General features: G+C 39.0%; 1 protein-coding gene across 1 annotated transcript; it reads left to right on the plus strand.

The window, feature by feature from the left end:
• Positions 1-3,353: 3,353 nt before the first annotated feature.
• Positions 3,354-59,635, plus strand: gprs (speckle type BTB/POZ protein). The gene is made up of 11 exons (XM_071598240.1): positions 3,354-3,792; positions 3,867-4,096; positions 29,537-29,755; positions 36,821-36,970; positions 39,861-39,974; positions 42,272-42,307; positions 49,679-49,796; positions 51,512-51,669; positions 56,516-56,647; positions 57,246-57,428; positions 59,333-59,635. The coding sequence occupies exons 3-11, from the start codon at positions 29,648-29,650 to the stop codon at positions 59,633-59,635; spliced, it is 1,302 nt and encodes a 433-aa protein (XP_071454341.1). The 5' UTR covers positions 3,354-3,792; positions 3,867-4,096; positions 29,537-29,647.
• The last annotated feature ends 12,454 nt before the right edge of the window (positions 59,636-72,089 follow it).

Raw genomic sequence — 72,089 nt, forward strand, 5'->3', positions numbered from 1 at the left:
ACTTTCCGGATGACCCTCGTATATCAAATGCCTTCTCAAAATCTACAAAACAGACAAACACACCCTGATTGTGCCCTATGTTCCTCACTATTAGCACCCTCAAAAATACAATGGCATCATTGAGGTGACAAATTTTCATTCCTACCTTTTAATTCATTATTTTGAAAAATGTTCCCATGGACTAACTATAAGTTTTTGGAAATTGTGGGAGGAAGAAGTTTTATGGACTAATTCATAGCATTTATGAGTGAGAAGTAAGTCTGAAAGACTTCTTCAGATCATTGTTAGTTCCTATTCCAAAAAGATAAAGGCTACATCATGTGAGGACTAGAGAACACTAAGTTTGATTTCACACACAGCTGAAGTGGTTCTCAGGATCATCAACAAAAGGATGGAGAGCAATGTAAATGGGGGATGAGCAATGAAAATTACCTAGGGGATGATCAGTTTGATTCCAGGAATGGGAGATGCGGATGTGATGTCATTGCAGTAATGAGGGCACTCACAGAGAGAAACATAGAATACAATCAGAACCCATTTGCCAATTTCATAAATTTGGAAAAGGTGTTTGATAGAGTGAATTGGGAAAAATAAAAGAATATATTGCAGAAAAAAGGAGTAGATTGGATGGATAGGAGACTAATCCACAACCTGTATATGTCTCAGACTACTTAGGTGCGAATAGGGGATGGAGAGTCAGGATGGGCAGTGTTAGTAAGATGACTACGGCAGGGTCGTCCATTATCATCTGTGCTGTTCAACATATATGTAGAGGAAATGGTTAAAGAGGCATGGAAGAATGGGGGTAGGAATAAAATTCATCATGGAATTCACAAAATCAGTTATGTTTATAGATGATCAAACTTTAGTTTTCCAGTCAGCCAAGGGATTTCAGTCATTGCTGAGTGAATCGGGAATGCAGTGCGATAGATATGGGATGAGAATAAATTAAACAAAACAATGGTTATTCTGTCTACAAGAAAGAGAATGACTAAGTTAAACATTGAAATAGGTGTGTAAAAACTGGAACAGTTGGTACAGTTATCTCAGAAGTGTTTTAGACCAAAATGGTCAAATTAGTGAGGACATAAAGAGAAAAATATCATTAAGCAAAGAAACTTTCACTAGGAGGGAATTTATGACAGGGACACTGAGTAAGGATGTTAAGGAAAGGTTCATTTTAACAATGGAGCACAGTTTTCTATGGTATGGAAACATGGTCTTTCAGGCAAATAGACAGATATACCTGTTTATTGAATGCTTTTGAGATGTAGGCATGGAGGATGGAAAGGTGAAGTGGAAAGATTGGAAAACAAATAAGAAAGTGTTTGCAATGGTGTGGGAGGAGAGAGGATTGTTAGCAGAAATCCAAAGTAGGAAGGAATGAATGATACAAAGAATTTTGATTGGCAATGTGATGTTAAAGATAGTAATTGAGGGGTGAATGATAGGTAAACAAGAAAGGAGTTTGAATGGCATAGGCATTTTGGACAGAATGAATGGTGGAAAGAAGTATTCAGAATTGTAGAGGGGGTTATTCTGGGGTAGGATGTTGTGTTTTTTTTAGGAGATACAAGAGAATTGTTTGGTAGCTTGGGTCAATCCAAAGCCTACCCTAACTGATAGATTAGGTTCATATAATAATTACGAATACATTTAGCTGGTTTTGTCAAAAGAAATGGCCTTTTTTCATGAACAACCAAAAGTTATGAACGTGAGCATTAGATCTCAGAGGTAGCACTGGTATTTGCCATATCAACAAATATTTTTGATGATATATGATATGAATGATGTATACAGTGTTACATAAATGTAATACAGAATATTCTCCAAGTATTTCACTTAGTTTTTAATACATATCAAGAGTCAATTCAGGAAATTTAAAGATATTACTCAGATCCTGGAGCAATCAATTTATATGATTTTTACAACGGTCTCTGTTAGCTCATTTTTTTTAATTTTATCCTCTTTTAATGTTGTGGAAGATACCAGAATTTCCTTCCCAAGGAATCAGTGAGATAAATAATAGCTTTTACTGAAATGTCTGTTAATGATTGCTAATTCAATAACTGTATAGCAGTTACAATATCTCTGAAAATGCACAAAAATGAAAAATTGAGGAAATAATTGAAATATTATTAAAATAACCCAGTCCTCTAAGGTACGTATTTTTATACAATCGTATAATGGTAATCACTTACGAAGCAACTGTAATGAGATAATTTGTACCTCATGGAAAGTAATCAAAGTGAACAAAACCAGAGGAGAGTCTGAAGAACTAATAATGATAATCAAGTAAAGTTTAGAAAACCATCATCTAGAATGAAGGCAATTTTTATAATCAGCTATTATAAGAAAGTTTCATCCATCACTCATTTGCATCCAGCAATATTTATAAAATCATACAAAAGCTTTCATATCATCATTATATAAAATAGCCATTTATTCAATTCTGAAGTGTCTAAAAATGATAATTTGCTTCAAAAGTGGGGTAAATTCCTTTTTATTTATGTTCATAGGTAGTATTAATGTTATAATGAAAATTAGCTAGCCATTGAGAAGAAGTATTTGCATTTTGAAATTCCCTTCCTTTGGCTGCACCATTAATTTATAAACAAGGTTTAATCAGTACTTTCAGTGCCAGGCACTTTCTCATGACATGAATTGCCTCGTATTGAGGGATAAAAAAAGTTAGGATAGGCACTCTTCTTCAAAATAGAGTAAAGGTATACCCTATCATAACCATAAGGCTCCCCATATAGAAAGGTAGTTGTAACGTTAGCCTAATTCTTTTCATTAAAAATTATATTTCAAATTTAATCACCTCTTAAGTAGACTTACCAAATAATTAAATAATGGTGAGGGTTTATGCATTTAGATCTGCATAATATTTAATCCAAAAAATCGAGTTATATAAATTTTTAATACATAAAATTGCACTTATATTTAACTCCAATATCTATTAATTCCACGCGTTCTATCTACCATGGCATTCCATCCTTTTGAGCGAGAGCGGAATGCTTTAAAATCAAAATAAGCAGTTCTCTACAGAAAATAAATAGCAAGGCGGAGAAAGATATCCCTGTCCCGACCCTGAGAAGATTCCAGGGCTTGCGGAGAGATGGCGAGGCGATCGGCGGCGCGGCACGAAGCACACCCTTTCCCGTTCCCGCGAAAACCCTCCCTCCCGCATCCTTCCGTCCCGCTGCATCCAGCCGCCCTCGGCTCTCCCATTGGTCCATCCGTCGGAAGGGAGCGAGTCCATTCGCGGGACTGCGGGAGGGTGGAAGAGCGGGCTGGTTTGGGTGTGTGGAGAGGGAAGGGTGCGCGGAAGGCGGAGAGTCGATCGGCGGTGAGCGTAGCGACTTCAGAAGAGCACTGACAGGCGTTCGACGCGGGCCGAAAGACGCAAGGAAGACAGAAGAGGACTGAGAGAAGAAAGACGTTGGAGGAGGAAAGAGAAGGTTGGACAGAGAGAAAGGAAGGTCGGGTCGAACCGGACGCGCAACACCCACCGTGACGTGTGCGTGGGGGTTCGATCGAATCACGCACCGGAAGGAAGAAGCTGACTGGGAAACACGGGAGGAATCGCCATTCAGTCACTGGAAGGGAAGTGACAGGGCCGAGTGACTCACAGACTTCCCTCAACACAAGGAAGGACGGACTTAGCCCCACTTTCTTTCATTCGAGGGGAAGAGAGGTGGTAGGGAGTCGAATGACAATGCTGATCCCAGAGTGTCCCCGTGCGAAGCTACTGATCATCGCGAGCGCGCCAGAGGCTCGCACATGAAGGTAACGGAGGCGGGAAAAAATCCACCCACCAGTACCCGAAAGAACTGGAGAGAATAATTGTTTTCGTTTGAAAGGACCCTTCAATACGGGATTGCTCCTGATTCTACGAGGAGGGAAGAGGAAAGGTTGGAGAGTGCCGGGACCCCGAAAGTGCCCTTCCCCCACTTCCGTCCACCGACGCTGTCCTTTTCTGGTCTTCCTGCCACAAGAGGTGGTAACAACAGGTCCTCCCAATACCTAACGGTAGCAGCTGTGTTGTCGCCGTCAACAGAGGAGGAAGACAGCGTGTGCGGCCGAGCATCAGGTTGGTGTGCCTTGTGTCTTTTCATCGGTTGTGTGCGGAGGGGGGGGGGTGAGTGCCTTCCCTACCACGGCGTCCACCCCCCTCGCGGTTTCGAACGGTTTCGCCCTTACCCTCGCCCCCCTTCTCATCTCTCTCAGAGGAGACCCATAGCTGGGAGGTAAGAGGATGGTCGAATCAAAGGCCTTTTAGTGCTGTCGTACCATCAATCTGTTCAGCATCCTTCTCTGCATCCTACCAACATGCTTTCTCTGTAATGAGTGTCGATCACCCACCCTCCTCACCTTCCTTTTCTCGGCCTCGTTGAGTGAGGGGAGCGTTGGAAGAGAGGGTTTTCTATATCCCCGCGCGCGCTCTGCCAAAGGCAGGTAGGTTGCTGACTCGAGATCGATCAGGTTGGCCCATTCCCTCTTCGCCCCCCCTCCCCTCCGGCTCCGCCCCCTTCTCCGCCCTTCCACAACCTCTCCCACACCTCCCCGTCTCCACACTTCCCTCCCCCCACCAACGCCCCGAATCCTCCCTCCTCCTTGTTTACCGTCCCCCCCTTCCCGCCTTTAACCCACATTTATGGGGGCACAAACACTCACGCACACGGATTACGCCCTCAGAGCGGATGTGAGAAACGCCTGTTGCCCCTGGTCGGTGCGGGAAGAACGCACTCTTTCGCACGATCGTGACCCTGGCGACTTGCGATTGCGAGTCAAATACCGAAGGAATCCGGGTATCAAGCGTCAAATCGTGTTGCGTGTCGTGAAATAAGTTGTATGCAATGGTAAAGACTCCCAACGGTGACAAGTGTAGTTCAACAGAGTCCTTATATATGTATATCCTTAATGGTACCAATGTCACAGAATATTTAAATACATATGTCAGAGTATCACATTGAGGACAAGAATTCTGTTTCACAAAGAAGGCGTATAATCCTGGTCAAAGCTAGCTTTCATCCTGTGAAAAGCGATGAGAATCACGATGAAGCATATGGCTTCGATCACTTGCCTCTCTCCATAATCGGGAATGAGTAAAGAAAAACCTGTAGCCTAGGGTTGACTGTAAAAACGATTGAGCACTGATGATTATACAGTATTCCGTCTCCTCCCCTAGTTATTTTTTAGAACTATTTCCACTCGAAACTTATTGAATGAAGTATGAGAGCCTATCTATTTCTTCTCATCAACCGTAAATGTTTTCTTGCATCTATTTTTTTGATAAACCGACAAGTATTTATATCACAGTTTCTTTCAAGTAATTTATTTATGTTTTGAACTGGGCCCTAGTTTATCCATTTAATAGCTTGGTTCATTAACATAATTTAGCTAAGCACTTAATATTTTTTTATTATTCATGTGTGAAACTTAATCAACAAGTTTCTTTGTTTTGGAGTAGGCGTGAACCCATCCCATATTCTAAGCAGCTCGTACATCATGCTCCCTTTTACCTCTTCTTAGAATGAGCATATTCACTGCTACGCATGAAGAAAACTGCGCAAAAATGTTAAACACTACGACCTTAATTATGATCCATATGGGACGCTGTGGCAGCCCGTCTAATTACTATACAAGTGTTCATATTTCCAGCCCGTCTTCTGTTTGCGCTCTTCGCGCTGATTAAACAAAACAGCAAAGAAATATGCCTTGAATTATTCAGGTAATTATCATTAGATTAGAATCACTCAATGGACCAGAAGATCTTACCTCCCCCTACGGATTTAACCAAAAATCTGAAGTTTCTTCTGCGTCGACTCTGTATACTATTCAGCAGTTTAAAAATGAAAATTTCCCCGGGGCCAGGACCAATGTAATGTCCTGATTACAGATTACAGGGTGCCTGAATGTAGAGAAAGCTGAGAGATGAATTACCACCCGCTTCCTCCTGACACCCGCATTGTCCATTTCAGTCCATCCTGAAATCCCTTCAGCGCAGTGGCTTCTAGGCTGTCCGACGCGACCCCAAGAGGGAGGAAATGAATAACATGAAAGCCCCCGATTATCTTATGACAGATTTAATATTTCTTAATGTTAAAATAAATTCTTATGGGACCTAAGGCTGAATTATTTTCTTCAAAAATTTTAAAAATCACTAATTAAAGTCTCCTAACCTGATGTTGATATGAAGCCGACTAATTTTTAAAATTTACGCAAGTATACCTGTATTTCTAAAAAAATACGTGAATTTCTAAGACTTTTACTATTTGACGTGTTTTCATAATTCTGCATTATCCAAAAAACTGCGGGAGATGCCACGACATTAACTTTTAACGCAGTCATCCGCTAAATGGGCGCTGCAATGCAACAATTTCAGAGTGTAAAAATCATTCCCCTTTGACCGGGATTCGAACCCGGTCTGGCCGAATGATTTTTATAGTTCTAAAATTGTTGCATTGTAATTCTGCATTTATTGAAAGATATTAATTGTCCCAAAACAGAATAATTTTAGAAAGTACGTACAAATAGTTCGTAGTTTATTGTTTGGTTAAATTTTAAGTGAATTTTCTTTTTCTTCTAGAATACACTCACAGACGTACATTCACGGCATTAGTTATTTCTGTCAATAACTTCTGGTTTTATCGTGTGATTATTCGAATTAAATTATTAATTTTAAAAAATTGTGATTTATACTCAGGTTACCACCAGCGTTCGACACTTATGTAGTTCTCGTGTCTTACAATGCATTATCAAAATGAAAATTTTACGTTAATAATCAATTTCTAACCAATATAGTTATTTTTTACGTCAAATGGAAATTATATTCACAGAGCTGTAACGAATCAGGAAACAGAGAACGAGGGACACTTAGCTAAGGGACCACCCGATTACTTATTGACCAACGACATAGGATACCACAGAAGGCGGGGGGCCCTCTGTGGGAAAATAATACCGATAAAGTGATTCATTCAATAGATCAAATCAGCAAATATCACTGATTAAAATCTAGGCAGGATTCATTCCTTACAAAATCTGGGCTCCAAACTCTAAACCGATTTTAGGTAGTTGTGACCGGCGGTCATTAAAATGCTCCTTTTTCACAAAAATAATTCGTTAAACATCACTGCCTGCTCTTTATTGTTGTCATCAAAAGAGTTGTCCCATTTTCCTTTCCTTATTTCCATAATAATTATTTTTTTAGGAGAGCTTCTAATATCACATTCGACATGCTATGATAAAAATTGGTATTTATAGCCAGCAATTGGACCGCTTCAATCCTCTTGGCCATCTTACTCAGTTGCTTCGGCACATAAATGTGATCATACTCGTATTTATGGGTTCCAAATCAATGATCTCGAATTCCACATGGAAAAGTTGCTCTGTCATAGACAACAACACTCTCAAGCCTTTTTTAAGAAAGGTAAATAATGAAAGATGCAATAATTTCGGCTAGTTGTTAAATATTCAATATAAAAACTTATAGCAATTATGAGACAAACCTAGTCTACCGTAAGCCTTGCAGTCAGCCCAAGACTCGTCTAGTTGTAGTGATGGTAAATATTATATATATATATATATATATATATATATATATATATATATATATATATATATATATATTCACAGTATAACTCTCACGCACGAAGAAGTATCCCTTCATCTTCAAACCTGATACCGATGGCGATAATTCAGTCAGTTCTAATTGCGTATTAAAAAACTTTTACGACAATTTTTTTACTGGGAAGATAACAGGTTGTGACACTATTTTAATATCCATGTCTCGAGAATCATCATTTCCATTGTGGATAGACTATTTTACAAAAGCAGATTTCATAACTCAGTCACCTCAATTGATAGTAGACTGGGTAATCTATCAATAAACCTTAATTTTATAAAGCAAAGAGCTTTCAAAGTATTGTATCAAGCCTGATAAAAGTGATTTCTCCAAAATGCCATTTATTGTATCGTGAAGATTGGAAATATTTTATAAGACTCATAGAAGCCCGTAATGTGTCGCAATGAACTCTTTAAGTACACGAAAAGTTATTGTTTTTCGTAAATATTCAATAAATTATTCTTTAAAAATTTAATAAGGCACTGTGAAATTAACAAAATAGAAACAGTTTTTCATTATTATTTTAATACATGAAATGTCAAGATATATATTTGAGTAATTATTGTCTGAAGAATAGAAAACTGACCAGCAGGAAATCCATTTTAGATGTGCTAACATTTGGATGTATTTGGAAAGCCTGATTTTAAATCATACTTGTAAGAAATCGACTACCTGATAATTTACAACTACTTAACTACGGGTAAACTATAATTATAAAGTACTTTTATTGCATGTGCAAACGGATATATTTGAAGCAATTTTCAATATTTGATCGGTTGGAATATATCTTAAGACTCCAAAGATTGATGTCGTGATTAGATCAAACAGTTAATCTACAGATAATTTGCTGTTTAATTTAAAAAAATACTTTTTTCAATTAAAAAAAATGTTTACAATCAGATATTTAAGCCGAGAGAATTGAACTATCCATCGTCGCTGATTGATTCCCCATGGGGCATACCGGGAAGAAACATTCACCAACCCGTGACAGTAAAGACCCACTAACTGCGTGAACTTTAAGTAAAAAATAATGAGAAATCATTTCGTGCAGTTGATTGTATGATTCCCTATCCTAATATTTTGACCAGATGGATGGGATGGATGGGGGCGTTATTTCCATTTCGGCATGAGACGCCATTTCCGATCACGTGGGTGAGACATGACTCTGACGAGTCCCTCATTTACTTGGGAATCGGTCGTTGACATCTGTCATTAAGTATTAAATGCTGTATTCAGGATACAATGAAAGTATTGCCATTACAGTTTACATCCATTGACGTGGATATTGTACACCACAATGAACCGTTGATCTCCGTTTGTGTTTACGGTGACCGTGTCCAAGATTTTCAGAGTTTTTTTAGAGGGACGCCATGTCTCGATATTGTTTACTCTATGAGAATTCCAATGAACATAAAAATAACCCTTAGATGGAATACGTGATATTTTTGGAATACAATGAAAACATTTTATTGATAATTTATCATAATTTTTCATAATATATACTAAAATGTACTGCAGACCTAAATAAGAGTTCTTCGATGGCCATAATAACATATCAAAAACCTTAAAATTATTAAGCCTTTCCATATTCGACCGCCCATAACTCTCATGAAGAATCTCCATATTTAGCGTTTCATGCAAAGACGATATGCCAAAGAAAATTTAGGAACGAGCAAAAATATCCATGCAGTTGACAATCCTCAATAGCCAAAAGGTATCTCGAGGATTGGATTGACAGTTTTAAAACCAGCACTAATAGAAAGGATTTCACTCTTTTAAAAGGCTGTGTTCTAAGAAGCAATTTCTTTCAACAAAGTTTGTGAACTATGGCTCATTTCCATACTCACTTTAACTTTTTCGACGTATATTTATTTTCTCAGGGTGCTGAAAAAAATCTTAATAGTGTTCAAATCTAGGAAGCCAATACGACACGCTTTTTTCTTTTCTTATTCACGTGAAAAATGGCGAATATGGCAAAATCTTTAACTATGGCTGTCAATATATTGGTTTCCCGGTTAACAGCTCTATTTTACATCATGCTTACTTTTCATTAATTATCGATAGATTAAGTGACTTAGGCTCAAATTAGAAATCACCAAAATAATTTTAAATTTTATTGCTGGATTGCTTTCTTTGAAGGATTTTTAGCAAGGAAGGTTTTTATTTCCGTTGCCGTAACATTTCTGAGCCGTAATAATTTGGATGCCCCACAACACCGTTTCAAATAACCCTCAAGCGAATGAAAATCTTTGAAATTCAACGATAACGACGCGAAATATTTTTACATGATTTTATTATTGAATCAAAAGAGAAATTTCGATATCCAGAACCAATCCTCATATCGTATCCTAGGTAAAAATTATCTTAAGAGTCCTCATGTCCTGGAGGTAATTAATAGACCTCGCTCCCCGTATAATTTTTTTATAACTGGAGTGGTCAGTTTTTGTGAGGAATCACGTAGTAGGTAAACGGAGCGAAATGTAATTCATTGCTACCCACAACGGCTACTCGATGAAGTATTGAGAGGGAATGCATCACAAAAACAGACGGAAGAGTAAATTATTGGTTCTAGGAACATCAGAGACATTCTGTTCAAAGAGATAAGAAATTTTAAGGCAAGTGTTACGAGAACATCGCGAGAAAAACTCGTCTGTGACGTTATCGACTAAGTGCAGAGAGGTATAAAGCGGCCCAGGGGAAAAGCAAACAGAATATGAAAAGCAGAAACGAGGACTTCGTTGCCATAGCGTGCTGGAGAGTGGCATCGGAAGGGGTTGTTTGGTCAGTTAATGGAGAATTTCCCTTACGTCAGCCCCTCCTTCCCTCACTCAAAGTTCGGACGGCCAAATAAAATGGTCGCAAAGGAAACAGCCCTTGTCATTGCATTAAGACAACAGTTGTAGTGAAAAGGTGATAAGAAAATACTTGGAATATTTTCACAATGAGCAACTAATTCCAATAATTCGCATCAAGCAATCAAATATGACGATTTAAAATAATAGCTATAAAAACAGAATTGGTAATAGTTGAGGGTTTTAATGCAATAATAAAATCTTCAATTTGAACAAAGTATGGTTTTCTGCCGAAAGAGGTTAATATATCAAACTTTTGATCGAAAAATATGATTTTCTTTCTTCAGCAATAACTTCAGGATGATTGTGCAACGGCAACGATTAGCTCTGTCAAGATTCGCTGCTTCCATCAGTAAAATAAAACAACAGTTTGATTGAATTCAGTTATTCTGTATAGAACTGGCCACTAATTTGTCAATTTTGAGATTTTGGATTGAAAAATATGACGGAATAAATTATTTTTCCGTATAAATTTAACCAACTCTAATTGATAACGTGTTTTCCTAGTTGATACATGCGTAACAAATACCAAGTGAGAATCCTAGAAAGGATTTGTGTTGCAGGGATTTGTTTAAGAGAATCCAAGCCCCGTAATTTATTTGTAGTGTTGGCTTCATACTGCATTACTGCGTCCAGTCAAGAGGAAAAAGCACAGCGTATGTAATATAAAGTACAACAAAAGCAGGTGCTGTAGGTATTGAATTACGAGAGTCATACAAATGCGAATAGCGAAAGAATTTTTCAAGCTTTCGGGCTTTGACTCGTGGTTATACAATTATCTAGACTTGCAATTGCAAACGCTCTTTAATTTACTAATCATCCAGTTGTTGAACAATGGGAAAACAATCTCACTACATTTTATTATATTTTTGTCAAACTTTCCGTAATGGAGAACCAGGATAAAAAGTTCATTCATAAAACTAGAATGAACCTGATGCCCTCACTACCCTGCGCTGTAGAGACTCGGTTTACGCTAACCCGAATTCAAGTGAGGTACTCCCGCATTTTTTATCGATCGCGAATTCCCAGAAGTTGCGCATTGATCGCTTAAGACCAGAGGAATGTTTGGAAAGGGTTGATTTTACCATGCTTAAATTAATCTCCCATCGTTTGTTGACGAAGCAAAAAGTGAATCATACGAAATGAATGGAGACACTGATAAAATTGAGTTTTAAAGAAATTTGCTAAAGTAAATTTGACATTAGCTAATTTAGAGATATTGATTCTCGCACATGTCTCCAAAATTCACAGCTGGAAGAATTTTAAAATATTTGAATCATGCCACATTTTCAATGTATACATGTGACGTATTGAGTCCCGTCAGTTTTACGATGTCTCGTATATATAGATTATAAATAAATCTCAGTGATGTTATACCCATTTGAATTGTAGCATTTAATGTAAAAAACACACTGCACTCCTTGAAACACCTACGTAAAACATTCTTTATAATAAACAGAATTTGGGAGCAAATTTTTAGTTCACTGAAAAGTGCAGTTATTTTCTTTCTTCTCTTTAAAAATATATTCCGGCCGTAAAAATTCATAATACGCATATCAGTACTTTGATTTAAGGTGTTTTTTTCAAGCCTGGTAGTAGAAGAGTACACTATTCACTACACTATATCTCAGGTTACTTAAAAAATGCCTTGTAATAGTGCGCGAAAACGAAAAATCGTCATAACAAAATTAACTACTCATTTACTTCTCTAATGTTACTTTATGGACGAGATTGGTTTTTTCGTTTATTTTTTAACATTTTATGTGAAAAACGAATTATTATATTTTTAACTGGAAGGATAATATTTGTTCGTTGCGTACTGAATTTAAATCCGTATAAATTTTGTTAAATTTAATTAAGAAACTCAACAACCGGTTTCAGTTCACTAAGGTCTCACTAAGCTACTGGGGTCTTTTTTTGGGAAATCGAAAACCCGTAAGGTGGGTGGGACCTAGCTAATGACCCCGCTCTTGGCCGAGGCCACCACGCAGGAGGACAAAAGGGGTGGTGGAAGGTAGGATAGGAGTGAATTCTTCATCGTGTACAAAAGGTGCGAAGTAATCTAGGGGGAGTGGGATAGAAACGATTGTCCAATTCGCAGGATAATATTTGATATTTAATTACCCTCAACAACCTCATCTCATTGTAAGACCCTTCCGCTTGGACCCCTCCATCAGCATAGTGATGCACATCTCCCAAACTCTGGGTCTCCCCACTCTTCACTTCAGCCGCACATGGTCGGTCCCTCCCGTGGGCATTCCTCTCCTCTAGTGCACTCCTTACATTTCACGCCCACGTATAGTATTCCATTGGCACGCCCACTTCCCAAATACCCCCACGCAACACCCTTCTCCTTCGGTTCGCCCTCAGAAAAGCCATTCCACCCCGACTCTCGCTTCCCTATATGTTGACTGTAAGCTTTTAATAGTTTCCAGATGGTGCACCATTAAGGTGAAAACGATCGCCTGGGGTCATATAAAAGCGGAGGGATTTTTGGTTACCTTATTACTTCAATGAACATCCGTCACTTTTACGCGAGTTTCCGCGAAGAATATTAAACACATCAATTCCTTATGATGATACTAAACATGTCTAGCGGATACCTTCGTATCGCTATGATTAACGTACAACCCATGGCAATGCAAAGGCATAGATGATTCTTTTTTCTCATTCCCTGCGATCGGGTGGAAAATTCGCCAATCATATGTTGTCTTTTTGGAGGCACCGATGTGCGTGCCTCCCATGACGCAGGTTGAATGCCTTTTTCAATCAAAGAGAGTCTTCAGTCCGTTGTTCAGAGTTCAGTCAGTTGAATGCCTTTTTCAGTCAACGAGAATCTTTGACAGTCAACAGCAGTCCAAATAGCGAGATGCCAAAAATCACAGCACTGTAGGGCCGTCCCACGCGATTTCCTCCCCGGGGCTGTCGAGATACGTCAGGCAATCGCGATTGAATCTAATCCTGCCGTGCGAAATCGCCGGTCACGTGGCCCTCGCGAGGCGGCGTGGTGACGACGTGGGTCTCACGTACGCCAATGCCCCGAGTCACGCCCCCCCCTTCCACATCGCCAGCATATCCTCCTCCTCCCCCAGCCCCCCTTCCGCCAGAACCGAGTGAGACGAACTGAAACCAAGCACGCACTGACGCGGGACACGGGGAAAAGGATTCGCGGGCGGGAGGGGGAGGAAGACGCCGCCGGAAAACTTATCGTCCTTCATTCGGCTCCAGCCGAAGTGAACAACTCCCCGAGAGTGGTGAGTGAGGGGACCGACTATATATCTGGGCGATCGATTTCTCCAGGGTGCCAGGGAGTAGGGAGGCGGAAGGGGAGGGGAGTTTGGGGGCGAGGGGCCGCAGGGCGGACGGCAGATGGGGGGAGAGGCGGCGGAAAGGGAACTAAGGGGTGTGATGGGGGAGTAGGGGGTGGTGAGAGAGGAGGAAAAGGAGGTGGGGCAAGGGGCGGAGACGGCGGCGATCCGACCGAACGCGGAAAGTGAATTGAGGAGGAAACTGGAATGATGATCATAGCGAGCGGGGAGTGTTTGATGAGGAGGAGAAGGTGAAGGTACCGTGTTGAGGGGGGGGGGTGTGCGAGGAGTGTCTCTTCCCGCTCTGACTCCATTCAACCACGGGGAAGGGAAGGGTGGAACTTCGAAACGATAAGCCCAACGGGGCCGCTGGTGCATGCCCATGGGGCGAAGAGGGCCGCTGGATTCATTGAGTCATGAGAGCACGGCAACGAATCTCAGTCGCCGCAACATCAAGGGTATGTCGGTAACATATGGACGGATGACGTGGGCATGTGGAGCGGAAAAAAATCAATGGGCAACGGCCGCGTGGCAGCTCGACCAGGTGCCCGCCTCCTCTTTGGCGAATGCTGCTGCCATTCCCTCGAAGCACTCTTTTGATCCGGAGGGTGGTAGGGGTTAGTTGGAGGGCGTTCAACTATCAAAACACAAATATGAACTCTTACTGTGGAAGTGGAACATTAAACCATTAAACCTTAAATATTGGGAATTTGGGATTACAATTTGAAGCAACCGTTAAGGTATGCAAAACCCGTTACTTGCAGCAGGTTACTTATCAGTAGGTTACTTGGCAGTAGGTTTTAGAAGCTCGAATAATGAAGACGGCCTCAATCTTCATCTTGATTTCCAAAGCTAAATTCTGATAGGCTTTTACAAGTGAACCATAACTACCGTGGAATCGAGGACTAGGACTTGAACGGATGAAGACTGGAGAGACTAGGTGCCCGTCTTGTCAGAGTATTTTCAAAATATTTTCTCTACGAGAAGTGCCGTGAAATTACGGAAATGTTTCTATTGCAATATTGAGAAGGGAACCTGGCATATATTTGAAGTATCGACTCTAATACTGACCCAAATCTTCGATCATCCGGATTCTGTCATGCGTCTTCATCCAGATGTTACCAAAAGATCGAATTTTTCCCGCGGGAACTATGCACGTGATTTTAAAAATACTACTCAATTAACAAATGTTACGTTCAAGATTTATTGAAATCCAACTTGACAAAAGTAAATTCTGCTCTTTAAGAACGAGACCATCAACTAAATTAGTGTGTCAATGTTCAACGCACTGAGGTACTCGGGAACTCACGATTAAGTGCTTCACAATTTGAATTCAGTCAATTCCGTTAAATTATTTGGTCAGTGTATGAAGAGTTCTCAAGAAAGAACGAAGTAAAAAGTATTGGAGCACTTCTACTTGGCACAGTCATATTACAATTTAGCAGCGTACCTCACTTAAAATCATTTAAGTTCGGGGCACAAAAGAGAGGTATTTATTGCGCCACATTAAGAAATCATTTGAAGATAACTCAAGGTTACCAAATGAGCGCACTGATTTGAAACTACAAGTTTACTGGAGTATACTACAGGTCGTTTAGCACCTCCTAGCCCATGCCATGTGAGCTAGATATTTTACTACGTGTGCGTGTACGTCCCATTACGCCCCTTTTCCCACCTCGAGCAGAGGGGTTGTTTTCTGCTTCAACTTCAATTGGGAAATGTCGAGGAAGAAAAGTTTGAAATGGCATGATTTTCCATTAAATCGACGACGATTTTTTTTCCAATTCATCACTCGTGCGCCAAAATTTGATGATATGCAATAAAGGAAACTGTTTATTCGGCTGTTCTGGACACGCCATATCGGTTCAAGAGAATCCCAGTGGCTGGTTTCAGCCGATAGAGTGTTATTTTCCACCTGGGAGCTTATTTTTTCCAGTTTTAATCTCCTGATAACGGCTCAATACGCTGGTTCCATTTTCCTCCATTTATTTCCGTCATCCAGCATTTGTGTATTATGTGTGTGTGTGTGTGTGTGTATATATATATATATATATATATATATATATATATATATATATATATATATATATATATATATATATATATACACACACACAGTCCGATCTGTAAAAGGCCTCAGAGAAGGCCGAAAGCTTATACTTTTTGAAATCCGAGGGTCCTTTAACGTGTTATCTATTTTATTTTTGTGTTCTATTGCGCCGTCCAAATATTATAATTATATATATATATATATATATATATATATATATATATATATATATATATATATATATATATATATGAAATGAAAATAATGGTTAATATTACAATTATAATAATATTTATCATTTTTTACCACTCCTGAACATCCAGATTTATTGCTTCTTGACAACCGGAACCCATAATCTTCTCGGGGGGGGGGGACCTCATGTACAAAGTGAAGGGAACATAATTTCAGTCGAGGGTGGAATATTGACGTCACCACCGACAACCTCCTCGAGAAATAAAAACAAGCACTCTCCCATCCAACCGACAAACCCAATTACTCCCACCACCGCTCCTGGTTCTCACCCCACCCCTCCCCCACTGCGCCTCCACTCGTCGTTCATCCCCCGCCCTCTCTCCAAAAACTCAACTCCATGCTCGCGGGACCCTCTTCAGAGGAGCACTCCCTTCCCTGCGGTAAGCCGTCGAAGGGATCGATCTGAATCAAGAGCCTGCAAAGTTGCTGCTCTATATTAGAAACCGCACACGATACTCAGCGTTGGCCTCCAAAAAGTCAAGGAAAATCAGGACAACAATTCTTAGGAAAAAATATTTGTTTCATTTTTATAGTTCGAGAGGTGCCAGCTCTAACAAGTACTTTTCGGCAAAAGAATGGAGAAAAAATGAATTTTCTCCCACCATTAAGCTTCCGCGTTCGAATATTTTATTCAGATGATTATTATAAAACATTGACACATTGATTGGGGTATGTATTGCGTAGTTTTTCATCAGAAATGCAATATTTATTAGGAATTGTAGTGGAAATAGAAAAAGTATTTAATGAAAAAGCGCTAAAAAAGTATGCGAAAACGACGAAGTTACTTGGTGAAAAATGAACGAATAAACACAAAAAAGATTATTATCTTTACTCTTGGATAAATGTTAGGTGATGGCATCATTCTTTTTTAATTAAAATAAAATGCAACAATTTCAGGATGTAAAAATCATTCGCCTTGACCAACTTTTTTCAAGTCGAGAGTGCATTTCCCTCTGTATCTTTTTCCAAATCATTCAAATTTAAAATGGCTTCAAGCTGTTATATTTCGACGTCTCTTTAACCCCTATTACTTCTGACGAAAGTTGAAAATACCTGTTGCTCACGTGAAGTCAATAATGAAAATATTACTCGGCGTTTATGTGCACAGCGCTGACATTCTACGATACCTGTACAATTTAAGACTTTGAAACTGGGCTCAAGTTGCTCACTAATTTCATTTACCCATGATAGAAGTGGCTACGATTTCGTGGACAAAATATTTTCTTGGTCAAATGCATCAAAGAGCTGGAGAGATAAATAAATTTCCATGGCTGTGACAATTCAAGGTAGTGAAGAGAATGCACTTTCTAACTGGAACAAGATGTGAAGCCAAATTTTATTTCGTTTTTTAATGGAAAATATTTAATTTATATTCGCGGATGCCCATTTTTCAAGTTAGGCAAACTCAAAAAAGGGTCATTTCAAATTATTAGAGGAAATATACCCATTTTAATTGCTTCCATACAATACTGTGATTGTACACATCTTTCGCCTCCGTTACATTCATAAACTCACTCAGTACATGCTCTTATTTACCTGGGCCTTCAAATATTGCTCGTCTTGAGAGTCTCTTCGCCCACATTTTCCCATGAATTTATCGGGCAGTTACTTCCTCTCTTGCTTACTCTACTCTCATATCTATTAATTTAGTTTAGTGAATCGTCTATCATCCATCCATCCATTCTCAGCGCGGCCAATCAAAAGTTAAAAAAGTATTCCGTGACTATCAATCGACGGTGCAGCCAACTATTTTGTGCCCACCCATTCCTCATCTTATGCTTCCTAATTTTAACATGGACGCTCCTCAAGTTTACACCCAGTGAAACGCATTCATGTTCAAAACGTGAAATTTCTCTCCGAGTTGAATTGTGGCTAATGGAACAACTAATAAAACTAGGCATGTACTTCAAAACAAATATAAAACGTGGCGCGGTTTGGTTAACACGTCAAAATTACAGAAAATGCGTGCATGTATCATACATTTTACAAATATTTTTAAATGGTTAATATTCCCGATTTTTGTTCTTTAAATTCAATAAACCGCTTTAAGCCTCCTTCCAAATAAGTTTGGAAGGAGGCTAAAATCTCACTAAATACTCGTCTCTAAAATTGTAACTACACTTCGATTTCTATTTTTAAATCCAGGACGGCGATCATTCTGTTCCCGTTGGCCAAAGGTAAGGTCTGCATTAGGACCAGTGCGATTGTTAGAGGGCACGGGAGAGTGAGTCCTCTAGCGTTATTAGAAAATAAGTACCCCACAGAGGGCAGCTGCCTGTGTGCAATTCAAGGCGTTTTTTGATGCCTCGCAAACAATCTTGAATGTGATCATTTCGTGTGATACTAGCGGAAACGCTTCGTTCTCACCTGGCTGCCAATATCCTGCCTTGGTACAACCCGAACCTCTCTAAAGTGTTGCATGGTTGCATAGCAGCGTTATGTGTATATGAGTAGGTGGACGTGGAAGTACTGACTGGCATATCTGGCTTGCCAGAACGGTAATTCTGAAGCCTATTTTTGTCTAGTTAGATGGCTCAAATCGTATTACTTACCATAGGAGGCGCATGCTCGTATGCGTCAAATCCTCCAAGTACTCATGTATGCCAAGGATCTTTTTAACAGACATTAAAATAATATTCTTGAGGGTAGTTATGGTTTTTTTAAAGAAGTATTCGTAAATGGAAAATACACGTGGCACGGCCTACGCATAAAAGATTTTGGGCATTCAAACTTGCCTTCACTGGGATCAAAAATTATGACAGAAAAAAGGGTAAATATATATATTTATTAAGGAACTGTTTTGTCTTTATCTGGATGCTCAATATATGATGGAGTCTTAAATAAAGGATACCTACCCGTGCAGTTTGAAATCTATATGATTTTCTCGGACTACAGGGTGCGGCGCTTAAATCTGGACTAGCACGCGTTGCCTCGAATGAGATTTCCTCGCCGGGTTAGCGAAACCTTCCCCAGACTTCTCCGAAGTATTATACTTTGCCACAATATCATAAACAGTTGATCTGGGGTACCAGAAGAATCGAACTATTTCGATGTACAACGCCCAGCGCGAACACTTTCGATAATAGCGGCTCTTCGATTGTACTCCGCACTTGTACGTAGCATCTCGGCTATTTTGAGGTTATGATTGTTTACTAGAGGCCTACAGCTTTCAAGAACGCCAATCGCGACCTCCAGTGGAACTACGATATGGCGGGAAATTCAAATTGAAATTTGTCCGGATTTAAGTACTGCACCCTGTAGATGTAAATTCTAATCCCCCAATATTCCTTAAGTCTTTGTCAGGTTAATTTTGTGAATTACTGGAGGGAAATACACCCTAACAATTTGGCAATCCTGTGTTGTACAGGTTTTTAGCGCAGCAATAATTGACCATTTTAACAGATAAATTGTTACCTTGTCCTATTTCCCTAATTAGAACTTTTCTGATGGGTCCACGATGTACTCTAATCGGGATCGTACCAGTATTTTTGAAGAAATATTCTTCACTTTGGGACGGTGGTTCTTTTCCCGCTAGGTTTTAGAATGCTTGTACGTAAAATGACTTCCAAAGGTTGAGAAATTAGCACCAGGTATCCATTACTACCACCGGAAGCATTTGAACGTGAAATATGTCCTATGATACGTACATCACTGAAGAAGTAGATACATTTCAACAGGTACAAGGTACAACAACAGATACAAGACTGCATTCTTAAAAACTTTCAGATACTGAACTATTCGATTATTTTAAAGTGGTTGAAGACACATCGGATACACGCAGCCGACAGTTTTAGAAAATTGATGCCAAACCACTGCTGCACGGTGCCATATACTCACTGATGGTTCCATAAATGTTATCGACACTTCCCCAGCGATGCGTTCCCAATTCGGATAATTGTGTATCGAATTAAACATGCATCTATTTTTGCTAGATATGGACTAGTCATGCTCATGTAACAATTGAACGGCGGTCATGAACAATCGTATGATTTCCCCATTCAGAGACTGCAGCTGGTTGGAGAAATGCAGTAGTTTCGCGACCACTGGGAGAGGATTATAGAGAATCAAATCATTCTCAGAATGAAAAATTAAAAAACTAAGTTCCGTCATCAAATACCGCAGACCGCATGAATTACATGTAGACGGATGCGCCGACCCGGATATGAACGGTTTTTCCAGTTGAAGCCTTTGTCACAGGAACTCCGTGCTCTATTTAAAAGGTGACTATCGCTAGGCATATGCTTCCTTTTTAAATCTATTATTGTGGTATTACCGAAGATTATTGGAAATGTATGCTCATTTAATTGATTGGGAAATATTGAGACAGTAAATGGACGTATAGCAGAAGGTGGATATCCGTAATAATTTACCCGTTGGACATTTGCTGTCTTTGGCGTAACTAATGAATTTACATAGTTAATTTCTTCATTTCAATAATCCCCAGTTGGAGGTAGCCAATACGGTATAACTACTAGCACATGATTTTTGGCGGAAATATATGTTAATTTTATAAGTTTTGTAGGAAAAAATATTGAAATCGAGGTAGTGAAAATATTGAGTCATTCAAAGAATATCCTGGATTCTTTTTCATTAAAAGTAAAAAGAAAACACTATGAAAACTCAAAAATGACAACACAGAAATCTTATTTTATCATTAAATCAAATGTTAAATAAAATAAATGCACTTTTTAAGTTGATTCCGTGCCTTTTCGTGTACGTAAAGACAAGTTGAGGTGTTTTCTTTTAGGTATGGAAGCATTCATATTTCGTCAGTGATTAATTATTACCCTCAATTGACCCAAAAACCCAATGTATAAGCAAAGGAACACAAAATATAAACAGATTCAAGGATCATTTTGAACAACGCTTCCATAAAATGTGAGTGAAGTCGCTTTATTCATTAATTTACTTTTGCATTAGTCCGAAAACAGCACTTGCTTTGGGCTTTTAACAATCATATAACGCTTTGACAATTACATACATGCATGCCCTAGGTGAAGGAAAAATTACCTAGGCGGGAATCGAACCCGCAACCTCTGGGTTGGCAGACGAGGTGATTTAGTCAATAAAATCTCGGAAGATATGATTCGCTCAGTATCCCATCGCATTTACTTTTCCAGTAAGTGTCTTTCGTCTAAGATTCTGGACAGCCAAAATAATTAGCATCTTTTTCCTTGTACCCTCGTCGTTTTCCTTTCCATTAGGCTGTCAGTAGATAAACGCTTGCCATTTTCTGTCCAAATCCAACTGTTCAGACGTCTCCAAATTCCACCCACCCACCTCCTCGCATCCCTTCACCCTAATCCGACGTCTCTTTGTCTCCCGCATTCCGTTCGAATTTCTTTCTCCAATCTTGTCAAGTCCCACGCCTCTCCAAACCTTATGGCCCTTGAAACCATACGCAATCCTTCCTTGAGAGTTCCCAGTTTCCAAGCCAAGTCGATTATCCTTCCATTTACTTGCTTTTAGCATGAATGAAGAAGCCATGAGAAGAGCGAAGGAAGAAATTGTTCGTCAAAACCAGTTCGATGGACAAAAAGTGATCATATTGAATTCAATCCCGATCCATGAAGATCGAATTGAGGGTAGTAGCGGAAGGAAAACTGGATGGGCAGAAATGCGGAGGGAGGCCAAGAATGGAATACTCCGAACAGACACGCGAGATGTGATTGCAGGATTTAGTATTGAAGAGATAACGAAGAGCCCACGTGAGGAGATAAAGTAGAGGAGAACTGCGGGAAATCAATCTTCGGATTGTTAGCTGTGATGATGAAAGACGAGGTGGGAAATATAATATTGGGGAAAAAGGAGAGGCAGATTACGGTCGGGGGGAGTGCGCAAGGATGGGAAGGGAATATGGAAAGGAAGCGAGGGCGCAGGAGGGGTGTGTAGGAGGAGTGGAGAGGACTCCGGCAACCTGTTGAGGGGGGACCACCGGATCGATCAAGCGATTCAAACGGAGACGGCACGGGGGGAGGAGAGGGGGAGGAGCCAATGGTGGGGCGAAGCGAGGGGGTGGGAGGGAGGGAAGGAAGGAGAGGGGGTGAAAAAAGAGGCGTAGGGACACTGACACATGGGGGGGAAGAGGGCAAGGGGGGAGTGGAGGGAAAATGTTCCTCCTCTCCCCTGGATTCACGCCCGCCCTGAGATTGGTGCCAACGCAATTTTACGGTGGAGGCCGATCTTCAGTTTGCTATCTCGAGGAAGTCCCGAACTCGAAGTGTAACTCAAGCACCAACATAGAGTTCTTTTCGTTACGCATAAACATATGCACTATCGAGAATGCTACCGATCCGGATCTGAATCGAAGACCCCGGCTTCATCTCCGATGTTATCTAATCACCGTGCTGGGTGCTCAAGGATTAGTACCCTCAAATCAGATGACCTATTTTCTGCACCGCTCCAACCCATTCTCCTCCCAGCTACACTCCCCCATTAGTTTGACTCTAAATTTACATGCGTCAACATGATATTTTCCCTTCTCACTCTCTTTCAATACGCCAGAGTGGTGCTAACGCATGGACACAGGAAGCGTAGGACCAAACATCATCTCTAATTCTTTCGACCCATTTACCTGTTCCATTATGGTTTTAGAGAGACCTACTTAGAGATCGTTTATTGTATTCAGAAATCATATTTAAGAATTTCACAATAGATGGTCCATTCTGCTTCCGGGAATTTCCGTTGCGTGGGTTGACTTGTTGGACAACAGTTTCGCCGCCATATATAGGAGTCACTGGCTAGCCCGGAGCGTTCTAATTGGTTGTTCCTTGGTGGTTAGGTGGAAATACCCTTTTCCACGTCGATGTCAGGGTGTAACTGCTCTCACGGTTGAAATTCCCCGGATTTTTCTTGAAATCTATCGTTTCTCTTGTGAGCCTCAGGAAACAGATTATTTTTTCCCTTGCCAGCAATTTTATTTTGGCCGAACTCAATTTTGTAGCCTGATTCCGACCACGCATGTTCAGCGATTACCGAAAGTCAGAAATGTGTATTTTCCGTGGCCCTTTTGTGTTCATTAATTCTGCATCTAATGGACCTTCCTCGTTGCCCGATATAGGATTCTCCACTTGTACACTTACTCTCATATACAAGTACTTGTATTCCTTCGTACATGAGATCGAGGATCCGGTCCTTAGGCTTTCATCTACATCTACTTAATACCCCGCAAGCTGCCGCAAGGGCGTGTGGCGGGGGAGGCTTTGGGTTGATATAAAAAAGTGTCGACTCTCGGCAATCGCAGCATGGAACGTCAGTCAGATAGACTTCGCGGAAGCCTTAAGATTAATTCAATAATCACAATATTCCTAGTGACAGGCAAACGGCTAATTTAACACCTATTTTAAAAGAGGAAACAGGGAGGAACTGATCTATGACAAATCTATTTTCCTCACATCCATATCATGCAAGGTCATGAACATATAATTGTTAGTTCGATAGTCAAACACCTCGATAGTCAAACACCTCGATATTCAAGAGTTATCAACGAAAGACCAGCACGGTTTCGGAAAGGGTAGACGCTTCCAGACACAACTTGCAGTTTTTGTTCATGATATTTGGAGTTTGGGAGACAAACCTTCGACAAAGCATCTCATTGCAAACTACTCACCAAGCTAGAAGCCTATGGCATAGATAAATATAACCTGTTCGGAATTAAAGACTTGTTGAATGGTGACGTACAAAGGGTATCCATATATATATATATATATATATATATATATATATATATATATATATATATATATATATATGGCGTTATTTTTAATGCAGCTGAAAGCACTTCTGCTGTTCTCCTACAAAGTTTTCCTCGGATCTCTCCTATTTCTCCTTGCGTGAACGACATTAACTCCGTGGTCAATAGTAAGATGCGCCTATTTGCCGACGACGCTGTGGTTTACAGATATATGCGTTGACCTAAGGATAAACTATCTTCAGCAAATGGTCTTAATGCTATACAACGTTGGTGCGAGACGTGGCAATAGAATCAAACTTTAAAAAGTGCGTTGTGGTGAATTTTTGGAATGAAGAGCAATTGCCTCCCGAACTCCTACTGCATCATGAATACTGAAATAAAAAGTGTAGACTAGATTTAATAATCAGGCATTACCCTCACTCACGGCCTCTCTTGGACGGAATATGTGGACAAGCTAGCAAACAGTGAGAATTTATTAAAAGTGCATTGGAAAAAATGTGACGTGACGGTGAAGAAAATATCTTTCACTAGTTATGACTCATTTAGAATAAGTCGATGGTATACGGTATCCTAATGAAGTTGGATGGATAATCAATTTAGATCTCCTGCAGCGTAGATGAGCTAGGCTTGAATAACGTGATGGCGTAAGCTGAATAGCGTATCTAAGTTATTAGAGAAACTGGGGTAGAAATCACTCAGGTGTTAAAGGTTAAATTACAGATTAAATCTCTTCCATGAATTGGAAGGTTTCATTAGCAATAATGTTGAGAATATATTATTGGCCCGATAGTACTACGGTTGGAGAGACCATGTCAGTAAAATTAGAGAGATTAAGTCCAGTAGAAATACATTTAAGATGTCATTTTCCTCACGAACGATATTGGATCAAATTAATAGTATCCGACCGTCTCAGGGGGAAACTAGTTTTCTTTTTTTCGTTCTAAATAGCCTAGTAATGTTATTATTATATCATCTAGCCGTAGTTATTGTCCTTCTTTTTACTAACAGCTACCCTCATATGCGTACCGAAGTATATCTCACTTAGATATCGTAGTACGTGTACCTGTATTTTTAATTACCTACATTATTTGAATTATTTTACAGATATGTTGTAACAAAAAATTTAGGAAAAGTTAATTTTTGGTATTGAATTTTTGGTGTGTAATCGCTCACCATGTAAATAAATAAAGACATTCTACATCAAACGTAACTCTCTTTTCCTTCGTGATGCTTTCAAGCCTTCTTATTTCATTCTCTAGTCTTCTCAGAACTCGATTTTTTTCATTTCCTTGTCCTATTCGTTCAATTTTATATCAATATTTTTTCATTGCAATAATCTCTTTTCTGCTCTTGTTACTTTCCATTTGTCGCTGCCATTGGAATATATGCTCCCAACAATTTTAATAAATTTTGCGTAAAAGCTGATAGTAAACACTTCTCCTGGTATAAATTCTGAGCTGAATTGGCTCAGTATATTTAAATATATTCAGACGTTCCTCTATACCATACTCCAAAATCAAGTATAATAACCGTTTCGGTTTCAAGTTATTTAAATTTATTTTGGAAATAGTTTATTTCCACCTTATCCAACTTTTTAATGCCTATGATTGAAAAAATATATGCATAAAAATATGAAACAGTAAGTCAAGTACGTGTTTAACTAAGTCATGCGTGCATTCGATGTACTGAAATATAGTATGTAAGTCGTAACTCAATTCCTTGCCCGTTGATTTCAACTTAGATGAAGTGACAGAGGTTGTGCGTCCCGATGCCCTCTGGAACTATAGTCGCTCTCGGTAGGATCGCCAAAGCCAAATGGGGCAAAGGATTAGAGCCAGACGAATTGGTAATAATGCGGGCTCAGTAGATTAGTGAGGTAGAGTTAAAGGCATCTGAATTTAGCTGTGCGAGTATTCAAGTTACTGTCTTCTTTCAAGCGATATTAAAGATGGAAATTGGAAGGTTCCTTAATTACTCAACTATGATCCAAAAAAAACAGCAATGCCACTTGACTACAACGGAACTTAGCTCGCGGGATAGGTTTCATTCTCAAAAGCAGGAGCAGTAAGGCTGTGATGTTCGTTATCTGTTGCAGTCACAGTCGAGTAAAAGTAAGATTTAAAAGAGAACCGCCTAGGTAGGGATTGTGGTATGGAATATCATGACAATGTTAAGCAAGAGATGGGAGGGAGAAATTATGGATTTTTAGGGATTAGATGAAGTAAGAAGGAGTGATGCAGAACTGCTGCAGAGATTGATACATAGTAAGTTGTGACGAAAGTCATAAGTTGGCTGGAAGTTTCTTCACCCGTTAATCTAACTGCGAGCATTTTAATTAATTCCCCAACTATATTCATAAACTTCAATTTAAATGCAGCTAAATGCTCATTTGAATATGAAATCGAGAAATCAGAAGAAGTAAAAAAAGTTTCGCCGTTTGCCTCTTTGGAGGGAGGGAGTAGGTGTGGGGAAGCGATATTGCCTTGAAGGCGATGAGCTCTGATGATGAGTTCATCGAAACTTCGGCGGAGTTGGCGGACCTAACCCAGTGGAAAACACGAGAATATTTCAGTAAATCTACATATTGCTTTGATTTTATTAAACTTTTACACAAACTAGAATTTTTGGAACCATCACAGTGATTATATCAATCTATATTGAACACAATTATTGGAAATGAAATCCGAAAATTTTTTAATTTCTATAAGACCTTGGACTACCCAGAAACTTCTTGGTTCTCCCGGAATAATCTATCCTTTTCCTGACTAAATCCCCCGCCGTGACCTATTTTCCAGGCCTTTAGAAAGAAATTTAATGATGTAATCGAATGCCAATCCAAGAATATCTGAATTTTTGGGAAAAGTTCAATTTTCAGAAAGCAATTCAAACTGACACACCAAAAAAGTTGGCAATTTTCGTCTTGGAATGTTTCGCATTTGCCAACAAAATCTGTATTGTCACGTTCGCCTTGCGGAAATGTAGCCCTATTTCTGAGTTGACTTTATATTGAATTGTATAAGTCTTTTGAAATTTCCGTTACTAGTTATGTACGCGTTTAAGTTTGCCCAATAGTAAATTTTGTCGAATTACAAATAGATCCGTTTCTACGTTCCCGCAAACTACCAATCCTTCCGAATACATGCACTATATTTCGTATCATTCCGAAAAATAAGTATCTTTGAATGGATGGATTTAACTATTTAAAACTTTTACAAGAACCAAGTCTCCCAAATCAATTGCGTCTCTAGCCCAAAATAAGTTATTTCACCGTCGCCCTAATTGAAAAAAGTTATCTTAATGTCGTACCCTGATTGGTGCTATATAAAATTCAGTGATTATGCGCTGAAAAAAATGATATGCAGGTGAATTGTGGCAAACATTTTCATGGTCCAAGGTTCAAAAGATAGAAATTGGGCCTACATAAATATATTAGTTCATTTTAAATGACATTTTTGCCTTTTCACTTTGATGTGCTTTTACTCTCTTAAAAAACTCCAACTTCACCCCATGATACCGGCGTAAACACGCTATCTTTAGTAATGAGATGCTACTTTAAGGTGATGAAAAGCGTAGTTAAGTAGTAAATGGTTAATTAGTGCAAATAGGATTGCAGTGGATCTTCACCTAAATCTCGGATCGTAAAAAACTACGGGTTTTTTACGACATCTTCACAATACGTGTTTCTCCGGCTTCCAAGAGTTGTTGGCAATTTATACTGAAGCTTTTAACTTTTAAATGAAGTTCAGTAGTTCATAAGAATCGCAGGTGATGGACATTCGATAAATAGCGATCTTTGCGGCTTAAAAGATGTGGCTTCTGATCTCGTAGCAGACGGATCCCGTCTAACACAAAATAAAATTTTCAAAAATTAACTAAAGAATTTTCTATGACGGTTCCATACGCGAGGGAACACCGAATACCCACGCATTATAATCGTAATTCTGAATATATGAGTATTTCATCCATTCGTCTGACGCAAATTCTTCGTCGCCAACCGTTCGAGTGCCATTTGTGACGTCTTCCTACGTCACTGCCAGATTCCACCTCGACGAACTTAATGCGACAGTGCGTAGGAAGATGTAAATCCCTCGAATGGAACGAATAAGATACGGAGGGTTAAAAGCGGGGGCGTGGTGCGTGGGAGTGTTTGGTGAGGAAATTTTGACGGGAGTGGGGATGGAAGGAGGGGAAGAAATGGCGTATCAGGGGATGGCCGGGCTGTGAGTGGGAAGGAGGTGGGTGATTTGAAGCTGATGGATGGCATATAGGGTTCTTCGTAATACACGGAAAACCGGCCTTGGAAAAATGGGAACGGACATCATAGGCAGAAATAACTAAAGTAGGATTCATTTCCAATAAGGAGTAAATTTTATTTCACCATCAGTTTTTTAAATGTCTTCAGGCACTGTAATACTGAAATAATTTTGTGAAAAGATTTCTCTTTTAGAGAAAATTAATGGACACACTTTAAATAGAATAGTAGGTACAAAGTTTTTTTTTAGCCTAGTTAACAGTTTTCGAGCAGTTACGGTCGGCTCTTGATTTTATTGAGTGTTCACATCTTTAAAATATGACTCACGTGATGGCAGACACACCATTAAGGGCAATGAGTTTAATAGAGATTATCCATACACGTAGTTACCTTAAACCGTAGGGGGAGCTCTGGAAATTTCCCAACAGTTGATGAAGGAGACGATTAAGGACCATTTTCCCATGTTAGAATACTAAAATTATTGGTAGTTATAAATCTTTGCGTCTTCTAGACAACCTAGTGCCAGCTGGATATTATGCTAGGCAACCAAAATCGTACCACAAGTCAGTTCTGCAGTTTTTCGATGCAACGCTATTGACATATCATTTGATTTCCTCTTATGTTATCCCACACTCCGAAGAACCTCACATGACTTGGGGTGAACCTCCATGCCGTGCCCTCCGAAACCATTCTATGGGCTCTTCACCGTATTGGGTGGTAAATAGTATATTGGTTAATTCGTCATTTAGTTAATACTCAGTTATTCCTTGAGGCATCAAATGTTCTGCGTCATGGAGGCTTTGACGCATGTCGAAAACGTAAAAACACAATGAACCAAATAAAAAGTAACTTAATCACAAGTAGTGCAACTGGTTGATACTCGTATAAAATGTTCGCGGTCATAGAAAACTATTTCGCGACGTTGGCTTCCGAAAAGCTTTCGAAAAATGTAAAGAACTATTTCCGTTTATCATTTTCTTCTCCATGTCCACAAAATTTCTACTCAGTCTGCTATTCACAACGGCGACAAACTGCGACTGCAACTTTTCCTCTTTCTTTCTCTCTAACAAAATATTATCCCTTCTCATGACAACATAAAAAGCCTACACTTCTTATTATTAGTGACTCCTCATTCCTCTCTACTTCGAATATCTTCCGCCGAAGGAAGTAGAAAATTGGATTGTGAAGTGAAACATTGCTTTCTGATACGGTGGTGTTTGAAAGGGCCTCCAAAGGCTTCCTCGGAAGGCCTGGCAAGAAACTCGAAATCATATGACCTGGTTATTATGTACCACTATCAAATTGTCTCTCTAATATTTTTCCGCCGAATTTTATTGAAGTTGAACAAAGGGACTTTGATTGATTTTAATTGATTTTGATTAACATTAACTAATTCCTTTTAGTTTTGATAATATTACTGTGTAATTTTTTCAAGGATCCTTGTCCCTCAACCGCAAGCGGTTTATATAGCAAATGAATCTCCTTCTCATTTTTTACAGCTTCTCCTCTCGTCTTTTGGGTTGAGGGATAGTTACGAGCAGACCATCAAGAAGAGGGGATCGTCTTCGGGTGGAGGGGGTGGGAGCACTCTACGAGGCGGCGCCACATCAATGCCAGATCAAGACATGGCGGCGGTGGAGGTTGGAACAAGCGGGGGCATAGCGGCGGCGGCAGCGGCGGCCGCCGATGAGCCCGACCTCAGCACATTCGAGAACAAGGTGGGCGGCATTCGAGGGGAATGGGACGCCGGAGAGGGCAGAGCTTAACACCAACGCTCGGGGATATAGTGTGGCACATTGTCCGATGAAAATCTGCTCACGCAGAATTCCCGTTGATGGGCAATCCAGAAAATACGTCCGCAGGTTAAGGGTTGGAAGGGTCTGGGGAACTGGACGATAAGGTCTAGAAGGACAGTGCGGGTCGTGGGGCATTAAAAATGTTCACGTTTTTTTCTTTGAGTATTACAATCACATAATTTCAGTTGTTTTTGTACATCGAACATTGCGGAACCTTCCTCATGGACCTTAACCTGTTGAAAAACGTTGAGTGTTCTGATGACCCTTAGGGCTAAGCTGGAAACACAATTAGAATTACTCCTCGAAGGGTTACCAATGGCAGACATGTCGAAGGGTAAGGAACCAGACGAATGGTAAACCGTACTTTCCTCAGTGAGTGATTGATGGTGTCATGTAAAAAAAAACATTATTGAGGAAGACAATGGAAAACCATTTCAAGTACTCACCTCACGATTTAAAGATGGACTTACGAGTAATTTCTTATTAGCTGAGACCAATGGGGCAGTTTTCAGTCTGCGTTCATCCAAAAACTACATCTACATCTACATAATACCCCGAAAGCCGCCGCAAGGGCGTGTGGCGGGGGGTGTTAGGTCACCAACCGTAAAAAAGAAAAATACCACATGCAAAAAAAAAAACAACACGGAAAATTACACCCACAGCAGCGCACACACTCATGCAAAAATCCCTTCATCCAATACTCATGCAAACACATATACCGCAAAACAACTAAAAAACTGCACCCCATGATGCAGCACGAAAGACATTCTACAACACGGAAGCCAGGACACAACAAGCAAGAAATTGAAACATCACTACCACATGAAAATGCACCACGAAACACTCTACCCCCAAAGAGTCTCTAATTGGCAGGGAATGCGACCCAACGTTGCAGGTAGCAGGAATTTGCCCCCGCGGAGAGGGACGAGGGATTGAAAGGGAAACTTAAAAACAGATGAACAGAACATGAATGAGGTCATTCGGAAAGAATGGGTTATTATAGCAAAACACATAAGGTTAGTGGAAGAGCATGCATTTAAATAAAACTAATTATTTTTTAGACGCTGAGGGTGGCAAGTGGAATTTTTGCTATCTATAACCCTGCAGTTGCTATCCCGTATTGTCCGTGGGAAGAAGGAGTCCTTGAGTTGGCTAGTTCTGGCATCTATTTCCCGAATTTTATATGCATGATCCAAGCGACTAATGTATGTAGGAGTACGAATAATTTGCGAGACCTCGGTGCTGAAACATGCGGATCTAAATTTATTTAATAATTTCAATCTTGCATTGAATCGTCTCTCAGCCAATGATTCCCACCCCAAATCCATGAGCATTTCGGTGACGCTTTGCGTTTTATCGTAGGAATTTTTTACAAAACGGGCTGCCCGGCGTTGAACCTTCTCAATTTCCCGAATGAGACCTTTTTCACTCGGATCCCACACGCTGCATGCGTATTCTAAATGAGGCCTTACAAGAGCGTGGTAACAACGTTCCTTGACCTTCGAGTCACTTTTGCCGACAATGCGTCTAATGAATCCCAATTTTTTATATGCTTGACTGCAGACTTTACGTATGTGAGTCCCCCAAGTTAAGTCTTTTGTGAATGTGACACCTTGGTATTTCACCGTATCAACTACTGCTAGGTCACCTCCAGCTAATTTGTAAGCAAATCCCGTTGATCTTTTAAAGAAATTTACCACTGAACATTTATTATAATTTAGAGTCAATCCCCAGTTAGAACACCATTTAGTAATGCAATCTAAATCCTGCTCTAGAATAAAACGATCCTCATCCCAATACCTCACCCCAACTACCTGAGAAGGTTGACTACAAAAGATCAAATTTGCGGAAATAAAATTACATAAGTTTGACCAGCAACGGCGTATTAAAAACGCTATATTTTACAATATTTTTTCACTAATTATACTTAAGCGATTCAAGTGCGAAGGGCATTCAATTTTAACCTAGTCCTGTGGCCAAAGGAGATTCTTTTAAATAGCTCATTTTAAAAGTTGGTTGAAACTTCATATTTGTCGAAACTTACGTGCACTAATATTGAACAATTGCTACGATAATTTGTCATCACATTTTAAGTTTCCCTTGTTTTATTCCACGATATAATTAAAAGAAATACAATCCGTTATATTGCTCGGTCTCGGAATATAATTAATGCAATTGTAAAAATTACGGATAATTCGTTTATACGGATCTACACTGTGCAAATAATCAAATCATAGACCAACTGTAATCGTGTAAGCTTAGTAATTCTGCCTTGCAAGTGAATGTTCTAAACAATATAAGAAGAAAAATTTGATTATAGATCGTAATTAAGTATACGATGGCCATTATTTGTGGCCGTAACATAAGTGCATTATTTTCGATATTCACCAAATCTGACTAATACGGTGGGATTATTATTAATATTGGTATTCTAATAGTTGATGGAGAATTTTGAAGAGTACAACCAGTATAAGGATAAATTTCCATGCCTCTCATTATGAAGTAACTACATGATATCCGACATTACAATAAGCCCCTCTTCAATGCCAAATATTTCCTTCCCCTTTCATGCCGTCCAATATCCCTATCCTATATCTACCCCTTCTTCGCTTGCCTAAGGTTGTCCGTACTATCTCAGTCCTCAACATGTCATCGCCAATTAAAACGCTTTCAATCCATCTGTCCTTTGGGTTTCTCCCTACAATCCTCTCCCCTCCGCCAACACCCGTAGCATTTCTTCGTTTGCTTTCGTTTCAGTCCACATCACCTCTTCAATCCTTCTCGATACCCACATTTCAAAAGCCTCCAATCTAGCGCCTAGCATCCTGCTTCAGTAACCATAAGTCTGCGCCTCACAAAACCGCGCTAAATATCGAAGTATTCACGAGTATTTTGTTAACATCCTTACTAAACTTCCCCGACATCAATTTCCTCCTTTTTGTGAAAGCTTATATGTCTAATGCAAATTTTCCACGTATTTTAACACCACTTTGACCATTTCGGCCCAAAACAATTCTAAGGAAGGTAAAGAGTTCTATCCGATAAAGTTTTTGAAATCCTATTTCAATATTAATACTTAACTTAGCTTACCTTTTTCTTGAAAACAATAATCTTCATTTTAACAAATTCAAGGAAAGCTCCTCTAGCCGTAATAAATTATTTTATTACGATTGTAGGAGTTTTTCTTTAATTTGTTATTTTACGAGGCCGTAGAGCTCAAGTTTCCTTGATTTTAAGCTTCTTTTTGTTTACGTTTATTCTCAACTCATACCTGTCGTACTGACTCGCCAATATACGCTTACCTACAGGTGTACTTGCACCCCGTTGGCTGACTAACAAACTAAAGCTAGATCAAATTCCAAAGAAACTGCGGGAGATGCCGCAACAGTAACTTTTAACGGAGTCATCCGCTAATGTGCATTTCAATGCAACAATTTCAGAGTGTAAAAATCATTCGCCTTGACTGGGATTCGAACCCAGATCCCTCAATATCCGGTCGAGTGCTTTAGCCACTTAAGCTACCGAGGCGTCTTCTTAAACTCTGAAATTTTGGGGCTTTTAAAGATCATCTGCAAACCTCACTGATTTTATGAAGTATAAAAACTTTCATTCCTCCCTACAGTTCTTCCCATGGTTCTTTTACCATTTCCTCCACATGTGTATAATGGTAGCATATAATGAAAACCGTGTTTCAACTCCTCTTTCTAACTATGCCCATCCCGATTTTCCACACGCCAACTGCATATGAGCAGTCCGTGACGTATACAGATTGTGGGTAAATCTCCTATCCCGCCAATCTACTCCTATTTTCTGCAATGCATTCATCAATTGCATCCAATCCACTCTATTAAACGATTTCTCTAAATCTACGAAATAGGCATAGAAAATTAGAAAAACGAAGTTGTGTTGCCGCACCCTGCATTAGGAACGTCATTACTGCCATGGCACCACGCGTGCCTTTCTCTGAATCCAAACTGATCATTCCTTAAGTAATCATTTGTTCTCCTCTCCATCCTCTTTTTGGAGATCTCTTGAGTACCACTTTAGCTGAGTGCGAAATCAAACTTACTGTTCTTTGGCCCTCACATTTGGCTGCCTTTCCTTTTTTTAGTATAGTAACTGAAAATGATTTCAGTAAATCTTCCGGTCGAATTCCTCCCTCATAAATGCTACGAAAAAGTCCATAAAAACTCCTCCCAGCTTTTCCTAAATCTTGTTAAGTATTTCGGCAGGAATGTTTTCTAGCCCCATGGCCTTATTTGATTTCAATTCCCTTAATACCCTTTCTACGTTATTTCGCCTTCGAGTAAACCCGGACCTATACTATCCTCATCTACGCCATATTATCCTTCCATGTCTGAGCTTGCTGGCCTAATGTCTTTATCGTACAGTTCTTCTATATATTCCTTTCAGCTCATTAGAATCTTTCCTGTTTCATACTATGTTCTCCTTACTTATTGCTGATTGCCTGCAACGATCTCTCCATTTTACTTCCTGTCAGTGCTTTCATCTTTTTGTAAAGCGTACCAATTTCACCCTTTCTTTCTCTGAAATTTCCATTTCCTCGCACTGCGTTTCTCACCACGATTTTTTACTACCTTTTTTCCCGCCTAAGTTTATTATTTAACTCTTTTACTTCTATTTAATTTGGTTTTTATATCAATCATTCCCTTATATCGCTCATCATTTTAACCAACTCGTATATAATCCATGATTTTTATGACCTTTCCATATTTCTAAATATCCTATTTTTGTCCTATTTTATCCCATTCTTCTCCTATTGTACCTGTCTCCCTCTCCCACTCATGATTTTCACTTTCTTGGCCTTCCCTGTTCTATCTTCTTGATTCTGATGTTGCTCTTAATTAGTAGAACATGCATATAATGATCTGAATCCGCACCGGGGAAAATTTGGCGATCTAATTACGCATTTCCTTAAACAGTGCCGAGCGATATATAGTCTAACTTATATTTTCTTATTCCCCAGGTATTTTCCCCATACACCTTAGCCTATTTTTGTTGTTTAAACCAAGTGTTCGTAATGATAAAGCCCTGTCTCCTGCATAACTCGATTTCTGCCCACGGTCTTTGTTCCTAAACCATAGTCCCCAACCTCGCTACCATCTCTTCCTTCTCCTGCCGTCGCCTTCAAAGCCTCCATCACTATTAATTGCCGCCTTCCAGAAACAACCGCAATTATTTATTCTACTTCATCGTATAACTTATCGACTTCTTCCTCGTAATGTTTTCCCATTGGCATGTAGACCTGATCAATGACTTTGTTCGTTGTTTCTGTTTTTAAATTATACCATTAATATTCAATTAGTCGCTTACTATGCTTCTTCCTCACTTTTTGTTCAGTACAACTGACACCCCTCGCTGGTTCTCTTCCTCTACATTGTATATTACTCTTTCCAGTAATCCTCGCTATCCTTCCATCTCACCTCGCATAGACCTAAAATATCTATATTTCCTCTTCCCTTCTCTCGCTTTATATTCTCTAATTTTCCTATCGTCAACATTGTGCTTGAGTTCCAAGTCCCTATTCCAACTGGTTTAGTCATCCTTTCCTCTTTGGATGGATATTTGGAGATGACGACCACGAAAGTCTCGACTCTTTCGCTGCCGGGCACGACATACGGCCCAATGGACCTTAACCCGTAGTTACCAGGGCATATACATATTCAGATCTATGTCCATCTTAGTAGCATGGGATATTTATTTGAAAGGGTTATTCGTTGCCTTCCTCGATAGTGTTATTAACGCGTCAACAGCACTCAAATGCCCACCCCACTGGGGTAAGACGCCTTAAGTAACCGCCTCACTGAGTAACAGACGCTGCGTGAACTACCTTTCGATTGGCTCCAACCCTTTGACCAATCCGACATGGGTCACCCTACCAGGAGCAAGTACATTCGCTCCCATCAACCAAACTCTAACGGTCATCAAAACGCATAAGCCCTTCCACTACGTCAAGGTTGTTGTCCATGGGGCAGGTCAATGCCCCTAGAGGTAAGAAAAACATGCATGCAAAAATATCCTTGAGATGTGAAAGTATATTCGTTTGCTTCCATTCATAAACATAGCTGCAGTTTTTTATTTTCTCGTCTAATCGTAAAAATGACTTAAATAATAAGAAACCATTCATAGACAGCTCTGATAAGGCTCTACCGATTCTTTGCACTTTTTATGTTATGGTACTTATAAGTCTACCCATTGTAAAATGCTCATTCTATCCATTAAAACATTTTAACAACTCATACTAGCTCAAACCTCCATATAGTTTTGCAGATATTTATTTTTTACATGATAAATTACTAAAACGTTCGCGAAGAATGCACCTACAGGAAAATATAAGTTTTTGCTTCTAAGTTTTTTAAATCCAACCAAATAGTGTTTTGTGTCGTAAAATTTTAACATAGTTCTCAGTCTCCCTGATTCACATTTTTTATTTTTCAAGACCTTATTGCGATTATAAGGATTTCAGTAATTACTTCATTAATCTTCATAACTCTCAGTTTCAGAGGTCTTGTTTAATAATTCACATTTGATGTTTTTAAACACGGAGACAACTAGGCAACTCCCAGATCCGGAAAGCATGGGATCAAGTATAACATACCCTAAAGGACGTTTTGCCACTTTTGATGCCGAATACCAATACAGACTTCTTTTTACCAATACAGACTTCTTTTTTTGCACGGACTTAAGTTCTATCATGCTCACTGATCACAGGACACATTATGGCTCTTAAAGTGTGTAGCCTTCTGGTGTATAACATGCTCCGAGGTGGGAACCGACGTGTTCCCCCGGAACAGATTGTTGTACGTATAAAACTCGTAGTTCCATGCCCCGCTTGCTTCCTCCACCAGCAGATATCTCGGTCGCTATGGTGCCGCAAAGTGACCCCCTTATCGGACTTCCGAGTTTTCACATTTCAATCTCCCTCCTCCCCCCTCTCTCTCTCCCCTTCCTCTCTTCCCCATGCAGTCAGGACTGGCGGAAGACATGAAGTTCCTCGCGAGCATGCCGGAATTGTGTGACGTTACCTTTCTCGTCGGTGACACAAGAGAGCCGGTCTGTGCGGTCAAGGCCGTCCTCGCGGCGAGGAGTCGGGTGTTCCACAAAATGCTGTACCAGGTGAGATGTACACGCCACGCCCACTTCCCTCTCAACTGGGAAAGGGGGAGGGGGACAGTTACATTTGGGGTACCCCTGTGGGAATGGGCGATATTTTGAGGTTTTGATATCACATCCACGTTTTGACGCATAAACCGACGCAGAGGCCTGCGGTGGTGGGTGCTGGAATACCGGCCACCAACCTGCAGTTGAAGTTAAACGTTATGCGTTGGTAACAGGGATATTCAGTTACAGTTAGGCTTTTACGATGGAAATGGCTGGGGTCTTTAACCTTGAACCTTGGTTTGGTTTGGTTTTGATATCAAATTTATCGAGATATAAGGCAAAATAGAGAAATATTTAAATTTAACAGTGCTGGAGTTTTACACCATTACCAGTGTTATATCATCTTATACCATCCAAATGTTCTAATTTTCCTATATTGAAGGGGAAATCCACAGAAATATATATTAATTGCCTAACACCTTGCTGGAACCCGGGCGTAAGGTACTTTTTAAAATATCTTATTTCCACTGGCCCTCTTTCCACTTCTTTGTCTCATGATTTATGAAGAAAAAAATCCGTCAAGACTTCTGTATACAACTCTTTGTCGAAATGGATAATAAAATAAAATGCTATCGGCGTAAAATCCTTGAAACTTAGTCTTAGAGTGAAACGGTACTAGTGAATACTAACTTGTTTCTTCATAATTTAATTGTAATTAAAATTAGGAATGAATAGCTTTTCCCAAGATATCATTGGATGAAGTACTTCGTATCCCCGACATTAGGTGTACCCTTTTTTTTTGAATAAAAGTAACATCGCAAGTGAAAAATCTAATATGATTAGTGTATGTACTCATTTATATGAGGCAATCAACACAAAAATTATTTCTTTGGGAAGATGTTGTCAAGATCCCTACCAAAGAAATAATTTAATCTCCATTGCAAAATTACGATAGTTATTTAGTTTACTCAACAAAAAACCTTAGATTTGACGCTTAAAATTACTGCAGCAGGAAATTACTCGTAACGGATAGCTTGGTTATCTAGCAGTGTCTTGATATCCACATGAGACATTTGTCATGAGTGGCGTAATACATTCCTCGGGCGGAAGTAATACTGTGCTTGCTAATCTGGAAGTGGTGTCAGTGGTTGCCATAATTATGCGTTTGTTGGCGGAGGATTAGCGTAACCTTCTGACTCACTGTTCATTAATGCATGAGATCTAAAAGAAATCTTTATAAACGGGCTAAGAGATAATGTTATCCTCGCTCTACCTCAAATAAAACTTGCTCTTTCAAAACTTCGTTTTAGTTGCAATTTATTCCTTGTTGCGAAACGTTTAAAAATCATGGTTAAAAAGTCATACGATCCGAGTTTCAATACATTAGCGTTGGAACCCGATTGGTCGTGTGATTTTGTAACTGTGATTTGTAAAAATTTCCCGGCAATTAAATAATTCATATTCTACCTTAATATTCGAAAGATCAATTTATTTTATCGCTAGGATCAGTTATCAAGACATTACAATCAAGGAGTTTATCGATAGCTTGCTAAAATGTTTTTTTGGAAATATGTTCCAATTCCTGTTTTTGCAAAGAATTTTTTAAACTTTGAAATCATCATTGAAATATCTTAAGAATATACTTCTGGTAGGCTTTATAATTTTTTAACAAGGAGAGTTTCAAAACGTAATGCATGGTCTGACCCAAAAGTAGTAGGACTTATTTTTTCCCGGATAGATGGCTTGACGGACGGTTTCTCTGCCTGGGTTAGAGGGAGGGAACTCTCAGGAAAGGCCGGTGGCAGTTGGCTCCCAGCCTTTGAGGAGTGCAGATCGTTTGTTTGCGAAACCAACATAATGTGACCTCGTCACGAACGTCATGACGCGCTCCGTCATGAACCGGATATGGAAACAGCGCTACGCCATCACATTTTGTGTGATACTGAGCAAAACCGGAAAAGAGACTCATGACTTGCTCAACGTAGCTTATGGTGATAACGCCATGGGTACATCGGGTGACTTTGAGTGGCTCAAGTTGTTCTGGGAGGGCAGAGAATATGTTGAAGACGCGGAACGTTCAGGATGCCCTTCAACCTCAAAAAGTGACAAAAATCTTGCAAGAAGCTTTGTTGGACAGGGATTGAAGATTAAATATTCACATGGTTTCTGGTGAACTTGGCATCCCTTAAAGTGATGTGCATCGACTTCTGACCGAAAACATGGGCATGAGAAAGGTGTGTGAGAAGTTGTTGCCGCTCTCGAACGAACAAAAGAATAATCAAATTAATCAACAGATTAATAATTAATAAGATAATTAATTTGACAATAGTCAAATTGATCAAAAGATTTTTGATTAATTTGACTATTTCAAGTTTTTTATTCACGGGCAATAAATATAAGAAATCTAAACTTTTTAAGCGTCGATATATGAGTTTAAAAATTGTCTTGGATAAGAATTTCATGCAATAATCCCTTTAATTTAGAATAAATCGTTTTTGAATTACTCTAAATCAGCTGGATTCCTTACTTCTGTACGCATACCACTGTGTTGTTGGAAAATAATCTAATGCTGCTTCTTACGAAGGGACTAAATCTCACCATTGTGTACCGTGGGTAGAGGAGATCCTATTAAACTTCTTTGTGGCACGGCAGATGTAATTTCTGCCTCTTTTGGAAACATATAAATGTTGACCTTTTTTACGTTTAGATAAGACCTCCAGTGATGGATCTCATATTATATTCCATTAATTTTAAGCTTGCGGATCTTTCTATACAGTGAGGGACTTTGTCGAAGGAATTCTCGAGATCAAAAAATTCCGCATTCAGCCTTGATCCGACTGGTTTGTTTATTGTCTTCTCAAATTAACGTCATTTCTCTCTATCCACTCTTGGATTTGTTCCACAGGCGCCGAGTCCGCAGCAGCGGAAGCGGGAGGCACCCCCGCGGGAGAATAAACTCCGTCTCTTCCTCAAGCGGAGCAGCGAACCCCTTCTGAACCTTCAGAACGCGGCACAGCAGGTAAAACCACTTAGAAAGTGAAAGAGTTACCTACAAAATCTTTAGAAATCATGAAAAGATAAACGAAAAAGTGTTCATCCACTGATTGGTGATTCATGAAGTTTTGGAATCTTATGTCCAAAACGTTTTTCCTATTGTACCATATGAACTTTTCATATGCAGTTCATCCTTCAGGCACGTTTGCGATTATGATCCATACCATTTTCTTTCAAGTCCTACTAAGAAAATGATCAACTGTAAATATTAAAAAATGTATTAACGTGTTCATAAAGGGCTATGAAGATTGATATGGTAGACATTTTTTTAAAAGAGCGTGAATGTAATAAAATATATTTTCCTCGAAAAGAAGTCGGAAATAATAGATTTTAAGGGTTAAGATAACATAACTAGAAACAAATAACTGTTTTTGTATATTTAAAAGTAATTTTGGATTAAATACTAATTCATGGATTGGTTTCGAAATCTACATTTTTATGGGGATACATTATATGTATTTTGATTCTTTTCAAAAGTGAACTGCTTACTGAAAGGTTCATTAAATATTTAGAATTCATTCTCATTTTTTAAATGAAATAAATTTTTTTAACTGCACTGTGAATAATGCAAAGTGTTGCAATTTATTGAAACTATCAATCATAAAGAATAAGTATAGCTTAAAACGAAAGGCGTATAATTACCAACATAGATGCCAAAACATTTTATGATAGTTAAATATATTGCTAAATTATTCCCCTTTCCATGAATTAATTTAGTTTAGTGCATCTCGCCGGCTAAGGAATTATATTATTATAAAAAAGTATTTGAATATGTGATTTATTTTTAAAATTTCGCTGTAAAACTCTCCCAATTATTATAATATACAATACATATTTTACACTTGTGGTTTTCTATTTACAATACTAACCTTGAAATGAAAAATTATAAGTAATTTTTCTAATTTAAGCACTCATATTCTCAGCAAATGAACTTAACGTAGACGAATATTGTCCCTTAATAATTCCGGGGGTAATATTCTCGAAGCTTACTCAGTGTTGCGGAAAATATTAGTTTAAATTCCGTAAAAACTTTATATAAATATTCCGATGCATATGTTTGAATTTGAACTAATGTTGCTAAACTTTATACTTAAATGAGTATAAACTTAAAATTCTTATCATCATTATGACAATAAAATCGCTTATCACGATTGTGTGCAAGCATCAAGGCGTATTTATTTATCTATATAAATACATGTACTTGAAGCACTCAAATTGATTTAAACTTAAATCTTTCATCCAAATAATACTAGTAGTTGCATTAAGTATTTATTTTATTCTTTAAAATCCACGTTTATATTATTTTCATTCTGTTGGATAACCAACACTTTGCTAAAACTATTATTTTTTGACTGAATGTGAACTAAAAAAGACGCTTAAAGATGGAATGTTAATGAATTAATAACACTCCATTACGATATATTTGTACACGTATTGTTGGTTTCAATTTTTACATGATTTTTCATTAAATTTTAAAAAATATAATGGTTATAATACTCATTACCCTGAACAGTTATGAACATCGACCAGCCTTCAATTTTTGCATAGACATTGTTGACATTGAAGAATCGTGGATTTCTACCATCTGTAAATAATTAATTGCATAACAATTTTCTTTCATGAACTCGTTAATATTAATGCACACTTTTTTCGGCTTAGAATAGAGTAGTTTATTTTGACTGCTTTACAGATTTTTGTTTTAATCACGTTCTTCAAAAATAGCCTACCTAATAAAAATCACTGCCCTCCCGCCTTTCTAGATCATAGTTAAAAAATGTACATGGATATGTTTATATGATACAAGTACAGTTCTGAATGTTTTATGATATCCACGTAATTCTTGTTTATGTATCCAATCAGCTGTCTAATATTTTTATTCCTTAGAACTCAAATACATTTTTCAGCACTCTTCTTCCAAACTATCTTCCAATCTTTTGTACCTTAGAGAGACTCATCATCCAATGACGACAACACACGCCTTCCATCACTTAAAAGACGTCACATCAATCTTTGCTCCTCTGCTCACAACCAAACACGGGATGTACACTATTGGAGTCGCACTTTGCACAGACATCGGGAGTAAAATGAAATCACGCAAATAAGCTCGAAGGAGAACTTGCATGGCTTCATATTACCCTCTCCCATGAAGTGAACAAAGTACCCTCCTACAAAGAAAATTGAGATTTTCAGGTCAAATTTCCTTAAGTTCCTGATGAAATACGTAAATGTTTTTTTCTTGCGACTTTTTCTCTTCGCCCGCAGCGTGGCTTCTCTCAGCAACTGGCGCCGATCCAAGAGGTAATAAAAATACTCGGTTTCATTATTAACTAGAAACATATTCATGCAATCTTCCAAAATCATTAATATATAATATGCCTATAAGAATCTATTTATGTTTTTTTTTAAACCATTTGTTGTATTCGTCTACCATCTTCTCCATATTTTCCTTAACTAAAAAAATCCTAATGGTATTGGGACTGTCTTAAAATGATTTCTCATTTAGACTGCTAGAAAAATATACTCGTAGTATGTGCATTTGTCAGTATAGTTGACTTCTTCCTTTATAGAGGCTGCCTGCTCCAGTATTAGGCTTATGGCGGCATCTTTCTAATGACTTTCTCCTCTTTCTCATCATATCGTTTATATACTCCGCTGGCTCTAAGTTGTCATTTTACTATTACATTACAGAAAGTTAGATTTCCAAAATATAAATTTCACTGTGAAAATATTCTAGAAAATTTTTAATGTAAGGATGAATACTTCCTTTGGTATTATTTCAATGTTGCATTTTGCCCCGCGAAATGACGACAATATCGTGCGAGTCACGGCGCGGAAAATCATCTGGTGAAATATCTTTTGCAAGATGAGTGAAATTTTCGCGCTCCAACTTAGTGTCAACGGAGTTTGGTTGCAAATTATATGTGTGATTGTGCGTGTATGTGTGTGTCACTTCACGATATTAAAACATATATTCAGGGTGCCTCAAAAGATTTAAGATAAGAGACGGAAAACTTAGGGTTCTGTTCTCAGTGATTATTTGAATTACTAAAATTGCAGTGTTTAATTGTATGATTCATGCCGATCACTGCCAATTATTTTCTAATTCAATCGCATTATCCCAAGTATTTTCATCTCGAAGGATTAGCGAAAATTCTCTCGTGAAGCTGCATCTCACTTAAAATTTGAGTAATTCATTTTATGAATGAATAGATCTCACGTTTTATGCATTGTTTCCGTATGAATTTCCCTTGAAAGCCGGTTTCAAGTATGCCCATCGGCCTTACGCTGCCATTTGATGAGGGCTATAATTTGAAAAGTTAAAAAATATTGGGTTTTTGTGCAGTATTTTGAGAGTATAAAGTAGGGTACACATTATCATTTAACTTAGGCGGAAGGGTATATGTTCTCACAATAAACTTTGGAATTTCCAATAATGATCTTACTATTTAGTTACGCTCGACACTTTTAATGCGTACCCCAATTTTCTGAGACGCCATTTGCGTCCATTTTAGTGATACCCCTTGGTCTTACTTTAGTGATACCCCGTGATTTATTTGTAAGTAACTTCACCCCCCTCCTCTCTCAAGATCCCCTCCACCACACGTCACATCCGGTCAAACACGACGCGTGTCCAGTCTCTCGAGTTTTCTAATAATCTCTCCGTCGGACGGTTGAGCTTCCTTCCCCCTCTCCCCCATCCTCGCCCGCCTATCTGTTCCAACCTAACCCGCCCCTCACCCTTCCCTTCCGTCCGTTCGTGGAAGGCGGTCTCGAGCAGGCAAGCTCTCCTCTCAAAGGGCCGCGTTGTCCGCCACCCGCGCCGAAGACGCCTTGCTCTCCCATTTTAATGGTCCGGTCCGGGGTTCTGCCGCCGCGCCACCCAGGATATTTGCTGCGGCATGTGCGGTTGCGTGCGCCTGCTCGACTTCCAAGAAAACGTTTGACGAAAAACGGAGAGATCCGTCCCGGTCTCCAATGAAGTACTTTTTCTCTTGGATTACCAAAACAAACTTATCCTGTTTGTGAAGCGCCCGCCCTCGCGTCATTGAGTGACTTCGGTGCAACGATATGCCGGGTGATGCGAAGTTAATTTGGAAATCGAAGAGAGCGGTACATTTCAATGATTAGATTCCCACGAGCGGGAGAAGAGAGTTTCCCGTGTTACTTTTATCGCGTTCATTTGAGGAAGCACAAAGCAAAAAATTATTACACAGAGAGAAAGTTTGCAACTACGTGAAACCATTGGGAGTTTTCATTCCAGGGATTAGATACCATTTTTTTCGGTATATTCTACTCCGGAATGTACATGATTTACATCATTTCGTACCATGGAAAACATTGTAACAGACTATTTCAATTGCAGAAGACAGATTCGAGCATACAAGTACGGATCAGGCAGGCAGGTTAATCAATTGGATCAAACAGATTGGATTTCAAATTCTAGATATTCACTAAAAAGATCCTTACACCAGGTTACAAGAAACTGACAATTTAGAAAAATTGTGCAGTGCTAACAGCTTGCTCATTTAGTTTTAAAAATATTTTTAAAGATATTTTAGTGCCCTGAAAGCCACCGCTAGGGTGTATGGCAGGGGATGAATGCACATGAGACTAAAATTGACCCGAATGTGACCCCCTACCACGGTCGGACAATATTATTCTGATCCCTTATCGTTCGTGGAAAACATGACATCTTAAATTTATCTTTCCTACACTTGATCTCTCTAATTTTATTCACAACAACTCTCCTACCATAGTGCGATGGAGGTAATAATACATTTTCAACATCACTGCTAAAGATACATCCTTCCAATCTATGCATGATTTTTAATCTGTAACTTAACCTTCGCTCCATTGAGTGATTCCCAGCCTAGCTCCTCTAATATTTTGAATACGCTACTAAGTTTATAATGACGACGTTTTACAAATCTAGCTCCTCTACGCTGCACGCGATCCAATTCGGCAATCAATTCTACTTCGTGAGGATCCCATATACTAGCACCATATTCTAAATGAGGTCTAACCAGCGAAAGATAACATTTCTCTTTGACCTTTTTATCGGATTAACCCAATACTCTTCCAATAAATCATAATATTTAAATAGTAGGAGGAAACATAATCTCAGTTATAATTTATAATTAGCCTATATAAATATGTGCGCAAAATGAAAATCGCTTGTAGATACATTAATATACGAGGGTCATCCGGAAAGTAGTACCCGTTCGTGCCGCATGAAGTGCTGACGACGCGAGTAGCCGCTGGACGAGGTCAGATAGCTTCAGTGGCTTGTCTGCCTTCTCTGAGCCAAGTTGCGTGACGCTAGCATTGCCTGTGTTGTTTCTGTGATTGTTTACAATGTTTAAAAAAATTGAGAACGCCGCCAGTTGTGAAGTGAGGGCAGTGATTAAATTCCTCAATGCAAGAAACGTTCGCCCATGTGATACTCATCGCCAATTAAAGGAGGTGTATGGAGACAATGTAATGGACGAGTCGTCTGTTCGGCGGTGGTGTCGCAACTTCAACATGGGGAGGGGGAACACACACGACGATGAGCGTTCGGGGAGACCGTCTGTCATTACAGACCAACTGGTGAGCTCAGTTGACGAATTCGTGAGGAACGATCGGCGCGTCACAATTGATGACATCTGTGAGCATTTTCCCAATGTTTCTCGAACAATTGTTCATGAAATTGTTAAACACCATCTGCATTATGCAAAAATTTGTGCAAGATGGGTCCCTCGCGTATCTCAATGAGCTGGCGGCGAAGGACTATGCAGCAGGAATACAGAAACTTGTCACACGTTATGACAAATGCCTTAATTTGCTTGGAGATTATGTTGAGAAGTAGTTTAAAGTATCCTCTTTCAAATAAAATTTTTTATGTTTGTTAATATTTACTTTTGTGTCTTTATTTCACGAACGGGTACTACTTTCCGGATGACCCTCGTAGTTTTGCCAAAAACAAAGAGGAAGTGGCATTTTAAATTTTCCGATAAGATATTCGGGACAACAGGAAACGACTGATATAATTTGGGCCGATAAACTAGTCGTCGACGGAAATATGGAGGAAAGAGTAGCAATAGGTTGAAAAGAGTATTGGGTGAATGGTCTTAACATGAAAACAAGAATAGAAAATGGATACGAATTTCTTATTCTTAAGGCTCTATTACTCGATTATTTAAGTCAGCACTCAGCTCGAAAGTTGCTCGACTATTTCGTACGGCGCGCAACGTATAAAACAGGGAACCAGCAAAAATAAATTCCATTGAGTGAAATTCGGTTGTTTTTTCAGGCACCCCGATAACCCTTAGAATTATTGTTAACTCTGCACATGCATATGTCTGTCTTTCGTCGTAAAGTAGGTCTATGTGAGCAGGCACGATTGCAGTCTTTGAAAATCCCTGGTTACGGTCGGACCTGTATAGTTGATGGACGCCAATGTGATTGTCCTTTTTGATTAGCAAACCTTTGTGCTTGATGACAATTATTATGTTTGGTGGTATTCAACAGTAATTGAATGAACAAAAGTATGTATGTAAATATTATTAAGGACTGTTTGCATCTCCTTCGCACACACATCTGTCGCACCTTCTTTCCTCTTTTCTTTCGTGTTCACCGTTTTCCGATATCACTCCACTTTCCACTCAGCAGCACTAAAAAAAGCAAAAAGCCTCAAAGTAGTTTGTTGATTGCATCCACTCTCTTCTTCTACTTCTCCTTCCTTCTCTGTTGTGTTTGAATTTATTTTTCCAAAAGTGCCATGACCTTTTCTTATGTGACAAAAATGAAATGCTCCCCAACCGCTGGGCATTTGCGAGCGCATTTCGCAAGTGTCGGCGCCGGATTGAGCAAAATTTCGTCCTTCCCCCCCGAAGCACTTCCTTATACCCACTCGCCACTCTTAATCCTCTCTCCAAATCCCCCCAACCCCTTCCCTCCGATCACCCATCCCATCCAAGCACCATCCCAGAACCCACCAAGCCCCACGAACCCCGACTCGACTCGGATGCAAAGGGATCCCTTGTGGAGGCCGACACGAGGGTGTGGGGGGCAGGCATTTAGAAGAGGAATGCCCCGATGCATGAACAGCCCCCAGAGAGAGCGCAGAAGTCCTTTCACGAGATGGCGAAGCAATTAACTCCATCTGAAAGGAGGAATTCCCGAGTCATGAGTAGACGAGTCCGTCCCGTCACGTTAATCTTTTGGGATTCAACCGCCGATATTTTAGTTTTTGACTCAGGGCTCCAGCGACGGCCTCGCCAATCGGAGAAAATTCGGTGGTAATCAATTCAGGTCTGCACAAACTATATTTCGTTCAGTCGGATATGAGTATTTCGATGTGGTATCTTGTCGGCATCAAGCCACACTCTCGCTGTACATTTCAAGCAGCTGGTTTCTAAATTAAGTGCAAATATGGTTGAGGTTTAACCGACTGCGATCTTCACGTATCAAGTTTACTGCGTATCTACATTAACATCAACGGTTGGAAGATTGAATTAATCTCTGCGCAGGGATCAGCCCTCCACGGGAGGAAATCAGCAGATGATCTTCCAAGTGACAGTGCAACCTCCTTATGGCCGGTATAAAATTCATTTTCACAGCTACTGATGATCTAGGCAAGAGCATCATACTGAGCTTAATTATAGTAAGATATTTTCCTTTCAGATACAATTTAGACCAAAGTAAATTACTAACGCGTTTTCCTCATCGCTAGAACTTCTCTCAAAATATTCCATGTGCTTGCGTTTTTCATTTTGGCATCATTTTTCATATACCTGGAATTTTTCCCCAGGAATTGAGTCCAAATAATGTACATAAGCGGAAATTGTAGATTTTAATTCGATACTGTACTTTCCGCTTGACGTATGAAGTCTACAGTTCGAAATTTCTCAAGCTGATAACATACATTCAAAAATATTACGATTACAGGGTGACAAATTTCCTTTTCTTGGGCAACAACTTGCACGTAACGTGAAATGCCATTTAACATGCAATTAAACTCCGTTCCTAATTCAGTTATGAATTCAATAAAGCAATGAATACAAATGAAATCCCCTCGCGCTGTCGTTTCCTATAACAACGCAAAAATGGCCCATCATATTTTGGTCACCTAGCAAATAATGAAAGATAAGCAAGCGTAACCTGCGATCTTCATTCTAGAGTTAGAGGAGAATGTAAGGCGTGTAAAACTATAGATTCGATCCATACATCATCCACGTATACACTATCAAATAGCTATGCAATTCGCTATAAGAACTTGAGGCTGGGATTTTAGTTCACTAGCTATTATAGGATTTTGCGATTTTAGTTTCCAATTAGAAATTTAGAAAGAAATTCCATAATGTTTTATATTCCAGTAGTTTCAATGAGATGAGATATTATGATTTAAATTCATCATTTTTCTACGTTAACTTTAATTTGAGATAACGTTACAATGAATGCAATTGGAGATGGTCTTTATAATGTGAATTGCTAATGTGTAGTGCTGCCCAAAGCGAAATTGCTCCTATATTGCAGTTAGTTTTTGCAGAAGGACTAGAAGATATCTGCAATCCGAAGTCACCTGCGATCAGAATACTTCCGACTTGAAGACATGAACAGTCACGTCGAAAAAAATTTCTTTCGCTCAATCCCTCAATATGGTGCGGTCAAAATTACTGGGAATAGCATTGCTAAGTTTGAACTTCCATTGATCTGTCACAGGCAGCCATCGACTTGACCCACTGTCACTTAAACTAGTGTATTAATTTGTAGGGATGTAAAACAATCAATGCGGTAGATTGACATGACTGTATTAATTATAGTCGAGTAATTTTAATCAAATATATTAAATAAGTTTTGATGAAATCTAGGAACAAACCCACTTGAAAAAAATAGAAAGATTAATATAGTTTCCGCTCCATTAGTGTAGCGATACTAAATTCTCTTGCGGATTCGTTGTCCTACTGCTGTGGGTAAAGAATGACACTGTTTGTTATTGGCAAACTCTTTAATTCAATCAATCCCTTCACTGGTGACGCTCGAAATGCAGTCTGTAACCCCGAAAAAATGATTTCTTAAAAGAGAGCAATTACAAATAAATTCGTCTTGTTTTACGACTGGTCGCTAATGACTGTTTCCATTTTCCTTAAATTGTGACTAGTCACCTTATTCCGGAATTCTGGTGGTGTAAAAAAAACCCATCAATATAGCGGTATTATTCTGGTTTAGAGGGAGGATAATTTGAAGATTCACTCCAGATTTGAAGCAACTCTGACAACCTTGAATAAGAGTCTAAAAATATACAATTAAACGACCCGAGGAGATAACGATAAGAGGGTGATAGTACGAACCCATTACAAGCAAAATGGTAGGATAGCGCCCAAAACACTGCATCTGAGCTCCGTCACTGCAGCTGAGCTTTTTAGGAATTTCTTAAAATACATCTCCCTACCCCTCCGTATCTCCAATCCAATTTTCTCCCTCGACCCCGGCACCCTGCATCCTTTAAAAATCCTTAAGGGGCGACTCGATCGCCGACGCCTCCCCACCGCGACCCCATCCCCCGCGTCCGCGAAGCCCCGCTACCCATTAGCCGAGTCGCCCCAACTCGGCATGCCCGTCCGCCGCAGTCAGCGCGCGGCCACGGGCGTGCACTAAAACGGCGCGCGCGCCTTCTGGTGTCTGCAGCCGCAATCCAACCAGCATCACACGCTCATCATCGAAGAGTTCGAGCCAGACGTCTTCCGCCAGCTCATCGAGTACATCCACACGGGGTGCGTGACGCTGCAGCCGAGGACGCTGCTCGGTGAGCCTCACCCCCCTCATGTGTTCCGTTTTCCTTCCCGTTGGTTGCTCACCCCCTAAGGACCCCGAATGAACTCCAATGACGTCACAAAGATGAAATTTTCATAAAATACAATGGTATTCCACAATAATTCTATTTCGGGTCAAAATGCACAAAATTATATTACTATTCATGAATCAACTACTGAAAGTTCAATATCCATGCCTAGTTAGTAAATGAATATGGCTTGGTTGAATTACTTAAATAACCATACGCGTACCTATTAGGTTAAGAATATAAACAAAGACAATTAAGATACATAGTTACATAAGAAAAAAAATTCAGCGGTTCCCGAAAGTCCTCAAAGCTTTAAAAATATAAATAAAATATTTAAAAAATATATGTAATTTTTTCTTCAGTCAAAAAAGAGTACCATACCGTCCATGCTGTCAGATAAAGTCTGCCAGTCACGTATGCTCGGGAATCATAGGGAATAAAAGTGACTCGACATGAATTTAAAACGGAAAAGATTGTAAATAAACGTAACGTGTAGTATACATCAAATAAATTTTATGTGCGATAAAGGCATTCATTGATCTTCTGCCATAAATGCAGGTGTATTTCAGTTGAAAACAACTACAGATAGGTCTTTGTGAAAACATTGTTGTAACCTTTCTCCCATTGAGAGCGAGAAAATATTGCAGATAATCGACTTGGCTTAATTGACAAAAGATAAATTTGTATGCCAATCTATGTAAAAATCTAGAAAACTTGCTTTTGCTATATTTTTTAATGTTTTTCTTGATTTTATTTACTTTTGTATAACCCCGTCAGATAATGGGATAATTATTTACAATCACATTTTTTCATCTATTGAAATTATATTGGACCAATTGAAAGGAATGTCTTTCCTAGCCATACGCCTGCGTTCATTAAGGCTCCTGGCTCCAGCATACTAGTTTCTTGCTGCCTCTTAAATCTGCCAGTTTGGATTGATTTGGATCTTGAGTGCCTCTATCGCTTCTATTTTTAGTGAATCGTGTGCATTCTCCACTTAAGGGAATCAAGACGTGAACCGCTCAACTCACTTAAGATGTATCCCCCTTGCCTTCATGCGCATTTGGAAATCCCAGGGGTCCATTTCGTGAAGTTAAAATAGGATATGGATTTTCGTAAAGCTACATACAATTAAAGTAGCATACTGGAATTACCCGATCAGAATTAGCTTATCAATATCACCCCAACTGAATCTGGTATGACAAACCAGTTAACGAACCTGATTCGGTTTTAATTATTATTGATTATTAGTGTACGTACTATCGTATACTAAATTGTTTAAACAGTCATCGGCGGAAAATATTCGGTATGTTGGTGAGGTGGTTAAATAATTCGATTACTTTTGGAACGCACTCTTTATTTATTGAAACTGTAATTGATGTCGCAATGATTTTTGTGGGCGCTATTAAGAAATATACGCGATACTTCATTTACATTCTAAAGCACAAGGACGATTTTTTCTAATTTTTTCGTGTGAACTGAGAAAGCGAAGTTTAACACAGTCTTTAGAAATCATTTCCCTAAAACTTTTCCGGGTCCATTTCACTTATTTATTTGCTTAATTGGTTGGCCTTTGGAACTGTAGTTTCTATAGTTTCATTTAGCTTATAATGCAAAGTTTCTCGACAAAATGCCCTGGGGAGTCACTCCATCTGTGTCCACTTTCATTCGATTCCCAGGCGTGATGAATGCCGCCGACTACTACGGGTTGGACGAGCTGAGGCGGGCTTGCGCCGGATTCGTGCAGTGCTGCATCAACGTGGATACGGTGTGCGCCCTGCTGGCCTCCGCCGAGAGGTACATCCAATATAAGTGCACGAAGTCGCTCGTGCAGAAGGTGAGCCTGAACAAGCGAGGTGCCGGGTCAAAGAGACAAGTCAATATATATAATATATGACAAATCTATCAATATAGACAAGTCAATGCTTCCGGAGGTTCGCCTCTTGATGCGTAAATTTAATTTCAATATCGCGAAATAAAAATTTCCTAGAATTTTTTCCAAAAATTTCCGCTTCGGTTTTGGCAAATTTACTCAGATCATATTTTAAACTCGACTAATAATGAAATTACCTCCTCTGATCTGTAATATTCACTGAAATTCGGGTGTCCGTAAGAAATATTACGGGGGATTAAATAATTTGTATGGGCTTCTTTGGTGACATAAATGGGTAAGAAATACTTGAGGGCGTGCGTAAACTTGTGGAGAACTCAGAACTAGAGTGACAAGCTGTGGGAGGATAAATAGTGGATGGGAAGTCTAATGGGCGTAGAAGTTATCTATTCCTGTTTTCATAAAAATGTTCCAGGTATTTGATAATCCCAGCACTGTTTCGTCCCAATGTAAATACTAGGTTTTATGTAGAGAATTGTGATTTTTTTGAGATTTTTTTATTGAACGCCTATATACTTCAATCAAAGAGTAAACTGTCCATACTGCCAGAACCAATTTGATAAAAAGAGGTCGATCGATTGAAAGGTCGTCTGTTCATTTTTAATATGAATGGCAATTGAACGAGAGGACTTTTGAGCAAAAATGTTACTAATGTAGAAGGCAGTGGGCTGTGGGAGGACTCAGCTACTGGCCGTGGGCTGCGAGTTAAATACGGTTAATCCCTCGGCGCACCATGCTCAACTTAACCTAACCCGTGAGATTTTTCGATAACCATATCATTTTGGGGAACCGCACATCGATAGGCGGAAAAAGGAAATTCACGTGAACCCGCCACCCTGAATATGTGAAATTCATGTACCTTGGAGCTAAGTATGGGATGTGATCAAACCTCAACCAATGAACCTGCTTTCGAGTTAATTATCGCAGTTTTCTTGTTGGTTAAATTGCACTTTCCAATTCCTAAGTTAAATGAAAATTTATTAATTCTAATGAAATTTCGTTCAAGTGAGGTTGTTTGTGCTGGCAAACCTATTGTTTCCTCCGAAGAAATTTGCCACTACGCCCCTGCTATTCCCTCACCACTTGTCTGCTAAGCCAATAGTTACGAAGACCTGGTTCGTCTACCTGCGTCTCTTCCGTATTTATCCGTTTTTCTTAAATAATACACTTATCCAACACCATTATTATAGTTAATAGGTTTTTGGGTTAACTCTTCAAATTACATTTAATATCCAATCATTAACTCATGCTTCCTTGTTGCCCGAAAGCCTGATTTTTCCCCTTCCGATCTCTCACGCCACTATAATTATATGTGTATATCCATTCGCACAACTCACTCTAAAAAATCTTCACGCTTACTTTGCCTACCCTTTTATGTCCTCACAAAATATTCCAATCACTTCAAATGTCACCCCTCCCACCAGGTATTGTATGTAAGTTTTTAAGATTATGCCTTGCTGAGGTGAAACTGACCGCGGTATGAGTTAATGAAAGCATGAAAAACCATGGACTACGCCAATAGCCTTACTTCAACGTTTTCGCGAAGCTAAGTCTGAGATTAATTATAACTACGAGGTGCCTTCCAGTTCTAAGGTCTGCTTATTTTTTTCTGATAAACTGCTAACAACATACAGCTGAAACTTCAATTACTTCTCAAAATAACCTCCGTTTTTACGAACATATTTTTAAGTGACGACGCCATGATCCCCATAGCCGCCATGAACACATTTATAGGCGTCTATTTTGCCCACTAGAAAATTTGCTGGTGGTACGTGGTCAAGGCTTCTTCGGTTCGTCGTCACACAACGTTCGGCCTTCTTTGAACCGTCGCACTCACGAGCTCCCGTGCTTCACATCCATAAACCCTTCACCGTATTTATCACTCTATTGACGATGAATTTAAGTTTTAAACTATGCGAGTGGAAAAAACGGATGATCACGCAATTCCGTACACTAAGCGACGCCAGTTTAAGTATTGATGAACTAGCGGCTTCTCTAGCGGTAGCTTTGCGAACCTTACCCCTTTTAACTTGCAGCCAGCCACCTATGCCTGGTATTTATAAATGTTGCCAAGTATTTTAAACTTAATCACATTTTTATGCCCACTCCTAGTTCCGAGAAAAAATAAGGATGTCGTAAAACATGAACGCAACTCGTGCATGAAACAATCACAGTTATGATTCGAACGCTGTCCGTGTCATATTTGATTACTTCGGTATTTTCGCATATATCGCTAGTGGATTTTGACTCTCCGGCACTACAGTCGGCGTATGCGTGATCTCATTCGGCGCGTTGTAATGCTGACAGGAATGCTGACAAAACTATCGTCCAACAAAATCAATGGGGAAGAGACCAGAAAGATTTTATGTCAACATCCATGCGTTGTAACCAGAAAATACGCTGTGCAAAATGAAGTTATATAAATTTTCAAATGCAAATAACGAAAAAACGTTATCAAATTACTAATTTTTTTCCACATTGTAATTTTAAATTCATTATTTTTCGGTGAATTAAACAAATTATTGAACGCACAAGCGGGTTTGGCACGCAGTAAAATTTATGGCTGAAGATAACTACCAGCGAGGTTTTATACAGGATTCCCTTGCGCCAGTGAGCCAGAAATCAGTTTCATGAAGTTTTTCACCGGGTCAGGGGTTCCATATTGGCCGACATTTCGATACCCGATTCGTGCATCGTCCTCAAGAGTAGATGATTGCCACTCTGTATTTAGCCGTCTTATGCAATATAATTTGCAAAAAAATAGCACCAGATCTTACAGAAATCAGTTGTTAAAAACGGAATAGATGTGAATAAACTTTAATTTTGTCTTCAGTTTCTGTGTACTTTTTGGTGCACTTACGTTAGAGCATGTAATTCTTTAAAGGCTTGCGGCAAGAGTGGTTTTAACATATGCATGCGTAATTGACGGATAATGATAATACTTGACAAAAGCGAATCGAAGACTGTCTTGTTTCACACTTTTAATTCAGACCGTTAGTATTTACCAGTACTGATTACAAAATATGTATCATGAAAAAGGCATTGAACATGCAGCAATGAGCATAATTAATCCGTACTTTTTGTTTTTCGATTGCTTTGAACTAATTTCAACCAATTTTATGGTTTGAAAGTAACTTTTTTCTTTAGCCAAACTTCCGATAGCAGCCACGACATACAATAAGTATTAAATTTACTCTTAAGCTTCTATGGCGCCAGAAATAGAATCGGTTGTAACTGATGCTCTCGACGGGTGCTTTTACGTAATAACTACCGCTGTAATTTTCAGATACCCTTCGAAAAATAGCATCGAGCGACTTGCGAGTTACAGAATAGCCCCCAAAACTTACCTAGCCCTTGTCAATTCAGGGATAACTTCGTGGGCGAAGTAATTTGCAAGAAACGTGGAAAAGATTAATATTCGAAAACTTTTTTTCCGAAGGATCGTGGATTGATAAGGGTTTTATTTTTCAAGGCTTAATGGTCAGCACAGCTTATTTCCATAAAAAGCTTCCCCCTGGTTGTGGCCAGCGTTGAGCCTTAGGATCTCCTCATCAATTTTTGGTCGACGGGTAGGTGAGATTGTGATGCTGGAAAAATCCAAATTTCCAAGAAATGACACTACAAATCTTGGAGCCGTTTAAAAAAATGTTCCCAGTAATTTGAGTTGGTCGATTTCCGAGGTAACGGGAAGCTGCGGCCTTAAAAAAATGAGAGAAAAAATGAACGCTGTTTCATTTTTTCTTGTGCGATGTGTAAATTCCACACGCCGTCGGGCTTAGCATTGGGTGAACTTTACCATCACCTACCAAACCGACCTGGCCCATAAAAACAGTAATCAACCCGAAGGTCGGGTTGGTAGGTGGTGGTAAAGTTCACCCGATACTAAGCCCAACGACGTGTGAAATTCACACATCAGGGTAGGGAGGCCAGTTCCTTTCTCTGTGCCGGTTATGGTTTCCCAGGAAGACTTGGTACCCGAAAAATCAGTCAGGGTGAAGCTGCAGGTGCCCAGAGAGGCTTGCCCGAGAATCGAACCCGGTCAGTATAATATATACACACACACACGTATGCATAAATTTCTTCGAAAAAGGGTTCTCTTCACAAAAATTAATAAAACATTTAATGAAAAAATGAATGCACAGAAACAGAGAAAGGATACTCACATACCTAGTTTTGACGTTCCGACGGCACGGCCGTCATCTTGTCTTGAGATTCTGAAGATAACGGTCTTGCCGTCGAAACGTCAAAACTAGATATGCGAGTGTACACTTCTATGTTTCAGTGTATAAATGTTTTAATCACCGTATGTATATAATTTAATTTATTAAAACCATTAATTGAGCTGTAACTTTAGCTATGGTTTTTGGTGTTTCATGAGATTATAACTTCCAAGTAAGCCTCAACAATATTTTTTTATTATTATTATTATTATTTGGGATACATTGCTGTTAGGCGATAAGCCGGGTGGCAATGACATGATATAACAAACAGTAGTCATTCTTAAAACATATCACAGTTATTAACTTCAACCTTCTTGAATTCAAGTATAAATTTGCAGTATATGATCCACAAAACCTTTTCACATTGTGCGATTATAATATATCGTGGTTTCCATGTTTAAAAAAAATTCAAGAGTCACATAAAGAGACGGCAACTGTTATATTAGTGCATGAAGTTAGTACGTATATTAGAAGTTTTAATAAAGATACAGTCTGGAAATTTGAATGCTATTATGACATCGGATGAATCAAAATTTCTCTTTAGCCCCCTTACAATTTCGCTTGCCTTTCAGGTTCTTGAATTTGTGGACGAACATGGGAACGAGGTGCTCAATCTAGGATCTTTCACTCTACTACCGCAGCATGTTGTACGTCTGATTATGGCTAGAGAGGAACTAAGGGCCGACGAATTCACAAAGTTTCAGGTGAGATAATTACTTAATTGGTATTAATCAATTTCAACTCTTGGCAGTGATATTCGCGTCTTACGAGTATTTGAATTTGTACTTAAAATAATTTCATGTTGCATTTGCGAAATCATTATTATATTATACTAATTATATTGAAAGAGATTACAAATTCGCATCTATCGGAAGACCGTTGTCTCATGTAAGAATTTTAAATAAAATTTCATATTTCATACTAAATTGTGGATTGTTTTTCAAATAAAATATTTTCTGCCTGCAATTGTTCGTAATATTTTCTCCTGCTGACATGGTTGTCCTATGAAATAACATGTTTTTTCTGTCACTGGAAGAGTCTTGGGAAAAATAACTTTGAAATTCATAGCCATTGGAACATTTCAGCATGAACATTTTTTTCAAAATCACAGTAATATCCAGCGACAGAAATCAGAACTAATATATATTCCTTGAAATGAAAAGCTTTCAAGATTACTAAGTTCGGTATTCCCATCAAAATTAAATACTTGCGAAATTAATCGAAATACAATGCTTGATATAAGTTGACCAGCCATGTCAGGTTCCTGGTAGATTTCTGAAAATTCTCCATTAATCACAACAGGCGGCACTGATGTGGGGCAAGAAGTACTGCGACAGCAACCCGAACACTCAGCTGAAGGAGGTGATTGGAAATTTCCTCGAGTACATCCAGTTCCACAAGATACCAGCCAATGTGTTGATGAGGGACGTCCATCCGCTGGGACTTGTGCCCTACCACATCATCATGAACGCCCTCGCGTACCAGGTGCGAGTCACCAACCCATCTACCCGCCTCCCTTCTGTCGCCAACCAAAATGCTCGATGGACGTTATCACCATCCCGTTTCCCTTGCTTCCAACTTCTTAATAAATGTGCGCGCTTTATGAATATTACTCTAGCGCGCCAAAATTTCTCTACTCTCTTGGAATTTCGCGAGTTTGTAAATCAAATCATAAGTTAGCATGTTGAACAAGAATATTACGTTGGGGTATGTTAATAAGTTTTTTAAAGTTAATCATCCTAGGTGCATAATAGTAGTACCTTAAGCAAGAGTGGCAAATATTTCTCGGTACCTAGGCAACAGTAGTAATAAATTGTGGTTGAAACATTTGAGGATGCAAGCGTATTGAAATACTCTCAAGTCTGTGTCAACGTGGCAGTTAAAATATTCCTCACTCAATGACCCGAAAATGGTTGCATTTATCAAACATTTTGAAGGGAAATAAATTGCGCGTATCAGTAAATATAACAAGTGACCACCCGGATCTTTAATTATTAATATTCGAATACAAACAGTATCGACATAGTTTTCGTTATATATCAACTCCTTTGTCCCACCGGCAATGAAATTACTAAGGAAGGAGCTAGCAAAAATCTGAGAAGTATTAAAAAGGTATTTTTTCTGATGTGAGCGACATTACTTATTTTTTCTTGCTCTATTTTTGAGATTCAGGGTGACCACTCATTTTCTGCAAATGCGCCGTCATTTTTCCGATATTTCTCCTGAGCATTTGGAAACTCATCACATATTTTTACGTGGATCATCCCTCCCCATTTCGCGCACATCACTGTCATCACTGAGGCTAGTTCTACTATAGTCGACTTTTGCCAGGGCCTACGAAAACACGACTTGATCTCGCAATAAAAGAAATATCGTTCTTTTCGAGAATTCATAATTCCCTGATCACATTGCCATCGAATTTGCGACTCGAATTTTTCCTGATTTCTCGATTTTCCTGACTGGTCGGCGCCCTGTAATGAAACGGTACAAACTGAAACATGGCAGTGCGATAAGAGTGCATTTTCAAATTTAAAATGATAAAAATTATTGTTGAACAATGGAGTCATGACCAGTAACTTGACAGCACTTCGAGTCCGATGCGACGGGTTGCAATTTGGCCATGAGCGTACTGGGAAAAAATATTTCATGACAACTTACTGCCAGTAAAAATAATCTCAATAGAGCTTAAATGTGGAATCTCAAGAAAGTAGTTCTTAGAGTGTCCAGGGTTTGTACCGGTACCAGTTATGGCAAAATACCTTGGATTTCTGAAATAGACTTTCGATTCTCCCACCCAAGGATGCAGCCATACCCGGTGGCATTTTATCACTTCCACAGGAAAAAATGCGGATTGCTAACATCATTTTAACAGGTGTGATGCCATTAATAGTACCTGGGTACCGAGAAATGCCTATGATTCTGGCCCTAATGGCTAACCCCATTGTATTATGTATTAATAGAGCTAACGGTTGCGTGATGCCTCTTTTAACCTTATCTCCTTCATTTACCAGGGTAAACGAAGCATCGGGTAAATTTTGAATAATTTCTAAATAAGTTCCTCCTAACTAATGGTTAAAAGGTAAATTCAATCTTTAAACAATAATAAGTTCCTCCTAACTAATGGTTAAAAGGTAAATTCAATCTTTAAACCTTATCATTTAATGTTTTTTGTACATTTGTGAGGATAATTCTGGTAATAATAGATCAACGCATAACTTTTAAAATTCTTGTTGGTTGCTCTATCCGAGCGTATTACAGCACGCAGCGCATGCTTGCTATTAATCGAGAATCTGTTTCGGATACCCACGGATAATGCACCAACGCGAGAGTCCACCTTTCGCGGGTGCACTTTCGCATGGGTTGTTGAGATCCTTTGCCCTCCGTCGCAGGCAGACCCAACAAGTGTCGACCCCTCCAAGCTCTCCCCCAACCGAGTGAGGCGGCGCTCAACTACAGGCAACCAGGGGCGCTCCATGTCGGTGCAGAGCTCCCTGGACCCTTACGGGAGCAACACCACCCTCAGCTCATCCGGGAGCAGCGAGATCGACAGTGGGAGGGTGAGTTCGGAGGGTGGCGGGGGCACGGGGGGAGGCGGGGGCGGCACCGGAGGCAGCGGCGGCGGCACCGGGGGAAGCGGGGGCGGCAGTAGCGCCACCGGGAGGGCCAGCGGCGGCGGCAAGCACTCCAACTGACGGGTATCCACTCCGAGGCGGCCGAACAGACCGCGGCGTTCGGCGGCGGCGGCGTGACATGGCGTCGCGCGCAACGCCCTGCGCGCCAAGAGGAAAAAGACCCCGCGGAGGCCGGCGACGCCGAAGGAGGAATGGCGGATTGCGAAGCAGACGACGATAGGAGGCGAAGGGGGGAGGAGGAGGAGGAAAAGAAGGAGAGTCGGGGCAGCAGAGAAACGGATGCTGTGAGAAACAATACAAGAAACCCACACACATATACATATATATAGGAACATGGACGAAAGGAGTATGTGAAGTACTTGATAGCGTGTACGGGAGATTTGTACTTATTCACAAAAAGAGGCCTTTTTTTCATTTAGGCAAATTGTAGTCTGACGGAAAACGCTCTCAATTTTTTTACGATCGTGAATGGAACGTGAGAACATTTTTTAACGCATTAGGGAAGTGAAATACTTGAATGAAAACGATTACGAAACATATTGGTATACACATATATCTTTTGAAAAGAGTACGGTGTATATAGCCGTAAAAATTTCTTACATCGCCATATCTAAAGCGCATTATTCACCGTGGGTAAAATATGCGGGATTTGATTCATTTATGCTTCGATCGATGAATGATCGAAAAATCCTACCGCTCACGGGGTGAGCGGAGATTAACAGGGTTTTTGGCCCTATCTTCCTGTCAGGAGCACAGCGAAAAATTTTAGGCCAACTTTTTATGGGGGAATCTCTTTTAAGCGTCATGAAACACGTTTTTTATTGGTTTCCCTTTCTATTTAATCTCAATTTTGCAGCATATCCTTTTATATTTTATTTTAATTTTTTTAGAAGCACACTATTTTTAAGATGTGTATTGGTCTCTCTATGAAAAGAGACATTGTTGTCTCCCTCAATTGTCTTCGGCGATCTTTCCTCCACTTTTCATGAATTTTTATTTTTATATTAAAACAAACTTGAATTGTTGTGAGAATTAAGAAGCGGAAGGAGTCAATAACTTTGTTACTAAAATTGAATAATTGTTCAATATTAAATATCTCTATATCTGTTAACTGATTGTCATGCTGAATGATATAGACTAGTTATTGACGTGCAGTATTCGTCTGATTGTTAACAACTCGTGGTAAACATGTTATTACTAATAAAACTGATCAAACCTACAATAATGAAGAGCCCTTATTCCAGTGCCCTGAAAAATAATTGTATACAATTTATATTTTAGGTAAGTATTCTGAATCATACGGAATCTTGTCAGTACCCATTACAATATTTCATTTAAGAATCTTCGTCAGTTATTATCAATGCAATGCCAATGGCGACTCATCCTTAGATAAGATTTATCGAATATTATTATTAGGTAATCTACCGGTTAAGGTAGGTTTTTGGATGGACGTAATTACTAATTAAATAATTTGTGGCCCCTAGCAAACACAACATCCTACTCTACATCAGGTCCCTTTTCAGCTCTGAAAACTTTCGTCCTCCCTTCATCCCGTCCAACATCCCTATCCTGTTCCTTCCCTTTCCTCGTTTGCCTAACATTCTCCCCTCAAATATGTTAGACTCAATTTTCAAATCACTACACGAACTGACCCAATTGAATTCGCAAAATGTCCAAAAATCGTTTCCTTACTTGATTATAATTATTCACTTTTTTGTCCAAAAGGGCAAGATTTGAATTTGTTGCTTGTTAATATATGTTTTTTCTATAAAATACTGTATGTACAGAAATGATAATTCGTTCACGTGGCAATAACGCATCAATATACAAAAAAACATTGAATTATAAACCCCTGCCGAATTTCGTGGTCATAAATTTATCACTGACCGATATTGGAACAAGGCTACCGACGGAGTGATATTAAAGAAGAAAGTAAGCTACGTAGTTTAAAACTCAGAAATTGCTTGCTTTTGTTAATATTAAATGTCATTGAATTAATTATTATGTGTGCATTCATGGAAATAATTTTACATAATCAGGCAACACGCTTTGGACCGTATAATTCCCAGGCCATCACAGTTGTCTACTCCATAACGTCTTTTAGTACAACTTGTACTACAGAAATATGTGAAGATTAATACAATTTTCAAAACTCTAATCACAGTTGAAAATTCGTGTAGTAGCTTGTAACTACGCCTGGATTGTAACGATTAAGCATAGAACAGACATATTTAAGATATTTTTCCCGGAAACCATAAGGGATCAGAATAACGTGATCCAAATGCACCTGGTGGATGGAAGTATTTCGGGTTAAAAGTAGTCTGGTGTGTAATCATCCCTTGCCACACACCAATTTACTACGCTATAGATGATTCAAATATGAAAGGCACTGCTGGCCCACGGAAATGTGAGTTCTAATATTAGAGATATTCTGGAGCAAATCGATCATAAAGTGTTCAGTGACAGGGAAGGTAAACACCTTCCCATGGGAGTTCAATCAGATTACACTCCACCGCAGGTAAGAACTGAATCAGCACGAACAGGGAAATGGACAATAAGTATTCTTATGACTGACGACGGTCATGAAGACTGCATAAAAAAGAACTTTTGAAAAGTATCCCTGATTACCGTCATTTTGTTGCTGAATAGACAAGTACTATAGAAGCGGGTGTGTATGCTCTTATAATTTTATTTTCCCGTTTGTATATTGTAACACGACGAATTGCGGAAGTATGGGCTAAGAGTACCAGGTCGTGTGATCCGTGCCGCCTCTCGCGGTGGGCACCAATACTCACAAACTCATCTATTTAGTTCCCGCACCTGCCATGACGCAGTTGGGGCTCATAAGAAGTAGCCCGAGATACTGTTCCGCGAAATACTTCCCCACGAGCCGACATCTCGGGTGTCGCCCCCTTCCCCCCGACGCCGTAACGGACGAAGGACCTTTCTGGAAAATTTGTCCGTGCCGATAAGTTGGAATTATTCTCGACCCGGAGGTGTGCGGGTGGCTTGTAAACAAGAAGGAGGCGATTTCGGCTTCGAGAGTGAACGTTACTCGGGAAGGGATTTAAGCGTGGACGCGGAAAAAACAAGACACATATCAGGAAACGAAGGACTAATTTTGTCTCACAAACTTGCAAAAATGTTGAGCACCAAAACACGGGGACGTGAATTCTTTTACTACCGCGCGTGGACTTGATGATTCGAGGGTTGCAATCCCTCAGAGAGTTTAGGAGAAGAGAGAACGAGTAATGCAATTATGCATAACGGAAATAAAATACACTGGAATTGATATTGGATATGACCTCGAAAAAAAAGCAATGGCGCCAAACAGGGCACGTACATCAGAATTAAAATAATTCAATTTTTCAAGTACGTGTTGAAGATTTTGTACTCTTCGGCGCTGTTCAAATAGTAATTACTTCAAGCTCGTATACGCGTGCGGCAGCGAAAGACAAATTAGTTAAAACAATCACTGCATCATTCATTTTAAAATTATATCGTCATTATAAGACACGTAAATAGGCTCGCTTCCTTGCAAAATAGAGGGAAACAATAGCAATTGCATGGGACAACAACATATCACTGTAAATATCACCTCTTAGTAATTTGCCAATAATATGGGAAATAAATTTAACGCTTCAATCATTGAATTGGCCTGTTAGAGGCAAATAATCGGCGATTACCGTCGGGATGTGCACATTGTCACGCAATGGAATTAGTAGGATAGAGAAATAATTCCTCCACGTACAAGGTGCTGGTCATCTAGGAGAGGACCAGATGAGATTCTTTCCGAACTTGATTACTGCGTGCAATCATAGGGGATCGGACGTCCACGTGGCAAGGCCAGGTACAGAACTTTCATGTCGGATTCCGGGAATAATTACCACTAATTCCTCTCGTACCTGGATATTCAGTAACTCGTAATCAGTCGAAATGCTTGAGAGTAATTTGTGATTTTTACCCAAACTTTAGGTGAAACTCGGTCGACTGCGTGGGACACATCTGTCCTGGTCAATATCCGTAAACTTAAAAGTCTTTCGCGATAAATCGCTTCTAATACACTCGTTCACACTTATTAATGTAAGCTATCAATTTTCACAGTAATAACTTCATTTTGGTTTTGCATAATTTTAGAAGCTTAAATACATATTACAACTAATTATTGACATTAAAAGGGACTCCAATCATTGATTTTTCCTGACTTGAACATGAAGTGCTATATTCAGACCGTCGGTTAAGGGTGCGCATGACCACAGGTCGTATTGGCATTGATAATACGACAGTGCATACCATTATAACTGAAAATTTGGCGATGCGAAAGATCTGTGCTAAACTTGTCCCGAAAGTCTCGAGGGACGATCAAAAAGAGGAGTTGAGGGTCTGCTCTCTATTTCGAGTGTCTACGGTATCTATACGAGCCCCAATCCCCTTACAGTTCCGACTTGGTACCAGAAGAGTATTTCCTATTCCCATGAGTGAAATGCACCCTCGAAGGACACCACAATGTGTGTAAGTCGCGTCAAAAATCTTACACGCGTACCCTTGAGGACCTTCCGGAATCCACCTACCAGGGAGCCTACGAGTCGTTAAAAAGCCGCTGGTAAAAGAGTGTCGATGCTCAAGCGATGTACCTGGAAGAATTTTGAGGTATTGTAGTAATATCTGAAATCTATTTTTCCGAAACTTTTCCCGATATATTTTATACAAACCATGTATAGTTATCACCTCATTTCTAAGTGTACAGATCTGCTTAATTAAACGAAAAATGGTATAATTGTGTCAGAAATTTTTCAAACAAAATCTTGACGGGTAGAATAAAAAATAATTATAATCCCTAACTTAAACCTCAGTTTAAAGTATGATATGACATAAGGTGTGATGTGGAGGAACATTTTCATAATAATTGAAAAGACTCAGTTTAGTACAGGGTTTGATAAATTATGGGATATGTTATTTACCCTACGAAATAATAATAGATATAGGAGCAGTTAAAATCTTGGCACTCCCACTGCTCTTCATCATGTAATTTTAAAATGGGAGCATTTGTAAATAAACTCTCAGGAATGTTTACAGTATTTCCTCGGAAGAAGCTAATTTCCCTCTTTTGACACTCAGCAGGGACACTGGATCGCATTTTTATGGCTGTACGAATGGTTTGCGCATTAAACGCACGAAGGGAAGGCTAAAAAAATCAACTAAGAGTTAGGACCAGGGCGTTTTAGATATTTTGAAGAGAAAAATTTACACTGAAATTCTCCTCATATTTTTGAAGGATTAGGTTTTCTTGAATTTGACTGGACCACCTTATTTTTGGAACATTTTTCGGATGCAACGGTTTATCCACGATTTTATCGCTAGTCTAGAACTATTTCTAGATATGTCCCTGGAATTGTACCATTGTATCTTGATATTAATTTATATTATGTACTTCACTTTTATTTTTTCATAGAGTGCTTTGATTATCGGTATTTATTTCATGGCTCTGGATGTTAAAAGAAAACTTCTCTCACGGAGGTTTCTAAGGAGGTAATTATCTTTTCTGCGAAGCAAAGTTTACATTGTCGAAGATAGTAATGAAAATAAAGCCTTGTCAATTTCCAGCAAGGACTAAATTATCCCAAAAACTATTTTTAAAGAAGCAAAATACCTTTTGCTATTGTGTTTCTAAAACGAAGATTATAGTGCAGTAAACCGGTGTATAGAGCGTTTTATTACTGGTCTGCAATAAAACACTCCACACCAGTTAGCTTGATGTCAACTTATCCTGTATTTCTTAGCTCACCTGAGTAAAATTACGCGCATAGGAAAATATTTGAGAAAAATTAGGCGAGACAAGAATTGATCCTCTTATCATGAATGTATAAATTTCTCGAGTCGTAGCTTATGAGATGAGGTTCACCCTTTCCTATAGAAACGACCATATGGTTCATGATTTTTATTGGCTATACAGTCATTACGGTTTGGTTAATTGGTTTTAATGCTTAAGAGTGTTTAAAATAATTGAACATTCTGAGGTACTTTAAATTTGCGAAGTTTTAAATATGCTCTATTAATTTTCTTTTCCAGCAGTTCAACACTGAAAGGAATAACATGAAAATAAGAGTAAGCTAAAAAGTGTAAAACATATTTGTTTGATGCACGAAAGCCAAAATCATGCCCCAGGATAAAATTCAATTAATGGAAAATGATTGAAGCAGTTATTTTTTTCAATCAAGATTATATCCCTTCCTGCGTACTCTTTGAGGATTAAATGGAAATCTTCTTTTCACACAGTTCAAGTTCGAATCTACTTCGTACTCATGATGCAACCAAAAGTAGAAATGAATATTAATTCCATATAATTTGCTTTAAATACACTATTAGGAGTACCTAACTCTCGGATTCATCCCTCCGGCTGACGTGTTCTTTGGATAACACCTTCCGTCACTCTTGAAGCCAGAAGTTGCCGAAGGAATGACTGAAGAAATGCCTGTCAAACACAGAGAGCACAACGCGGAGCGAATTCCTCAACCCATTCAGCTTCACGAGTCGAAACGTCGTGAATGCATAAGACAAACTCCTTGACGCGTTTTATTTCCAAGAGCAACCATTTAAAATTATGTTTGTTTGAAATTAAACAGCTATTATCCACGGTCGTGACCAGCAATGGACACTTTTTGCTGAAAATATTACATCTAATTTCTCAACTGTCAACAGAAAAGTAGTTTTTCAATAAGCGCTTGTTATTGGAGATCTTATCCTTCGCCTTCCTTCATGATGCACTGCTATATATTATTTTTTTTATTCTACAATTCCACAATAAATATTTCGACCCGCATCTTCATTTCCAGGAACCAATTACCTTCCGCCGACCGCAGAGCACTGTGACCTTCCAAATATAAGTGAGTACACGTCTGGAACGCCAAATCATGTACTTTGTAAGCTTGGGTCTCCCTATAAGTCACTGGTCCTTACCCCGTCGTCATTTTTCAAAAAGATATCCGCGACTCACAATCCTCGAATCTCCTCTGTTCTTTATCAATCCCTTTACCACTGACGGGGCCCAGTCCAGCCACCCTCCTGTCATTTGAACATGCAGCAGAGCTCCGCAAGTTTCACGTGAGTTTCCAGTCTCTTTTGTGCCTGTACGTATTATCTTTCGGATTATCCCAGTCAATCGGTTCCTATTCAACTATTTTGGCGACCGTTTCATCGTAATCGAATTTATTGCGGTATCCGGACCTTCACCGTTACGCCTACGCAAAGCACGCTGTCCCTGCCTTCCCTCCAGTATTATATGTCCTTCTGTCATTCGGTATCTTGTTTATGATCTTTTCACTCCCCTCACCCTGACTAAATGCCTTAAAATGATCCCATTCCATGCTAATGATTCAACCGTATCAAGCGAAGCCTCCTCCACGGAAATTAGCCGCCTTCAGCTACTCAAATTTCGCTACCAAATAACTGCCAACTTTACGGCGCTGTCTCGAATGACCTTGCTCTCAAAATTTCCAATCTCAATCATCCCATCTTTTCTGCTACAATCGTCTTCTTTTGTAAGATTTAAAACTCACTCTTATCTCACCATAGCAAGGAACGCAAGCTTATCATCGCGCCTGCTTTGCATATTTATTATTCTTTCTAGCACCATAATCTACCTAGACCGCATGAATCGCATAATGGCACTTAATGACATTTTTCGGTCGTAAATAGCTCTTATTATACTAGGGTGAATACCTTATTAAATACATCTTGAAAAGAGAGATATTACTTAGATGCGTATTCCTTCCTCTCGAACCGATATCTCCTTTAAAAAGTAGAATTGTAGACAGAGTCTAGGTTATCTGCACTGTTTTACGGAAAGTTATCTCCAGAAAGCGAGCACAGCAGTGAACCTATCTCATTCCAAACAGACCCACCTTTTGTACTTTTACCATCCTACCACTGCACCTATGTTCTGAATTTCTTTCAGAAATTCAAGCGGCTGTGAATCGGTCGTGCTTAGGAAAGAAGTACTCCACTTCCCACTCGAAATTCAACTCTCCTCAATTTAGTTTCCGTATTCCTTCGAGTAAGTCTCAATTCGAAAGACTTTTAGCAAACGCAACAAAGAATTCACACATGATACATCACCTTTACATTTCTAATATCCTCCTTCCATACCATGCTCTTTGCTACTAAACATGCCAGGAAAAAAGTATTTGCAAATGTCGACTTGGGAAACATTCACAGAACACAAGTGCTTAATTCCTCCACACACATCACTCTAATCTACGTACTACAATCTACGCACGTATATATGGGGAATGTGTGGACCAGCTAACAAAAAATTAAGATTTAGTAGAAGAGTTCTCGGAAAATGTTATGAAAAAGTCAAAAAGAAATGTTATCTGTCGCTGGTTAGGCTTCATTTAGAATATGCTGCAAGTATATGGGATCCTCACGAAGTTGGATTACTTGCCGAATTGGATCGCATGCAGCGTAGAGGAGCTGGATTTGTAAAACGTTGTCATGATAAACTTAGTAGTGTATCCAAAATCGTAGAGGAGCTAGGCTGGGAATCACTTAAGGAGCGAAGGTTAAATTACAGATTGAAGCTCTTGCACAAATCGAAAGGTCTCTTTAGTAGTGATGTTGTATATGTATTATTATCCCCATCCTACTATGGTAGGAGATGTCATGCTAATAAAATTAGAGAGATTAAGTGTAGAAAAGATAGATTTCAGATTCATTTTTTCCACGAACGATAAGGGATCAGAATAACATTGCCCGGCCGCGTTAGGAGTCATATTCGGGTCAAAATTAGTCCGGTGTGTATTCACCCCCTGCCACGCATCCTAGCGGTGGCTTTCTTGGTACTGAAATAATAAAAAATAACTAATAAAATAATTAATATATCTAAATACTAAAATAATAATGATGAAATATTTGTTTCACTTTCTACATATCCTGTGACTGTACGGTGGATGTTACAAGTTTTCCCAATGAAATATTCGGAACATGTCGCGCGTTTTTTTGCTGACGTTTGCGACTAACTTATTGACTCCACTTAGTATATTCCCTAATATCCAATGTACAGTAGGCGTTGAAAAAATAGTCGAATTTTTTGTAGTCGAAACAAATGTTCAATATATTAATCTACGCAACGCAAAGCGGGAACAGCTTATCTGGGTAGCGCCATCTTATTGCATCATGTGTAGCGTCCTTGGCAGGAAGGCATATTTTGTCCTACGCAAATGTATGGAATGTAGACGTGTGCTCTGTAATAGTCAATATTTATAGACCGATAGTAAATAAAGAATACGTTACTAGTTCGTCTCATCCACCGTCTTTTTGTTTGGCCACCGTTTGGCTTAGAAAACATTCCATAGGTGACATTATCTTCTTCGAGTTTTGATGTACAAATCACATTTTATAACTATAGTAAATATCAAGAACTCTATGTTTTTCAATTGTTTATCACTCATAATTTCAGTAAACCTAAATTTCCACACGTTTACGTGGTGGCATCCGAGGCGAGGAAAAGCGTAATTGTCTTTCCTACACTTGCAAATCCGGACAGGAAAAACTACTGTCTTGTTATTTTATCTCTTATCATCTCATTGAATAGAGTGGCATTGGCTCAATTTTGTGGAAATCATGAAAAATTTATCAGTACTTTTAAGCCTGGAAATAACAGACTAGTGAGTTATAAAAATAATCCACCTTCGAAGAAAGATATGATCACGGCACATTTATTATACATCGTTCAAAAAAAAGTAATGTCAATCTTTAGGTGTCCTTCAAATCACCACGCATGGTTATTCGCCATGTCCAACAACAATGAAGCCACCTGTTCGTTGGAATTCCTTATCTTTGATATGAATCTTGACACTTCATATCCTCACGAATCCGGTTCCTTCCGATAAGATGAGAAAAAAGTGTCGACTTTCATCTCGAGCAGGGGAATTTATCGTGAAAGGAAAATGAACTAATCAACTTGATCGCGCATCATACAAGTTCTGCTGCGAGTGAAAGTGCATTTACTATTAATGAAATAAACCTCAAAAAAACTGTATACATCTACTGTTCCAGGATATCATTTAATAACTAGGCAGAGATGGAGGGTATAATTAAGAAAATATATAAAAACGAAATTTATGGGCTGCCAGATTCATTTGATTGAGTCACAAATTTATTGTAACGTATTGGGATAATATAATCCTGCTGCTTAGTGACTGGCTTAATATGTAAAACTCTTATATTTATAATGAAGAAATAAAATAGATTTGTATGATGTGATGATTCTTTACGATTGATTCACCTGAAATTTAGGTCCTTTTTCTGCTCTCCTGAAATTTATAACTGGAAAATTATTCCTTTATATTACTCATAATTGAAATTTTTATTAAATCTTAAATAACAATATGTGTTTCATGCCTAATGACATTGTAATATCCATATTGAAATGAAACTTAGTAATTCCACGTACACTTGCGTGTGTGGAATTACAAGGTCACATCCTTCATCTCAATACGATGTGTAAATTCCATAAAATTACGCATGAGACAGCAAATTTCATTTTAATACCCGTTTTTGTTGGCATGAATTGGGGAACAACTCATGTTATAATTGATAGATTCTGCTTCAAGGCTACGATCCATTATAAGTGCTAGGACATAGTTATATGCATCTATTTCATCTTATCAACATAACCTAATTTATTTTTGCGCTCTTGATGAAAATTCAGTATTTTCGAGGCAGTTTTACATTACTATTTATTTATTTATATACTCTGCAAGCCACCGCCAGGTTGAGTTGCAGGGGTTAAATACAGACCAGAATATTTAAACTGGCTGGCCAGTTGAATAAGGTGAGGATATTCTGCGACTTTGTTTTTTTAACTTCGGCGATTTACTACCAATACAGATAATGTTTCCCTAACATTACGGTTTATGAATTTTTAACGAGGATCGTCTTATTATAAATATTGAATCCCTTATAAAATCTTCCGTCCGATGCTATCTGGTTCGTATTAAATGAACTATTTACAGCAGTTAAGGTTTGCTTATTGAATCAAAATTTCCGATCTATTAAAGACTTAATTCTGACTTATTAGATTCTTTCATAGAGAATTCTTCTTGTGGGAGACCATTTTTGCATAGCACTAATTAAAGTATTGAGTTTGACATTACATTAATTAAAATACATATTTTAATCTTCTTTAAATGCTTATTCAAAGTGAATAAGTCAAACTTCCCTTGCATTTTTTCTGGAAACATCCTAATTTGTCTTCGAATATTAAAAAATTCTGATTCCTGCTAAAATTGTTGCCCCTGATCATTAATTGGCTTCTCCATCCTATTTGATTCAAATTACCGTTGTATATCACAAATGTTTTTACTTTTGTTTTTCCACCAGATTAAGCATTGGAATCGTATATTCTGTTTCAAATCAGTGGCTTAATCATTAAAAAAATATATCTTTTTGGAATCGAAAAAGATATATTTATTTGATTAGTTAGCAATTTTCCCATGGACATAGTAAACATAAAAAGATCTATGAATTTCAGTTTCCCTACCAAGAAGGTATAAACTGGAAAAATTAAAAGTGAATGTCATTAGAAACATTTCGTATATTGGTTTTTTATTAAGTTAGGAAGAAAGAATGTATTTTTTGGAGGTAAGAAGAGATTGGGAAATAAATATTGGAGAAATTAAGATAAGATTAACTCCGTAAGTGGCGCAGTCATTATGAATGATGGGAAATTGATGACAAAGATTATTTTTTATTTATACGACGCCCAGGAATAATACGAAATTTGAACTGGTCGTCGGGACGTTTTCAGACTGTAGGGAAAACGGGATGCGTCTTCTAAAGAATAATATTTTTTAAGCAGACATTTTGGAAGGGCCCCCGGTCAATTTAAAACATTTTCCACTTTCCGACTCGACTCTGGGATTTCAAATTGAGTACAAAGATAGAGGCCATGTGAGAAGGGGCCTTTTTATATGTGTGGCATACTCGTATATAGCCATCCTCATACCAAGGGAGTTAAGTTTTAGAATTTCGGTTCTGTTAAATTTCAGATAAACAAATTCGGCACCCTTTCTCTTAGAAATAGAAATGACTGATTGTACGTTCAAATTAACAATTATACATGGAATAGAATTTGATCTGAATGAAAAAGTATTTTTAAAAACGGTTTTAAATACTGTAATATTAAAAAGTTTGAGCCTATTCAAAAATTTAAGAAATGAAAGGATAATTTCACTGGTGTACTTCTTCACAACTTGGACCATGGTGTAGCGGCGATAACTGTAGTTTAAGCAACCTTTTTACGGGTGGATTTTATGAGGAGAAGCTTTTTTCAATGTGTTCTTGATAGATTAATGACTGTTCCCATGAATGTGAGGTGAATGGTGGCAATAGAGTATGCTAAAATACTGGGGAGTGGGAAAAAGATTGTTGTTGCCGGAGGATGAGTGAAACTTCATCATGATATCAGAAGATAAAGATGTTATCGACTCAGCTTCAAGGATTGTAGCATATG

This window comes from Hetaerina americana, unplaced genomic scaffold (genome assembly GCF_022747635.1).
Source record: "Hetaerina americana unplaced genomic scaffold, ioHetAmer1.1.p SCAF_91, whole genome shotgun sequence".
NCBI lineage: Eukaryota > Metazoa > Arthropoda > Insecta > Odonata > Calopterygidae > Hetaerina > Hetaerina americana.

Excerpts from the sequence above, each read along its gene's own strand:
- gprs (XM_071598240.1), top strand. The coding sequence starts at position 29,648 with ATGCCAGATCAAGACATGGCGGCGGTGGAGGTTGGAACAAGCGGGGGC. Across the intron at positions 51,670-56,515 it reads CGAAGTCGCTCGTGCAGAAG|GTTCTTGAATTTGTGGACGA; the intron begins GTGAGCCTGAAC and ends CTTGCCTTTCAG. Across the intron at positions 56,648-57,245 it reads ACGAATTCACAAAGTTTCAG|GCGGCACTGATGTGGGGCAA; the intron begins GTGAGATAATTA and ends TAATCACAACAG.